This window comes from Alexandromys fortis, unplaced genomic scaffold (assembly GCF_014885135.2).
Source record: "Alexandromys fortis isolate MF-2015 unplaced genomic scaffold, M_Fortis_MF-2015_v1.1 scaffold_34, whole genome shotgun sequence".
Taxonomy (NCBI): Eukaryota; Metazoa; Chordata; class Mammalia; order Rodentia; family Cricetidae; genus Alexandromys; species Alexandromys fortis.
Window position 1 is genome coordinate 8,839,428 of NW_026067933.1, and position 72,089 is coordinate 8,911,516.

Genomic DNA, 72,089 nt, shown 5'->3' on the forward strand with positions numbered 1-72,089 from the left:
AAGATGCTGGGAGGTAACTAACCAGTAACTAACCTCCTTGAAGATGTCACGGTCTCCAAGTCTGAAGTCATATGTCTGCTATCCATTTATCATTGCCTAAGAATTGTGTTCTCAAGTGATGTTGTTGCACCATCCTACAACTCAACACAATCTCCAAACTTAGAAACATGTGAACAAACATATTTTCCAGTTGAAGACTGAATCTAAATAATTAGCGTAGCCATCTCTGTGGATTGAAAATGCAACCATCAGGCCCTACCCCTTGAGATGTGGTCCTGCCTCTGGTCTGCTGCTGCACAGCTGGAGGGGAGGCCCAGCTGAGACTGAACTGACCAGCTTCCCTAACACCCAGACCCAGATCCAGGATCTTGAGTTGGCATACCCCAACACCTACCCCATATATGAGCTCTGGAGCACTGTAGAGGCCAGTCCTGTGGAAGCATAGCCACAGGATCTCCATGACTCTGGACAACAAAAAGATATTCAAGAGGAGTCTTGATGGGGTCTAGTATAGACAGTGTATCAAAAGTCAGAGCCTCTGAACCAGACCAATGACTCATTTCAATGAAAGCTGTTGGGACCAAAGGGTATACTGCGTGATGATAGACCCACACCACAGCACCCAGTACCACTAAGACAGACGAATAAGTGATGGAGAGGTGGGAAAGATGGTGGAGCGGAGTGGTACAAGGACAGCAGGTTGATGCCCAGAGATGCTGGCAAAATGTACTTTTTTTTCAGTCTTAAATTTTATTTTTTATTTATTTAATTTTGTTTTCTTTTGGGGGAGGGTTACAAAGGTGGAGGCTGGGATATGGAAAGACTGGAAAATGGCTGGGATTGGGGTGCATAATATGAAATTCCCAAAAAATAAATAAAATGCCATGTTAAAGAAAAAAAACTTTTTTTTCCCGTTTTTTTGAGACAGGATTTCTCTGTGGCTTTGGAGCCTGTCCTGGAACTACCTCTTGTAGACCAGGCTGGTCTCGAGCTCCTCTGCCTCCCGAGTGCTGGGATTAAAGGCGTGCACCACCACCGCCCGGCTTAAAGAAAAAACTTTAAAAAAAAAACCTGATAGCCTTTTCTCCTTCTCCTGCTGATGTGGGATGTCCTTCTGTATATGTGTTGCTTTTATTGATTAATGAATAAAGCTATTTCGGCCAATGGCTTAGCAGAGTAAAGTCAGGAGAACAATTAGTACAAAGATAGATAGATAGATAGATAGATAGATAGATAGATAGATAGATAGATAGAAAGTAGGAGGAGTTTATGAGATGCCATGTAGCTGCCAAAGGAGAAGAACACCAGAACTTTACTGGTAGGCCACAGCCTCATGTTGATGCACAGATTATTAGAAACGGGTTTATTAAGATTTAAGAGCTAGCTAGGAATATACCTAAACTATTGGCCAAGCAGTGCTGTAATTAATATAGTTTCTGTGTCATTATTTGGGTCTGGCAGCTGGAAAACAAACATGCAGTCTCCATTTTCTGGTTCAGAAAACTTTTGTTTTGGTTAACTATAGACCTAGCTCTTCAGGGATAAATCAGGACAGGCTAAGTTAGTCATACATGTTCTATTTATTTTTACCTTTCATGGGATAAACACATGAGTTATTTGTGACCAACGAAACAGAAAGGTAGGCAAGCCTACCTGGAAACCTATCTGGAAACAATTTGTTTCCTCTTTTCACCCTTATCCCTTATGCTGGTGTCAGGGGAGTGGTGTTAACAAAGTAGCAATTCCCAGGGTGGAAGGCACCATAGGTGACCGCAGAGTGGACAGATTAACACACACTTGTTTGAGCCAAATCTGGTTAGCTGACAGTCTCCAGGACGGTGACTCATTTGTTTTCATTCATTGCCCAAGGCATTCCTGATGACTCACCTTTCTCTAGGAAGCCTCTTGGGAGAACTTCAGCAGGCCTCTAGCCATCTCTACCTCAGGCACCCAGAGCTTTCAGGTTCCTTTGGAAAGCAGACACCCAAGCTGTTTTGTTAGTCTCCTCTTGTGACCCTCTCTCCTCCTGAACTCTTTCCTCTTGATATTCTGAAATCTAACTGTTGGGAACTGAAGATTCCCTTCTACTGAAATCCTCTTTCAGATCGTAGCTGAAATGGTCTCTGTGTTTTGCACTTAAATTTTACTTTTATTAATAGTTCTTTCAAGTAGACACTCTTTCTTCCCCTGTGCAGGCAGGTTGGCTGAAGTGCCTGTGAGGTATGTAGGTAGGTGCCTTCCTCATACATACATTATTTTCTGTACTGATTCCTTTTGGTTTCTGACAGTCACAGTCTTTGAAAGTGTGATAAGGAACTTTAACACCTATTTCTTTTCCAAACATTCAATTCCATTTTGTTTCGAAGGTTTAAAAAGTAATTATTGTTGCCTGATGGCCATGGTGCATGCCTTTAATTGCTGTCCGAGGGAGGCAGAGATAGGTGGATCTCTGTGAGTCTGAGCCAGCTAAGTCTTCAGAGTGAGTTCCAGGACACCTAGGGTTACACAGAGAAACTCTGCCTCGGGAAAAATAATTATTGTGCTACATAGGAGGCTCAATAATATGCTCCCAGCGAAAGGGCAAACTCATTAGTCAAAGCTATTTAAGCATTTTTATAAGTATATGAGAGACAAAAATCCTCTTCATCAAGCTAGAATGTTTGTTACATTGTGTGATAAAAACCCCACATAATAGAGAAAAGTGGTTCTTGGCATCTATGTGTTCCCCTTTTCTGTCAAATTCCAGAATATTCCTTTATATTTTTTTAATAGCATTAGTCTCTGGCTTGTTCTTTCCCGCGTTTCTGTTGTTGCTGTCCTTGTATGAGGACCTCAGCATGCCCATGGGTGTTCAAACAACACTTGTGCCTGACTTTCCCTGTCTTCCTAAAATCCAGTACTCCTGCCCTCCACCTGTCCAGCTGTAACTGGGGAGGTGATTCAATTTTTTTTTTTTTTTTTTGGCCAGGGGTTTGTTTCACCTCCTAAACCCAGAATTTCTGAGCTCTATCATGGCCTCCCCGGTTCTCAGTCAGACGGTATTTACAGAGAACCGAGTCCAAAATGTCTCCATGCAGTAGTGGCTGACTCTGGCTACCCATGGCAACTGGGTAGAAGGTGCTTTTGTTATCGGGTGAAGGTCAAGATATCCTAAGGAAATGCAGCATTGAGGAAAAATCAATAGCAGCCTTTATAAATGTCATTTAAAATACCATTCAAAACAAGGATAAAGGTTAATGGTATTTTGTTTTGAGTGTTTCAAAATATATTAGCAGATTAAACAGGAGCTACAGTGACATGCTCCCCATGACAGGACAGAATAATTAGCTACAGGTATTTAAACATCTGGTAAATATATGAAGCAAAACAATTCTATTAATAAAACCAGAATGCCAGTCATATTGTGTGCTAAAACCCCTATCTCTATAGCCCAGGGAAAGAGGCCTTTTTCATATATGTGAGAATTCAGTAAAGACGAGAGTTAACTGAGCACTTGGATCAGCAGTGGTCAGGACAGGCAGAGGGTGACAGATGAGAAATGGTTCCCAAGCGATTGTTCTGGGGCACAGGGCAGTCATACGTTTCTAGAAGCTGAGGACAAACTCAAAAGACAAGTTCTGATACGCCAGGGCATTTGAAACAAGGGCATTTTGAAACGGTTCTCGGGTGGTGGTGTCTCTTGTAACCACGGTGAAGCTGGGAGAACTCAAACATTCCGTGTTGTAAATTGTTTAAGAATGACTCAGTGCTGAATCTCTTGCCTTTGGTGAAATGCATCTGAAACACTTGAGTCAATTTGGAAATATATGCTTAGAGACTTCAGTCACTGTGGCTCAGTTAGAACCTTTTAAAGAAAAGACAATCTGTTGTCCTTTGTTAAAAAAAAAGGAAGATTAAAAGATAAAAATGACGTGTCACAAATGTGAAGGCCAACATGCTACTAGAGCAACTTGGATGTCCTAAGTGAAACTGAATAACAAAATTCCACCGATTTCTCAAAATTATAATTGTATCTAAAGTTGTGTGTGTTGTGGTTTCCGGTCTCTTTGGGGGACAAGCCACGCCCACTCCCATTACCTGTGACCTTACCGCTGCCACCTCGCCCCTTTTCCCTTTCTGCTCCCTTGGCGTGCACACGTGTCTCTCTGTTTCTTTCTCTCGCTCTCTCTCTCTCTCTCCCCCCTTCCCTCTCTCCCCCAATAAATGTTTTATGGCTATTTTCTGTGTCCATGGGTCTGCTCACATCCGCCCGAGTTGGGAATTCCAGCTGCATGGCTTCCCGCTGATGGGAACTCTGCGGCTGCTCGCTTGCTGCTCAGGTGCTGGACTCCAGAGCTGGCGCCCAGCACCCGCCCGCCCTGCTGGGGATCCTGGAGCTCGCTGCTGCCACAGTTTTTAAGAACAACAATGTGTATGTGTGGACTCCAGGAAGGAGTTCACGATCAACCACTTTTGGGTGGTCTGAGATTCTCCCGCAACGAATGCTAACACTGTTTCATCATCTTCTTTTGAACTTCCGGGACCTCAAGAAGTTTCTCCCTTCTCTTTCCTCATCGAACTCTCTGCTCTCTGCTGTTTAGGGGACAAGAAAGCAAAGGTCACCGTCACGTCTTTTAATAATGAAGCTAGTGGCTTCTGTGGAGGATGAGGACGTCTTTGGCCTTGCCCTCAGCACCAGCAACGGCTCTCAGCTCTCTTTTAGTGAAGTTTTTACTGTTAACTGCAATGATGAGGTTGTCACATTCATGCCATATCAGAAATTTTAAAAAAGAGAAAACCAAAAAACTAAATTCTGCACCTTAGAAATGAACTCACATGAGGGTCTAATGAGAATTTTTTTTATTATTTTACCGATTAACAGCTAATTAGAATAAACCTATTTTGTGTTATTTGAATTTAGAAAAAGAAATGCACAAATCCAGATAAAACTATTTTTTTTTTTTTTTTAGCTTCCAGGGAAGGCTTTAGTGTTGGCGTTTGCAGCAAGAGAACTGTTAGTTAATGTTCTTTTGCTCAATGGTGATCTTAGATGACCCCTGTGAAAGGGGTTGAAGGCCTTCAGTAGGCCCAACCAGGACAAACCTGGCACAGACAGGCCTTGTCCTCCTCCCCCATTCCCTCTTCCTTATTAAGAACAAAATAACAACAACAACAAGCCCATTATCTTGCATTCCTAAAGCTAGCCACTAAGGTCTAATCCCTTATTTGGCTGTTTCCTCCCCTGAGGCTCTCAAAGTATTGAAGTTCAACAATCAGAAGTCCCCTTGTGGTTATTCTAATTAACACGTCCAATCAAAACATACCAACTCATCCTAACATGGGGTTTCCCCTTTTACTTTATTAACTGCCCTTTGCCTATGGGCCATGTGTGTCTACACACACACACACACACACACACACACACACACACACACACACACTCCTCTATCCAGAGGCAGTCTTTTGTCCCACCAGAGCAAATATCCATTCCCTATTTACCTTCTTCTCTTCCCCTTCTCCCTCATCTTCTATCTCTTAAATGTGTCCTCTATTCCCTTTCCTTTGTCCCTCCAGGGGAAATCAATCTTGTGCCGATTCTGGTCCTTTCAAGGGCCATGACCCACAGAATGAGAACCACTGTTCTACAACCTCCTGAGAGGCACCGATAAATCTTGTTTCAGCTTCCTCAGACTTGTGAAATTTGCTTACTTCTTGAGTAATAAGGGTCTTTGCCTCCTTCCTTAAGGGAATGCTTCTATTCAGAGGAAATGGCTATGCAACAGGAAGGGAGCTATATCCTCAGTAGTAGAAGAAAAATAATAGCATAGAATTAGTATCTTACTTTCTTATAAAGAAATTTGAACAGGAGAGACGGCTCAGCAGTTAAGAGCACTGCCTACTCTTCCAAAGATCCCAAGTTCAATTCTCAGCAACCACATGGTGGCTCACAACCATCTGTAATGAGATCTGGTGCCCTCTTGAGGAAGAGACCTGGTCAGTTGACCTCATCAACTTGGACCATGAAACCCAATATGGACAAGTTCAACAGAACCACCAACATAATGGCTGCCCATGCCTGTTTGATTTTTTTTTTTATTATACTCACCTAGGAAGAAGGAACAATTGAAAAATTGTCTTCATGGAATTGGTCAGTTTCTGAGGCTTTTTATCATTCTTTTTCTTTCTTTTTTCTTTTTTTGTGTGTGAGACATTTTCTTAATTGCTAACTGATGTAGTGGGCCCAGTCCACTGTGGGCAGTGGCATTCCTAGGCAACTTTGCCTAACTGTGTACCAAAGCTAACTGAGCAAGCTGAAGGGAACCAACCAGTAGGAAGCATTTCTCAGTTTCCGTTTCTGACAATAGGTTCCTGCCTTTGTTTCCCTCAATAAGGGATTGTATCCTATAAACCAAATGCCCCACAGAAGATGCTTTTGGCAATGGTGTTCCCTAGCGACAGAGGTAAACTAGGCCACCAACTAACAAGAATGTCCAAGTTCCTTGATGACCTCTGAGCCACACGGGGTTCATGACCCTGTATTGCAAGGGCAACCTACAAGTATTCAGGGGAGAGCCAGGCTCAGTGGATCTCTGCCACCCGCACTCTTCATTCGTTCCATGACAGACAGGTAGTCATTTTCTTAGTGAATGGCATGCCTAGTGCCAGCCTTATCTTAGCTGTCTTAGCTGGCGGCACGGGGGCAGTGGGCCAGACGTGGGAAGAGTGTGCTGTGGTAGTGTGAAGGGGGTTCCATTCAACTTTATTCTCAGTCTGCCGATGTCTCAGGAAAGTATTAAATGTTACAAACAAAATGGACTAGAACATATCTGTTACTATTTGGGACAAATCAAGGTGAAGATAAGGGTAAAGCGGTGGTTACAGGGTATTAATATGTAGGATTGGATTACTCCTTTCAACACTGTTCTATGTGTTCCAGCTTCAAAAAGGTACTTTTTATTGTTGGGACTGGCACAATTCAGAGGGAATACAATGTACTCGTTAAGCACTTGTGTACATACTTTCTGTGTGTGTTTGTGTGCGTGCATATGCAATACATAAATCAGTGGCATGCAACAGAAAAACAGCAACTGAAAACGAAACAAAGTAAAACAAAAATCAACAAACATATAAAAACCCAAACCAACAGTCCTGAGTATGAGTCAGACAAAATTAAAACTACCAAGTCAGAAATACTTCAGACTTGGGGAGGTGGGGGAGGGAGGCAGAATGTGTTTGTCCAGCATGCACGAAACTCCTGAGTTTGGTTAAGAGCACAGCAGAAACCAGGCTCAGGGTGCACAGCTAGTACTTGGAGAAAGGCACAAGAAGATCAAGGTCATTTTTGGCTACATAGTGATTTTGAGATCATCCTAAGACACAAGACCCTATCTTAAAACAAAACAAACCAGTTTCAGACTGAAGAAACACACACACACACACACACACACACACAATAATCTAGAATCTAGAAAAATCACTAGGAAATTTATAACATTGTATTTATAGATAGGCACCATAGGGCACACTTGAAGTCTTAACACTTGGGAGGCTAATGCAGGAGAACCGAGTCTGAAGCAGGCTAGTGGGACTACCTTTTGAGGCCCCAGCTTTAAAAAATAATAATAATAAAAAAAGCAAAAAGCAACAAGCAAGAAAGACAGAAAGAAAGAAAATGCCCTCTTAAAACAAGTAGAATGCAATATTTGGTTCTCTTTCTAAAGTTTAACTAAAATAGTGATACCTTTAATGAAAACTTCTGCATGACCTAAGTATTACGATTATGAACAAGTGCTGACTTAAGGCTTCCCAAAACTCCTTCTTTCTCTGCAGGGAGACACTTTATGTCTGTCCTGTCGGGAAGAGGATTTTACTTTTGTCAGGGTATTTTTACTCTTGGAGACATCGCCCCCTGCTGTACTAGATACTTAACTGCAAAACGGACGTGGAAGAAAGACAATTATTAAAAGTGAAAGAGACTTTATTTTGAATAGCATATATAACAGTCATTGCATATAATATTTATAGTGCATAGTTATGTGTGAAAGCATACAAGGGGAAAACATTAAAAACACCCAAGAATGGGAGTGTGCAGGCAAGAAGACAGCAAGCCCAGAGGTAGCATAAGAGAGTTTCCATGGCGTAAGCCTGAAAATCATGCAAAAACTATCGCCAGGGCAGGCAAATGACATCAGCACAAACTACAATTCCCTAGGTATGAAATCTATACATACTCTTTGGATTAAAAAAACAAAACTAAGTGAATAGCCTGCTTTTATCATCTAGACAACAAGCAAAACAAAACAAAAAGTCTAAGAGCAAAGTGCACATATTGTTCCGCCACATACATATAAAATACCCAAGGCCATAAATGGAGGTCACTGGACGGCAGAAGAGAACACTGAGAGGTAAATACAAGGAAAGGCAACGAGGAAGAGTCCCCTTCGCCTCCAGAAGGAGGCGCTTCCGAAGGCTTAGGCGTTGGGACACCCACTACGCAGCACCCCGAGTGTCTGCAGAAGGAACTCACTGCGCATCACAGCGTTCAACGAGTGTCGCATCAGGCAACACCTAATTCCTTTACATTTTCCACGTGAATCAAAGCATAGGAGTCAACACGCTCATCTCTCCCAGGACACTAGCTTTTAAGTGATATATATTATTTGGCACTAAGGGTACGCCGTTATAAAGATCAATTAAATTCAAGCTTCCAACTCAAAGATTTCATGTGTGGAAATAAAAGCGACAGTTCTTCATTGTTCTCTCTCTATATTTTTTAATCACATGCTTAAAGTAGTAATTTAAAATTAAGACAGACAAAATTCCTAAGGTTAAAAAAAATATTGGACAAAATCTTTTGGTTTGCTATATAGTTTTTTTTTTTCTTTTATTAGTTTTTCCAATTGCATTGTATCATGAAATGCAGGCCATTGTGGATAGCTATGGCCCAACACTGCTCGGTGTTCTCCTCCTAGGACATCAGCTTCTTGCACTCCACGGAGCAGAAAACCATTCCTTCTACGGGCATGAACTTCTGCCCGATAAGACACTTGCTGCAGCAGGAGCAGAGGAAGCACTCTGTAGACGCGTGCCAGCTGAAGCTATTGTAGGTCACTCTCTGCACTTCCGGGTCGATGGCGTTGTGGCAGCCTTGACACACCTGTGTGGGGATAAAGTCAGCAGAAGACCATTAGAGACCAACCATGTCAGCCACACTGGCACCCAAGGGCAAACGGAGCCTGAGTCTTCAGATGGTAAGTTTGAAAAGGAATAAAAAATAGGCAAGTGACAGCAGCATCTTCGGGAATCACTGAAGTCAGCAGGGATCTGTATATGCTGAGCCAGGTGAGAAACAGCAGGCAAAGGCAAACAGGTGGAAGCCGCTCCTAAGCTGCCCCCTATGGTGTTACAAATAGGATGTTACTGCAGCCAACCCAGGAGCACTGCATTTGGTTCCAGTTCATTAAAGCTTTGAAGTGGTAACATCATACCTATGGCATGGACATGTCATGCCTATGACATGGACATGTGATTATTAAGGCCACTAATCTCTAGAGAGTAGGAAATTAAAACCGTTTTTCAAAGTAATTAAGGATTCAATTAAAAATACTGACAGTACTTGAGAATAATTAGTTCACACCATAAATATAGCTCCGATTAATTAGTTTCCATTTTGTCATAATTTATCTGTCATCTAGGCCATGGACTTTAATACTTTCATCCCCTGTACCACTCAGCTTGTGTTCCATGGACAAGGTCTCAGGCTGGGCCCAAATTCTCCACACTTCTCCTTCCGCCTCCCAAGTGCTGAGATAATGGTTGGGCGCCATCATGCCTGGTTTATGTCTGCAGTGCTGGGGATCAAAGCCAGGGCTTCGCACACAATGCAAGTACTGCGCCAACTGAACTATAGCCCCAGGCCGCCCTTCAGTGCCCTGTGTGTTATACTCAAATATACAAATGATGCAGACACACTCATACATACACACACAGCATAATATTCTTCTGAACTGAACATATGTATGAAGAGAGCAAATGATATTCTGTATTATTGCAGAAAACTTATTCAAGAATCTTAAAACCACCTGTGCACTCAGGGCCTTCAAGGGTACAGTATCCTTTACCATAATGGGCCTGGCAGGATATGTCCTGTGTTCATAAACCTCACATAGCTCAGAGAGCTGTTTACTTCCATCCTTCTTGCTTCTTTTATTTGAACACGAGATATGAGGTAGCTAATTCTTTTGTTTTGTTTTGTTTTTTTTGTTTTTCGAGACAGGGTTTCTCTATAGCTTTGGAGCCTGTCCTGGAACAAGCTCTTGTAGACCAGGTTGGCCTTGAACTCACAGAGATCCTCCTGCCTCTGCCTCAGTGCTGGGATTAAAGGCGTGCGCCACCACTGCCAAACAAGGTAGCTAATTTTATTCGTTGTAAATGGCTCTCTCACAGGTGGACCCCGTGAGCCTCCCAGATGTGAATCCTGGGTGGCCATGGGATCCCAGAGCACATGGAGACAAACCAAACTAGGTATCTGGCCATTTCACATCTTCTCCCAGTTAATGTTTATCTCAGAAATCCTGTTTAGACTGAGGATATTTCTTCAGGTCTAAAAAATAACTGTTTTCTCTGTCACCTTTAAAATAATAATAAAATATCTATTCAAATTAACCCCGTAAGGCCAATGATCTCCAAAGATTTACATCATGTAGCACACTACATGCACAAACATCTTTCCCCTTCAGGTGGGATAAAGATGTCTTGTTTTAATATTAGGTAAAGCCAATGGTTCACTTTACTGAAAAAGTAACTTTTCTAAAAGAAACAATGGCGTATTATAAAATTAAATGATTAGACATTCTTTTTTAAAGTGGATAGAAAACACATGAGGCAATGAGTCAAGACTGAAGATGGCAGACATCAAAATTTGCCTTTTTGTCAAAGCACCATACTTTTAGAACTACATATGGGTACATATTTTCCTTTCCCAGGAGTTTCCCCTATGTAATAGCTTAGAGAGACCTTAAACTAAACTTAAAAAAAAAAAGGTAGGTGTCTATCGTTCTGATATTCCTGGTTTATGAGCCAGACTATATATGGTCATCTTTTCTCCCTATATCTGAATTACCATCTCTTGGCCAGCATGCAGCAGCAGCTCTTGGGAACACAATGGATGCAATAAGAAACACACTTGCACATTAAGCACCTGAATGGTCCACACAATAAATCTAAATATAAAGGTCAATTTTTGTTGTACTACATCAATTCCACGAGGGTTTAAAAAACAGTCACTGTGTCATTTCCAGGGAGTAAAACAAGGTCCTAATGGGTGAGTTAGTAATATATACAGAAACTATTTAATTTTTTTCAGTGTATTCATTTTAGTATTTTATGTGCATGAGTGCTTTGCCTGCAGTATTCGTCTGTGCATCATGTATGAGTCTAGTGCCTGAAGAGGACATCAAAAACCCTGGGACTGGAGGTTCGGATGATTGTGAGCTGCCATGTGGGTGCTTAGAAGTGAACTTGGGTCCTCTGGAAGAGCAACAAGCTCTCAAAACTGTTGAGCCCTCTCTAAAGTCTCCAGAAACCATTTTAAATAGAATCTGATCTATAGTAAGAATAAATCCATTCATCGTAAGAATTTACTTTTCGGTTAGGAACTTATCAGCAAGCACCATATATAATCTACATGGCAAACACAAGGTAGAATGAGCCACCTTGAGGTCCCGGCTGTCATTGCATTTGCAGCTTCTGAACTGCCTGGTTTTAAACAGCCCATGAAGGAACCACAAGCTTTCTTTATACAAGGTTGGCTCTTGGCTTCCCACTTTCAGGAGATCAGAAGAGAGGCGGACACTGAAGTCAGCAGACCGACTGAAGTCAGCAGACCGGCTGGGGCCAGTGTGTCCCCCGCGTTGCTTACCACGGCATGGTTCTTCACGTAGCAGGGCTTGCACACAGGCTTGTCGCTGACCATCACGTATATCTCTCCCGCCAGGATGTTGTCACAGTCAAAGCAGCAGAAATGTTTCAGGTGCCAGTTCTGATTCTCTGCTTGGGTATATTCATTGCTGAATATCAACTGGCCAGAGGAGAAAAGAACAGCCCATTAGTCATCTCCTTCTCTAGACCACAGTGACAAACCCGGGTTCTCTAGACAGGCAGTTAAATCAACAAGGGCGGGTGCCTTCTTGGGGTTCGATATTTGAAAATGGTAACATTACGTCTGAATTTATTATTAAAATCAATTGGTTTCCGATGGTCTTTGGTTAGTTTACTCAGGACATGCAGAGTGGAAAGTAACCAAGTTTCCTGCAAGTTTAGTGCTTGGTGAATGCCTGTTGGCTGCTGGCTGAGGGAGCCAGGAGCAGCACCAGGGAGAGGCTGCAAAGCGGGTGAGCCCTGGAGAACACACCTCGTCACAGCCAGCACAGCGGGGCTTCTCGCTGTCACAGTAATGGCGGCCACAGTACAGCTTCCCGTTCTTCCAGAAGTAAATCATGTCGACTAGGAGTTCGCCGCAGGTGCTGCAGATGAAACAGGCCGGGTGCCAGAGTTTATCATAGCCAGCCCTTTCCGCGTAGATGGCTGGGTCTCCTTCCTTCATGGTCTGTTTGCAGTAGTAGCATGACTAGAGGAGAGAACCCGAACGAGAATCGTCAGAGCCCTGGTGCCCCAGACCCTGCTTCAGGGCATATCAAGCAATGGCTTCAAGAGAGGCCATTTCTAAAGTCTGAATCTTAGGTATGGTCTTACAAGCAAAACTAGATTAACCTAAGCATAATTCATTCTTATTTATGTCTAAAGATAAGCTCTGACTGAATTTGAGGCCCGTTCCATAAGGAAATTCATACTTGTTACTGTAAACCCAGTCAGAACCCATGGCTGAGGTGGTGCTAGGCAGGAGCTCACTACGGTTGTCCAGCGGCACTGATCCAGCCATACATTGCCTTCTACACGTTCCTGTTTATGCTCATAAACAAAGGCTGCCCTCGGCCTTAGTCATGGCGAAGATTCAGACAGCTCAGGGAGCTGAGGCTAGGTGATGACGAGTGCCCAGCTCCAAAGAGAACATTTAAGGCACTCAGGGAGTATCTAGGCAGAAGTGGGAGAAAGCGTCTAAGGACTAGAAAACAGAGAAGCGAGGGCTGTGAAATGCCTTCTGCACTTTTCCCATGCAGTTAGGATCACACAGTGGTGGAGGCTGTCTGCACTGGGCCTGCACAAGATTGGGCCAGTCAACAGTCAATCACGCATTGGGGAGGGCCTCACAGGGGGCATGACTTTCTTGCTGAACTATGGGTTACTGATGGATTCTGGGGGATGGGCAGCCATTGTCTTCATCTGGGTACCCACTAGGCTCCAAAGCAGAGTTCCAACCCCAGGGCCACAGAGTCTTGGTGAAGCTCAGTAAGTAGATCATAAAAACGTTAAGATACGAGTGTGAGAAAGAGACATAGGGGCTTAATGGGCGTGGGAGGAAGATAAGAGAGGGATGGGACAATCAGGATATATTATATACATGTGTGAAATTGTCGAAGCACAAATTGACTCAAACTTGAGAAAGGAACAAACATTTCATTAATACGGGTGTTAATAAAAAGTTCAGCAGGAGTTGACAGGCGCTTCCTTACTATGATCTGCATGTATTACTATGATCTGCATGTATCACGGTAAGATACAGAGACCCAGTGTATTTGCTGAAGTCAGTTAAGGAAGCTGATAGTAATGTCATCACCACTCAGTGTTACGTTGATGATATTAGCCAATGTAATAAACTACAGAAACATTTGATATATAAAAGATAACTAGTTAACATAAAGGTTATGTTTAGAAGAAAATGTTGGGCTAGAGAGATGTCTCAGCAGTTAAGAGCACCAGCTGGACTGGGCAGTGGTGGTGCATGCCTTTAATCCTGCACTAGGGAGGCAGAGGCAGGAGGATCTCTGTGAGTTGGAGGCCAGCTTGGAATACAAGAGTTAGTTCCAGGACAGCCAGAGCTATACAGCGCAACCTTGTCTCAAAACAACAACAACAAAGGGCACCAGGCTGCTCTTCCAGAGGATGTGGGTTCAATGCCCAGCACCCACATGGTATCTCACTACTGTCTATATCTCCAGCCCCTGGGCATCCAAAACCTCTTCTCGTCCATGGGCATTGTGGATATATAGTACACAGATATACAGCCAGGCAAAAATCACCCATACACACAAAAATAATAAATAAATAGAACGTTCAATTTTTTTTGAAAGAAACAGATGCTAGGTTGGTATGTTATATTCAAGTAAGAGGCCAAGGTAAAGCCAACTACTGTGACCACATAAACTCAAGATTATTCTTTAAAATAATCAGAAAATGTAGCTTCAGACAGACCTCCCAAACATAACTCTCCCAGCTCAGTCCAAACTGAACTCTGACTCGTTTTCTTTCCCTTGTTCATTCCTTTTAGAAAAAAAGCGTTCTAAGAAAGGAAGCATCCACGAACGCAAGGCAACAGTCCGGTTACTCACATACTGGGTCTTCTTGGGCGCGGCAGACTTTTCCTTGGGCAGCACTGTGGCTGGAGTGTTTCTATCCCCAGCAGGACTGTGCAGCTTGTCACCCTGGGCGTTCATCTCAGAGGGGAGCTTCACGTCACCCACCCCCAGAGCCTCGCTCTTGTACTTCTTCACAAACTGCTCCATCTCCTTCACTTCCTTGGGTGACAGCTCATGGCACTTAGACGGGTCCTGGTCATGGGCAGGGAGCTGCTTTGCCAGCTGCTTCTTCCGGTACTGTGCCCCCTCCGAGCCTGTCACTGGCTGTTTCTCTTTGGGCAGCATCTGCATGTACTGCCTGGCCTGGAGTGCAGGGAGGTGGGTGTTAAATGGGGTTAGTCAATCTTTCATAACACACCAGAAACAAGTTTACTCAGGAAGGGCAGTTCATCCTTCGCTATAAACAACTAGAGACAGTAAAACATAAAAAGCAGGTTTCTGTGAACATAGAAACACATTTTTCTCCATGAAATCAGCCGCCTCCATCCAGTTTTCAGAACATTTGCATCGCGACTGTTTAGCTGTGCTGAATCTACAGATGCGTGGCTATGAGAAGATTTTGGGTAGATCACTGTGAGTGCATGTGGATCAGTGGCTCTTTCTGCACATACAAACGTCACTGTGAGATTTACTGTAACGGTGACCTATTGACCTTGCAATGCTTCATCCACTTGTCATAATAATGGAAGAAGCTTGATGCAAAATCACATTTTTTTGCCTTTTATAGTAAAAGAAATATAATGTTGGAGCATTTTTCTTCAGTTCTAAATAAAGTCAGAAGTGCTATTATTTATTCCTCCTCATCTTGGGAAAAGTTTTGTGAGTACACCAGAAAATCGGGCAGATTGATATAAAAACTCTCAATTATTTTAATGATTTTCACATAATTACTAAAATTGTTAGAAAGATTCCTTTAAAATCAGGTAAATTAGACATTCAAAAAAGTATAAGAGTTATCTAGACTCATATTTTAAAATGTAGTAATCAGAACCTAAAGTCTCTATAATGGGAACTCAAAGTAAACAGATGAGTAGCGGTTGACTCTATTACAGAAGGAAGTACTAGGGTACTAAGTACTTCCTAGTTCCTAAGTCTAGCAACAACAGCAAGAACAACAAAAGTCTCCTCCCTCATCCTCCTTCCCCCAGTACTTACCAGTGCCTGGTTCTGGACCGGGGGAGCCCACTCATAGGTAACAGTGTTGATGGAGACATTCTTCTTGGCAGCAACCGGATTGGTCAATATCATAACATTGCGTTTATACATGGGAATTCCATCTGACTTCAGCTTGGCAATCAGGGTGGTGTACTTGGTGTCTTCAAAGAGTCTCCCCACTTTCCGATCCTCCTCGGTGCTCAGGAGGACATCATGTTCTTCTTGTCCGCATTTGCAGTTACGGCATATTTTTCTATGATTTGGGGGAAAGCAGAAAATAACCAACTCCACCTAACTGGTGACAACTACATATGTGCAGTCCTTCATGGCTCATAAAATACTTTAGAAGGTATTATATATAATAATATAAACAAGAAAGTACTTTCTTGCATGGGGAGGGATGAATATTCATAACTTAAGAAAGACACATGAAAACACATCCTTGCTTTATTAGACTTCGACAAGCCAGGCTATAACTAAAAAGTGCATATTTGAGAGGGCCGGTCTAAGGATGACCCATGTGGCATCTGTTCCTCACACCGTACCCTCTAACCAAAATAAATAAACACATAGAGCTGCCCAAACTATCACAGCAAGAGATGCCACATCCCCTTCTTCTTCCTATAAGCTGCCCTAGGTGACCTGGGAAGATGGTTCACTACTATACAAAATCATGCAGATCAAGAGGTTCGAATCTTCGGGTTCATTTGAAGAACTTCTGTGAGACTGCCCAGGCTATCAAGAGTACACATATCTGAAAAGCCACCAAGTATATGAAAGGTGCTGTCCGGAGCTACATGTTGGAGTCTGTAGGTGCACCCAGGCCAAACAGTGGGGCTGGACATAGGATTGGTGGCGAAGAAAGAGTGCTGAAAATTTGCTGTACATGCTTTCAAATGTAGAGAGTGGTGCTGAACTGAAGGACCGAGATGTAGGGTCTCTAGTTACTGAACACATTCACTGGACAAAGCACCTAAGATGTGCCAAGGAGCTCATGGCCGGATTAACCCTCCCTGGAAAGGAACAAACTGTTCCAAAGTCAGAAGGGGGAGGGTGCACAGAAGAAAAAGATATCTCAGAAGAAACTGAAGAAGCAAAAACTTACGACATAGGAATAAACTCAGCATAAAATAAATACAGATAAAGATAAAGTGTGTGTATGTGTGAAAGAGAAAAAGAGAGAGAGAGAAAGAGAGAGAGGAGGTGTGGGGAGGGAGGGAGATCTCACATTCTATTCATTACCTGTTAATATTTCATTGTCTTTCCCCAAGCTTTTTTTTTTTTAATAAGTAGGAGATTTATATTCTTTTTCCCATAAAAGACCAAGATCCTACGTTTAGGTCTATAGCCTTTCTCAACTTCCTTTCCTCTCTATTCCTCTCCCTTTCCTTTCCATTTTCATAGTTTCCCCATTCCTTCCTTTTATCTCTAATTTTTTCAATACTTGTCTACCAGCTGTCATGTATTCTATTATTTATAAGACAAAAATGGCCTGGTATTAGGTTCTGGCCAGCCAGGGCTACCTATAGACACTATGACTCCAAAATAAGACAAATGAATCAATAATCCATTGGCCTCGTGATGTTCATTGCCGTTTAAGAACACAACCATGATCCACTTATCTCTCTAGCATCAGACATTCACTCATGCAACCTACATGTGTGTCCATGTGTCAAGCAGCATGCTTGAGTCCAGGACCTAATGAAAACCACAGATTTAACCTTTGTTATTGTTGTTGTTGTTTAGTTTTTTAAGACAGGGTTTCTCTGTGTTAACAACCCTGGCTGTGCTGGAACTCACTCTGTAGAGCAGGCTGGCCTCGAACACACAGAGATCTGCCAGCCTCTGCTCCTAGTGCTGGGATTAGGGCATGCACCACAACTGCCCGGGTTGACCATCTAAAATCTACTTCCTGGTGAGATGATTACACAGACACACAGAGACATATTTTAATTGCATCTGCCTTAGGAATGGAAAAACAGACTTCCGTGACTAGAATTTTCACTTCAACCTGGTAAGTAAAGGGTTAGAAAAGAAAGTGGCATTTAAGTTTAGAGATGAAAGCTGCATAAACCATAAGTATGGGGGTGTGCAAGTGTGTATCTGCGGATGGGGAAAAGACAAGAAAAGGCTCCCAACACAGGAATAGAAAGAGGAGTATTTGTAGTGGCCCTATAGGAGGAAAGAGATATTCACATGGGTCCCATACCAGATGAGCCTACCAATGAATGAGTGCGAGCAGATGAGGCTCGAGATCGAGACAGGCACGAGACACTTGCAGGTGTGTGGTGCAGAGTTTGAACTTCATTGTAATAGCATTTACGAGTTATGGAGACACAGAGAATTAGAAACATGAACAGACCTACTATTTCAAATACCCACACAACCAACCATGCAGAGACTCGGCTAAAACGTACTGGAAGACTATGTGTTAATGGTGCATTGAGTTAGCAGCGGTGTGGTTTTTAACGACAGCACCACAGTAACTACTTTTAATGTAACTCCTATGTTTGGTGGTCTGTGCTGTGCCATGGGTAAGATATACTACAGCTCTCACTAGGGCATTAGAGAACGGGATGAAAAAGAAGAGATTTCAGATCCTCTTACAAGCAAATAATAACTAAACTCTGTGGTTGATTTGGGATTAGTGATATTCTCTCAAAAAAAAAACAAATTTTGGTAATGAAAAAGATGGTAAAATTAATGTTGGATTCATCAAGATTAAATACAAAAGAGAAATAGATTTGAGGTAAGGAGTGGGAAAAGTTGAAAGGTTGAATATCCTCAGGACTAAACTACTGTGGGATTTGGATTGCCTGTGATATGGGATAATGATATTAAGTAAACTACAATAAACAACAATCTAGTGTTAACCTTCTGGTGAAACAAAATGCCCTCAAATCTTGAGATTCGGAGAGCGATGTGAAAACTGTGTCAACCACCTTCTCCTCCTGGGGGAAACATGGCGGGAAAGACTGAGGAGCAGAGGGTGTCTGGCAAGGACCAAACTGGGAAAGGTGACAGAGGAGGTAAAGGGACAGGGGAGCTCTGTGGTATTAAAGTTTTAAGCTTGGATGGAAATACGGGGCAATGAAATCGATCATTTCAAGAAGCATTCTGCAACCTTAGATTACTCAGGAGGCCAACACAGATGCAAGTTAGGATAAGACACTGTTAACCATGTGCCAAATCACACAGATCGCTAGCAAAACTTTAGAGCTTAGCCACTCATACCAGAGAGGACCAAAGTACAACTACAGGGTGAAGAATTCCACCCAGGAAAGCGTGGGAAAAGGTCAACTAACTCTAAACCATGAGGGATAAAGACAAGAATGACAGGGGGACTAATCATGTGAATGTGACTACTGGACGCTCCCGACATCTCTCTTGATCACCATCGGTCTTTGTCTCTCATCAGAAGACTGGAGCAGACGCTGACCCCTTCCCTTCCCGATCTGATGTTTATGAGAGGGAGGTGGTGAGCTGGGATGGGGAGTGTGCCATAGGGATGTGAACCACAGCTGGTTCCACTCTCTTAACAATGTCTTTCTGGTGTTTCTGTTTTCTTAAGAACTAATAGCATGACTGTCCAAAGAAATAAAAATCAGGAGGAAAAACACAAATACCCAATCCCAGTCCACCAAATACTGAGCACACATTTGTAGTTAGTATATTAATTTTAAGATTTGAAGCTAGAAACTAACCCTACTATCTACAATTCTATTCATATTTTCCTGTAGGTATTTATTATTCGGAGCACAGAGAAGAAAATCAATGAAACACAAGTAATCAGATTCATCAGGAAGGAAAGAAGGTAAGAAGCAAGGAAGGAAGAAAGGAAGGGAGGAAGGAAGGAAGGAAGGAAGGAAGGAAGGAAGGAAGGAAGGAAGGAAGGAAGGAAAAATGAATTTTGGAGTTGTACCCTGATGCTCTGACTGGCCACATAAAGGTGTAAAGCATTAGCATGAAGAAGATTCTAACTGGATTTCAGATTTAGAGTTGAAATTTTATGCCAGAACCAGGAAAAACAAAGCGCTAAGAAATAAATGGATGTCTTTGCCAAATAACAAATTCTTATATAATTATATGTTTTTGTGGCTCCAGTGTTCTTAAAATTCTTTCTAGTACATGAACTGGAAACACTAGGCATGCTGTGGAGAGAAGAAACAAGAGAGAAAGGAGAAAGGGAGGGGAGAGGGAGAGGCGAGAGACAAAGCGGGGGCAGTTATGGGGGTGACTTTTCTTGTACACATCTTGGTCAGGAAACTTTATTTGGTAAAAAATATCTGTGGAGAATTAGTGTATTTTATTATAGCTATAAAAGATCCCTTCTTCCCTCTGGTTATCTCATACCCCCATCTAGTGGAGTGGATCAGATCACCCATCTATGGTGTGCTCTTCACTCGCCTGCAGTTATCCAAGGGAATTATCCACAAAACTATCGCATGGTGCTTGGATCAAGATTACAGCTACACCTTCTGGAGAGGGAATGAGGAAGAGGAGGAATTTAGTTCTCAAGACTGGTAAACAGATCGTTATAAGCCAGGGCCTATGGGGTGCAGCCTAGCAATCAGCAAAGTGACTGCTTATAGGAACAGGTATATAAGGTGACTCAGACTTTGGATTTGGTGACCTAAGTTTGCACCGGTAAATATGTGTACTATAAAACAAAAAGTTTGTTTGTAATGACCACAAAAGACACAATAAGGGAAATGAAACTTGCTGGTTTGTAAATATGAGTTTTGGCAAACTATGGGTACAGGTCCATTTACTGTGAAAGTTCTAAGTAACCAATGAAACAAGACCCACCTTTATAGCAGTTTTAGCATGTGTGTTTGGTCATCCTTTGGAGGATTCATTGTTTTAATGAAGCATCTTTTTCCTTCCAACCCCTTTACCTACCCAGTATACCTTAGCCAAGCAAATCCTAGCAGGCTAAACAACACACCAACAGCTATGGTGAAGAAGAAAAGAAATATGAAAGTGTTGTGTTTTCCTCAGTTTTCTAAGTAGAGAAAACCTGGGACGGAATAATGAAGAGTTTTAAACTGGGACCGTTGTCTAGCTCTTCCGCATTCCCACTGCCATGGGGATCATCTGGGGATGAACACTTGGCAAGAGATGACTCAGAAAGGGCTAGTTGAACACCTTCTCTGATGGACCGCATCACTGCACAGCTGGAGGGAGCATACACTCCCAGCTCTTCCAACTGCAGCTCCATGCCTGCCTACAGTGAAGAACCAGGGACAGGCCACCATAGCAGCAAGCCACCCTAGAACACAGGCAGGTGCCAGCAGCAACGCGGAGATCTCTGTTGCACTAGTTGACAATAATTCTTCAATCATTTCCTAACAATTCTCAGAGGCTAGCCTACAGAGTCAGATGCATGGGGAAATAGCTGGTGGGATTCAGAATTAAGCTGGTTAAAATCTTTATTTACTTAATAAAAAAGAGAGAAATAGAAGGTTATTTTTTAAAATTAGGACCTAATACACACACAGAGAGAAAGAGAGAGAGAGAGAGAGAGAGAGAGAGAGAGAGAGAGAGAGAGAGGTATAAACTCCACAGTTGATATTTTTACAAAATAACTTGAGAGTTCTTTACTTAAATCCAAGAGAGAATGGAATTTCTAAAGCCTTAACAAAGAAAAACACAGAAATTTATGGTTTCAAGATGAAAGCAGTCAAAAACTTCAATTCACCCTCCTGAGCAAGAAATGATTTTTGTACCATGATTCATAAAATGATTATTTTTCCATTGCAAGCGGTGGAACCTGGAGAGCTCTGGCACACTGCCAGCAGTCCTGGTGATATAAGACAAGGCTATGCAACCACTACAAACCGTAATTTAAAAGGCTAGAAGCTGCCCTTTTGGAACAGGGATATACATGTATGGGCATGAGTGTAGGCCTCACAGAATCCAACACAATGGTTACTCCATTTATGGTAGGGAATCTTCAGCTTTCTACCAGCTTTAAATCAATCAGAAATTCTGCAGCATGTACACGACGATGAAGGAATTTCACCTTTTGTAAAATGCGGCTGTTTTAACATAGGTAAGGCAAAAGTAAAATTCCATTGCTTATATGATGCGTGAGTGATTATGGTTGTAAAGATCTTACTATATATTCAATATGAAAAAAAATTGGCTATAAATGATTTAAAATCTTGGAATTGTTGCCAGACAGTTCATAAATACTTATATCTGCATTTTGCTGAAAGTGTGTCCCATAAATAATTCATATTGGATAGAGAGCAACTTTCTTAGTGTCTAGTTTTCCTCTAGTCTTGGACTCTCTAGCACCTTAAAGGAGGGAAGAGCTCCCAGATAAAGTATGTCATTGATCGCAAGGATGTCTGTGCCACCAAAATCACACTGCAGAGCAGACAGCCTGATGAGGCTCAAAGTTGCCTGGTTGTGGGAGTGAACATGTGTTCCCGTTTTTAACGCAGCCTGAGGAGGACTTTGCCAAGCTTTGGAGTCAAGTTCAGCTCTGCCTCCGTAAGCCATGGCATTGGTAAGGTATTTATTTACTCTCCTAAGTATGCTTCCTCCCAGTGGGTGTTAGGAAGAGTCGGGGGCATAACATGCTGTGATAGGCAGACTAAGGCCACCCTAAGGCTTCATCCCTGGTTTTACTCCCCGAATCTGATCACTCAAGCCCGTCAAAAGGAATGGAAACAGAATCAGAGAGACGAGGGACACAGAAAGCTCCTAAGCACTGTTGATTGAAAATGGTAAGGATTGTAAGTCAAGGTATGTGTGTGGCTTCCACAGGTGACAGCAACCTCATCTGAAAGGTAACAAGGAAATAGGGACCTCAGTTGTCCAACAACAGCAAAAATCAAATTCTACAAACAGCAGGACTGAGTAATTAGATACAAACCAAATCAAACCAAACAAAACACACCAAGACTTTGATAGTGGCCTTCTGAGATGCTAAGAAACAGAATAGCTATGCAGCTATGCTGTCCCTTCTCCCTGTAAGTATAAGAACCGAGGCTCAGTTAACTCATACGTGGTGTTTTTGCATACTCAATTTGTGGTAAGCAATTACACAGAAAAAAAAACCATCACATTTGTGGCATACAGAAAGGGTTCATAAATTATNCATTATAACATTTTTTAAGTTTTGCTATTTAAATAAAGCTTGACAAACCTCTATAAGTACAAATAGCTACTTTTAGTTTGCTATAACTTTTGTGACTCATTCTCAACTTCCATTCACCTCTCGGATCCATGCATCACCTGCAACACTCTGTGTTGTGCCAAGAGGCTGACCATATAAGGGGGGCTCCCCTGTCCTCAGCGATGAAACAATGCGAGGCACTAGCCAGAGGCTTATGAGTAAAGCCTGAATACGCTGCAGTATTCAGGAGAAATGATCTCTAACTTGGGAATGTGTGGAAACACAGGAGGGAGGGCCACAGATCACATCGCCCCCCTCCAGTCCATATGCTGGACTCCCACTGCCTAATAAAAGCCCGCTTAAAGTTAAAGCTTCAAGGGGGGGGGGGGACTAGGGATCAATGAGGTCATAGAGAAAGGGTCCTAATTGGATAGGACTGGAGGGCATACATAACACAAGGACGACTCTGTCCCATGTATGTGTGTGCACATGCATACATGCACTGGCCATGAGAATGCATAGTGAGAAAGCGACCGCCTACAACCCAGAAAGCAGACCCTCGACAGACTTCACAGCTTTTGCAATGGCTGGAGAAATACATTTGTACTTAATCCACCAGATCTGTGCTGTTTTGTTATAGCAGCTGGAGCTAACTAATACAGTGGGCAACAGTAGTGCATGATCTAAGAATTTCTGTTTCTAGTGCTGGGAGGTAGTATCTTCCTAAGCACGGACATACGTGGAGAGAAATTCATAGAACTTGGGGAAATAACATGGAATAAGTAGTTGGGAGTACATGATGCTCAGAAGAAGGAGAATGACTGGATAAACAAGTAGGGGCCAGACGCTGAAGTCTGCCAACAAAGGTCAAAGAAGGTGATGAAATGGATAGGTCCGTGTGCCCAGAGGATTCTTAAACAACGAAGACGTCCACAGCAGTACTACCAAACCATTTTCAGCATTCCATTCTGTGGCTACAAGGAGGCTGCGTAAAGAGGTACAGACCTGAATCCTAAATGTCAGGACTGACGGTGACGATGAAGGTGATTCAGTGGCTGCAGACCCTGTGCCTCTGGTTTGCAGGCAGCATCTCTGTTTGCACTTAGGACCTCTGGTCTGGACTGTTGCACTACGACTGTACCAAACAGGAGCTAGAGAGATGGCTCAGGGGTTAAGAGCAGTTGCTGTTCTTCCACAGGGCGTAAGTTCAGTTCCCAGCATCCACATGGATGCCAACAATTGTCTGCAACCCCATTTTCTGAGGATCATACACCCTCTTTTGTCTTTTGAGGGCACTAGCCACACATGTGGCGGACAGACATACATGCAGGCAAAATACCCATAAACATTAAATAAATAAATAAACAAATAGTACCTTAAAATACATTTAAAAAATACGAAAAACTAGTATAGGTCAATGGCATCTGCCTCTGGTCTTCCAGTTATGGAAGCTGGGGACCGATGAGAAATCATACCACAGAAATGTGTCTGGACCCCTGTCAGGAGAATGACAACATCACTAAGAAATACCATCTGGCAGACCATACAGGCACCAGCTGGGTTGGAGGCCAACCTCTAATATTTATGACGCTTGGACTCCAAGTCTCTGGCCAGTTTATCAAAGCGGCCTGTGTAATAAAGGTAAAGAATTGATTTTCATGCCATGGAGGTCTGCTCTTGCCTGGCAATGTTTGAAGATACGAAAATATCAGACGATAGCGACCTGAAGGATAGAAATGACCCAGACAAAGAAGTTACTCTAAACTAGCCTGGTTTACAGAAGAGGAAATCTCTCTTAGGAAGGAGCTTTACAAATCTCATGAGCAGTTTACAGAACTGCATAGCTGACAGGATTATTTTAAGCTTGAAAACACGGTGTCCAGCAGGGGGCGATGTGTCCCTCCACAAATCAACAGTAGTCATAAAGGAAAGTGGTGCCGAAAGTCAGGTGAAATGGTCACCCACCCAGATTATCTTCGGGTTCCTCACTCATGGGTTCAATAAACGGAAAGAATAAAACAAACAAACATCTGCTGTTCTTCCCCAAACCGTACAACAGAGCAATTAGTCACTGACAGAAATTGGAAGAAGTGTGTGGCTAGAACACACAAGGCTTTCATGATGAGATCTGAGCATGTGTGCTTCTGACTTTTCGGTAGTACGAGGAGATAACCTCTAATACTAAGAAACTATTTCTGCTCAATGATACTATCTTTGTATGTCCCTACAGACACGAGAGCTATGTTAAGACTGGAATTTACAAACCCAATGGAAAATTCTAAGTAAGTTCTTTGAAAATAAACAACAAAAATAAAGAACAGAAGCATTACTTCTGGAAATGGTCAAGTTTCTGTTGCCATTGCTTTTTCAGACATTTTTGTCTATTTCCTAGAGCTTATTAAATATGCAAGCTTTTAAAGGAGACAAATATGCCAGATTTTATTATGTCCCTCTCCCGCTTACACTGTATACAGCCATAACAGATGTTGAGACCTTTTATTCTAGTGTTGCACGGTAACCCGAGGCATGGAGGTAGTCACTAAGTGGTCAGTTCAACATGGACTGGGCCTACAGTTCAGTGGGGAATGTTTGCCTTGCCTACAAGAGGCTCCAGATGCAATCCTCAGCATTTAAAAAGAAAACATTGCCACACAGAGCAACCATTATCTACCGATAACTGATTTATATTTTTCTTGACAATATTATGCTGCCTCTAACTTCCAGCAGGCATGTGGAAGAACTCTGATGTTCTTTGAAGGAGCACGCTTCCATTTTTAGATTTGCGGGCTACAAATAAGATCTATTCAAAGTATTAGTTTTGTCCTTTGGGTACATGAGCATCATTCAAAAATCGGCAACTTCTTTTAAAAGGCTCAAGTTCCTGGAAGTTTCTCAGTAACAAATTGACCCGAGAGAAGGTTTTCAGAACAAACTTAGTGTTACTTCCTGACCACGAGGATATGAGCCCACAACTGATGCACACTGATCGGCCTGCAGAGGCAGGCTGAGCCATGCGGAGTTGACTATTAGTCCCAAATTAATTAGCAGTCCTCAGAGGGATTACTGCAAACTCCCCTGCCACTCAGAAAGAGCATATTCCGTGGAGATGGTGGGGAGGCAGAAATCAAGCAACTCTTCCTACGATCGTCATGGCCCAACCCACTCTGTCGTACTTCATGACGTGAACGTCGAACAGTCTCACTTTTACTAACTTCTTAGAAAACAGAAGCCCCGCAACTAAGCAGCTTGTCAAGAGTTTGTCACAGTGCACGCACGCTGTCCAAGGGGCACTGCCCGACAGGAGAAAACGCTGATGATACTACGGTAAGTTTCAAGAGCTCACCTCCAGCCGGGCGATGGTGGCGCACGCCTTTAATCCCAGCACTCGGGAGGCAGAGACAGGCGGATCTCTGTGAGTTCGAGACCAGCCTGGTTACAGAGCTAGTTCCAGGACAGGCTCCAAAGCCACAGAGAAACCCTGTCTCAAAAAAAAAAAAAAAAAAAAAAAAAAAAAAAGAGCTCACCTCCAGAAGTGCAGTTCAAACCCTTCACAGTTCTCTTTGCATTTCAGACAGGGGGCTCCAAATCCTTGCTCATGACCTAAGCCCATCTGTTAAGGAGGAGAAAAAAAAAGGGAAGCTATTATTATGAATTTGAAAAAATTTTAAAAATTCAATAAACCACACTTTTTAATTCCACTTAACACTCTTGTTGATGTAACTCTCAAACAAATCTTTTATGGGTTTCACATTGTTCAGCCAACGAAGGCATCAAGTATGTAAATGGAGCCTGCAAGCCTGTGCACAGCGTACTTTATGTTCTCATTGCTTTTGTCAGGAAAGGAGAAGAAGCGAATACAACTTGCTAGAGACTACAAACACTGAAAGGCACAAAACTCATGAATTTACATTTTGCCCATTATGTGCCCAGAATACCTCAAATACCGGCAGAGTTCAAAGGGCAGAGACTGGAAAGTGAATAAATATGCGAAAGAGTTTAGGAATTACAATTAAAATATTATTTTATATCATGAAAATACAATCAAAGCAACTATAAACATTTATTGAATACCTGAAGCAGTATTCTTTATTTCTTACTACTGAATTAAAATCTTACAAAACCGCACAAAACACTCAGGAAGCAGGCAGCACTATCACACTGTTCTCTCTCTCTCTTTTCTTTTCTTTTTATTTGTGTGTGTGTGTGTGTGTGTGTTTTACAAGAGAGGGTTTCTTTGTGTAGCCCTGGAGGTCCTGGAACTCACTCTAGACCAGGCTGGCCTCGAACTCACAGAGATCCACCTTCCTCTGCCTCTGAGCGCTGGCATGAAAGGTGTGCGCCACCACCACTGCCCAGTGGTGTTCTCTGTTCTTTAAAGATGATTTCACTAAAACCCTAGAAGTTTTCAGAATTTGCTCCGGATCAAAAGGTCAGCACATTCCAGAGCTTACCTGGACACCTCCACCCTGAAAACTACCTCTCACAGTACCTACCCAGAGGGGTTATGAAGGCTGCCAAGAAAGAAAAACAGTCAACAGGCTTGGCCAACTGTAAATCTAGATTTGACAATGACCAGCCTGGAGAGACAGCAACGATGGCACAATTGTGGTACTTTTATATAAGGGTGAGGAGCAGCTGTCTACTTGGACTTGAACCAAACAAGTATCAACAGCTAAGAGGTCATGGATGCTAGAGAAGACTACTGCCACTTTCCTAAAGCGGTATAATACTGAACTGTAGTCTAAATGCATACATAACCTTGTACCCAAAGGAAAGGGTATCTCTCAGCCCTCATCAAAGAAGTGTGTTTTTGTACTAGATGGAAACTATTATGGAACAACTGACTTTGGGGTATGACACATCTACAATATGGCTCAGGGAACACCGAGGGTGTGGTGAGACACTGTATGAGCCAGAGGACCAGATACTTGCAGCTGGATAGTAACATCTGGAATATGAAAGGGAAGCTGTATCCATGAACTCTCAACAATATGGTTGCCTAAATGACATGTTAAGTAGGAGATCGTTGAACTCGTAAGAACACTAAGATACATGCTCCCATGTAGTAATGATGATGATGGAACTGAATTAGACAGAGATTCCAAACACACACACTTTCATCTTTTCTGAGTGCCAAGACTGAGTGGAGGCACAAAAGTGTCCCTCATAGAGGAATTAAGTAACTAAGGGTGGCGAGAGATCACACCAGTATATACCGTGTCCTTCTGGGACCCAAAGAGAAGAAGTCCTAATTAAAAACAAAACAAAAATAAAGACACCTCGGGAGGCAGAGGCAGGCGGATCTCTGTGAGTTCGAGGCCAGCCTGGTCTACAAGAGCAAGTTCCAGGACAGGCACCAAAGCTACAGAGAAACCCTGTCTCGGAAAATAAAAATAAAAATAAAAAAATAAAGACACCTAGTTTTCAGAACCTCTGCTATCAACTAAAGTCACGATACTGAATTTTGGGCTGGCCATGAACTTTTATTGCCTATGATAGAAGTTCTTTTACATTTCCACAAGCTGGGTTACAGAAATTAAAGCTCACTGACACCCACCTGAAGATCTCTATCTTACATCATAGGGGAAGAATTTCTCTACTCCAACTCTCTTCTCCAACCTCAGTTGTGATAAGCAAGCACAGTAGCACTCTAAGAAATGACATTAGTGATCTCCACTCTCATTCCATGTTCAGTAGATGTACCCACTGCCGGACTGAGTTGTAATGTGGAATGCAGTTCTAAAACCCAATACAACAACATTGTCGGTAGCTCTACAAGTGTGCGATGAATTTCTTCTGATCTGCTCCTCACTGCGGTGTCTGGCAATCTTGTCAGTCTCCTCTCGAGAGTCCAGCCTAACCTAGATGATGGAAACCATACTAATCCTACTTTATAGAGAAACACCCACCCACCCCTGACTTCTTTAAGGTCCACTCCCATCTTCTAATGTACACTGTCAGAAGACCTGGGCTTCCCAGTTCCTTTGAATTTCACTTCATGATCCCTATTTTTTCTAAATCTCCAGAAATTTCTCTCTCTCCTTTACTTTGTGGTCGGTATTCCCTGAAATCTAAGACCCAGAATCCTCATCACACTTCTTCCCTCCTCTTTGTCCCCAGCAAAGACCACTCCAACTGGGCAGAGTCCTGCTTTTCACAGAAAAGATGATCGTTATTTTTAGACACCTAAGTCCTACAGGCTAGTTTCTGTCCGGCTCTCCGTTCTTGAAAACTGATGGGGAGAAATTTTAACAAATGTGTTGTCTAAGGATACTCAGGATGCAGGTCTGTGTGACTATTATCTAAGGATACTCAGGATGCAGTCTGTGTGACTGTGTTATCTAAGGATACTCAGGATGCAGGTCTGTGTGACTGTTATCTAAGGATACTCAGGATGCAGTCTGTGTGACTGTGTTATCTAAGGATACTCAGGATGCAGTCTGTGTAGGATGGAATGGAGGAGTGAAGTGGGGAGGCCTAGGTGTTCGCTCCTTCTCAGCTGAGGCAAACTGGCCACTTAAGACAATGAAAGCCAGATCCTTCGACTCATATGAACACTATGATTTGTGTGATTACATGTAATAGTGATATAAGAGTTAGCTTCACCAGTTATTAAGAAAATGATGTAATTGTATTCTATAAGTGTGAGAGAGTTAACAGAAAACTGTGAAGAAGAAAGATCATCCAAGAAGAGTCAAAGAAAGTGTGATTTAGTTCCACAGTGTCACCAGCCACATTGAAAGATTTTATAAAATCATTTTTCTCCTCTTGGTTTTGTCTAGATAAGGAAAGGATTGAATCAGACTGACTCCAGCCTTTTTTTTTTATTTTAAAATTAAAGTTGTAAATCAACATGTTGGGTAACTTTATCTATTGTTAACCACTTGTCAACCTATCAAAGCTAAATTGCTAAACATAAAATGATCATTTGAGAAATGTTGAAACAGGAGCGGCGGCAGGGCTGCGTCCCCGGCACCCGGCCGCCCGCATGGCTAGCTTATGCCCAAAATAATTACACGGAAACTGTATTCTATTAAACAATGCCTGGCCCCGCTAGTTCCAGCTTCTTATTGGCTAGCTCTTACATATTGTTCTAACCCATTTCTAATATTCTGTGTAGCCCACGAGCTGGCTTACCAGGGAGGATCTTAACCTGCGTCTGTCTGGAGCCGGAGAATCATGGCGACTCCTCTACTAAGCTTCTTTTTCCCAGCATTCTCTTCTGTCTACTCTGCCTACCTAATTTTCTGTCCTATGAGGGCCGAGGCAGTTTCTTTATTATTAACCAATGAAAGCAACAGATAAGATACAAGACCCACCTCCATCAGAGAAAGGCAGTATATTAGCAGCTCATTCAAGCCACAATCATTTGGACCTCAGTCTGCAACGTACGTGGAGGATACAAGCAACCCCAGTTGTGAGTGGCACTGTTCGGTTCTGTCATGCATCACCATTTCGCCAGCTATGTGTGACGGAATTCCCTGTAGAATCAACAACTGGTGCCTAAGAACACATGGTTCTCATAAGCACACAAGTTCCGAAGCTGTTTACTTCATATAATTTTAGCAACACATTCTGGCCATTGTCAATAGAAGGATATGACAGATTAATTTTTCTTTTTCATTGCCCAAGCAAATAGGTCCTCTGGATTGACTATATTCGGAGAAATCATAGCTGGGCTTTGAGAATTCCATCAAGGTCTTCTAAGAGAACAACAGTCACTCTGTGGCAGCTATCCCGAAGTACTAGTCACAGGTAAGTAGCCATAACTGTAGGCTCCAGAAACACAGCTTCCATTTCCATGACCTGAGTCTCCAAGCCCCTGCTTCCCTCTGTTTATCTTAGAGTTAGAAATGGAAATGGCATCAATTTCTCCATAATCATAATGTCAAGAAACCAGATATGTTGGCAACATTTCAAGTGACCCTCTTGATCCAGAGCAGAGGGATCGCATGTCAGACACTTGAAAGAGGAAGGGGGTGGGGAAGAAGGGTATGAAACATCTGGTCTTGCAAACATGGTCTGGGTTGATTTGGAGACAATTCGGATCTGGAAGATATTATACAGTGTTCAGGGTGAGGTCATGTGAGCTGCGCTGCCTTATAACCAACTTTCCCTGTGGAGCAAGTGTTCCTAAGATTGTTTAATCACGTTGGAATGAGGCTTCCTGAGGAAAGTGATACGGATATGAAATACACATAGTCTATGTTCTCTTCCATGTGTGCATTGTTTACTCACATATACGAAACACAGGCACACATACATGCAAATGTATACAAAGACACACATCTATGTGTGTGCATGTATTTATATTATAGTCACAGACAAATGAATGGCAGTTCTAAGCAATGCTTCTCATAGAAACAGAGTAGTTTCTGTGAAGCTCCACCTCCCCTTTCCAATCAGTAAGTCTTGACTCTTCTCTGACGCAAGGTCTCAAACTGCTGGGACTGTTCGTAATCTCTACCATGATAGGTATACATCTTCCAAAGGTAAGAAAACAGGTAAATTATCCATAGTAAAACCTTTAGGCTTTTTTTTTTTTAATTTAGAAGATCAAAACTTCCTATTTTCACCCATTTCAAAATATATGAGAGAAATACTAGAGCAAGGGTTGTGAGCAGTTGCCTCATCACCTCACTGAGAGCGCAAAGTCTTCTCAATCCATTGCAGGTACACTTACTGTGGGCCAAGCCCTAAACATGCCAGGTTGCTCTCTCCTCCGTAGCCAGTATCCATGATCAAGCTCTTGACACGGCTCTGTAGTGCCACACTCTGATGGAGCCCTCCTCCTGTACGTCATCCAGCTGCTTCAAAAATTAACTCACCACACAATGCTCCTCTTACCAAATACTTTTAATGTATAATGAATTCCTCTTTTCTCCAGTGTCAGAGGAGTCACTTTCAAACCCACCCTGCCTCATTTCTTCCATGTCCCCTCCTGCAGCAGACGATAATTAAATATCAGTGGAGCTGCTAAAGCCGAGAGAAAAACATCAGTATCTTACCCCAAACAAATCCCACCATTTTTACAAGAATGTCCCTGGAAGGGATTAGGACAGTCACAGCAACAGCCCATACTTACTGGGTGCTCCTGCTGCCAGGCATGGTTCCGTCTCCCATGAATCAACAACTCGTGGGACCCCTCTAACAGGCTTAGAGAGCACGTCAGGCACTATAGATGCCCATATTTTCAATGACTAAGTGACTCGGGATGTAGGAGGCACACTATGAATACGGGTACAGGGAGTGATCACTGGCACCTTGCTTCATCTCTTTAGTCAAATGGCCACATTAAAACAGAATTTTGCTTCCTCCTTACAAATAATTTCCTTCTCTATATGTTGGTTGTTCACTCTGTCGGGACCAGGAAAATCTCCCCAAAGTCGGGACAGAGGATAACTTTCTTTTAAATCCTCCAAACCCCATCCTCCTTCTCAAAAATATGCAAGCATATACAACCATACATATACATACGCAGGTATAAATGCTTATAAAATACTATATACAATACCAGGATTAATTCATAGGAAATTACAGTGATATATTTATGAGAAAATCTCCACAATTCTATAACACATGAGGGTTTTCTTTTAAGAACACAAAGAAAAAGTAGAAAAGGTTTTGTGTAAAGGTCTGTATAAGATTTCTTACAGAAATCCACCTGAAAAAAAAAAAAAAAGAAACAGGGCCTTTGTCTGAGAATATTACCACATAACTAAAATTAGGGAGCACTTATGGCCAATCATCCTTATATATAGTGTTAAGTGAGCATTCAAAGGCCAATTTGACCACAGAATAGTATTAGGGACAACATAATTTAGGTTTCATATATTTTGGGTGAACAATTAATAGAAAAATTGTCATATATCTCCTAAGTTTAAGCAGCTTCCTTAGAAACACTTTCAGTGAATATTTTTAAATTATATTTGTTATGACCTTTAATAGATGTCCTCTTGCATAAGCTTCACTAAGAAAAGGCCTCCCCGTGAATCTGTTACTTTGAGTAAACCCAATGCAAGCTGTAAAGATGCCACAGTTAATAGCACTATCATTGTTGCTGAAATCACTTCTTAATTAAGATTGGTTCCACTGAAGGACTCTGCCGTGGGAAGTGCTTAAGAAACATGTCCTGAAAACCTTCTCTTTATTAGCTATAAAAGGGACTTTCAGAATCTGCATCTGTGGGAGTTCCTCAGGAGAAGGTGGATTGCAGCAGACGTTCCTAACTTGATCTTGTGTCGGTCACTACCTCCACAGCTGGCTCCAAAGAGGGACTACTCAGACAGAAGTAGACTAAGAAGCTTTATGAAGACAGTGCATCCCAGAATTTGAATAGTGCCCCCATTCATGATATGTGTGAGGTCTGTAGTGTAACTGCTTCAGGAGTACTCCACTGTAACACGTTAGTAGGAACAGGAAAAGGTGACCACACAGTCAAATGACTTACTGGCCCCCGTTCCCCGCCTATCTCTTTGGAGTGTATGTAGAAACAAGGGAAGTACAGGCATGCTCAGTGGGGTGGAGGAGCCAATCTGAGTTTCTCCCTAATGGGAGAGGAAAAAAAGTTGAGCAAATGTCCTCATGGTGTACGTGCACATCCTTTGGCTATATGCCCAAGAGTGGTATTGCTGGGGTTTGAGGTACACTGATTTCCAATTTTCTGAGAAATTGCCATACTGATTTTCAAAGTGGTTGTACAAGTTTGCGTTTCCACCAACAATGGAGGAGTGTTCCCGTTACTCCACATCCTCTCCAGCATAAGCTAAAATTGGTTTTTTGATCTTAGCCATTCTGACAGGTATAAGATGGTATCTCAGGGTCATTTTGATTTGTATTTCCTTGATGGCTAAGGATGCTGAGCAATTCCTTAGTGTTTTTTGGCAATTTGAAATTCTTCTCTTGAGAATTCTGTTTAGATCTGTATCCCATTTTTTAATTGGATTATTTGGTATTTCAGTGTCTAGTTTCTTGAGTACTTTACATATTTTGGAGATCTCTGCCCAATGTGGGATTGGTGAAGATCTTTTCCCATTCAGTTGGCTTGATGACTACCTTGATTGTCATCATAGAAACTGCATCCAGAAACTGATGAAAGTAGATGCAGAGATCCACAGCTAGCAGGGGGCCGAGCTCCCAGAGTCCAGTTGAAGAGAGGATGAAGCAATAATATGAGCAAAGGGGTCAAGACCAGGATAAGGATCCCCACAGTAACAGCTGACCTGAACTAGTGGGAGCTCACTGACTCTGAACTGACAGTGGGGAAACCAGCATAGGCCCAAATTAGGCCCTCTGAATGTGGGGGACAGTTGTGTGGCTGGGGCAGTCTCTGGGACCACTGGCAGTGGGACCAGGATTTATCCCTAGTACATGAACTGGCTTTTGGTGGCCCATTCTCTTGGGTTGGATACCTTGCTCATCCTAGATATGGTGGGGAGGGCCTTGATCTTGCCTCAAAGGGATGTGCCATACTTTGTTGACTCCCATGGGAAGCCTTACCCTCTCTGAGGAGTGGATGTGGGAATGGGGTGAGTGGAAGGTGTGGGGAACAGGAGGAGAAAAGAGAGAGGGAACTGGAATTGGTATATAAAATGAGAAAGAGTGTTTTTAAAAATAATAAAAGTTTTTTTTTTAAAAAAAAAGATGAAGAAGAATAAGACAGAAGCTTTGGTTCTTCATAAACCGTGTTCATTGTTTACTGACTATTGTGGGAGGACTTCCCCACTGAAGGAAACACATGGGCAGCCTTGACATTTGCTTACTGGAGAAAATGAGGACATTTTCAAAGCATACATATACTTTCTGTTTATAACTGCAATCAGATTTCGATTGCATGCTAATTCAATTTCCCTTTATCTTGGCAGAACAAGGAAAGAAACTAAAATGAAGTGATTAGCGGGCCCATTCCCAAGTCACCTATAATGTTACTCCGACTCTCTCCTATGCACAGAATACTATGGACAGCAAAGGTTATTCAGAATGAGGAAGGCCACCAGCAGACTCTGCTGGTACCTCTCACTGCAGGGCGGTAATCAGACTCCATCCCAGCAAGAGATAAGTGCCATACTTTGGTTCCTAAAAACCTAAAAATCCACTCATCCCATAAAGGCAGTTATTTATTCTGTCCTGTCTGATCATAATAGTTTGACCATGCTTCCACATCTGTGTGTCCTGGGGTCAGCAGCCACACACCAATATCCACATATGCTTTGTGCAGTTCAGGACAAGTAGTTCAGGGTAGCTTCTGTTGAAATTGCTCACCTGTTTCTCATGGTCTCTCATTTTCCTCCAGACTGACCTGGGCTCCTTCCCAGATAGGGCTCCAAGGCAGCAGGGAGAGGCAAGCAAGGTCTCTTAAAGGCCAAGCCTGGAACCGACTCTAGCACACCCAATACACCCCAGTGGGCCAAGTAAGTCCCATCACAGCACGGACTGGAGGGCGGGAGGGGCAGATTGCAATCTCATGGGAGGAGCAGCAAAGACCTATGGAATTCTTGCAAGTAACCGAAGAAATTGAAGATTCTGATTTAAAAGACATGCCAGTTCGCTACCTCGACACTTGAAAGTGTGCAATCGGTGGTTCATTACGAGAACTTAACCCAGCTACGAAGAGGAAGGCAATTAAATCCAGCGATTTAACATACCCCAGGTTACCAAGCTTTAATGGAATCTTTCTTTGTGGTCAGGAAAGCACCAACCTGCAAAAACGCGCTGACAGTATGTCATCACAAAATTCTTGATGATTCTATCAGGTGTTTATTAAATGGCATGATGATCTCTGTATGCTTTTCATCCCTCTCTAGATTGGAACCATTGATGATGGTGATGATATATTTGTTTTCTATGTGTAGTCTCCAGACATGGTGCTTTAAATGTTAGTAGCACTTAGCTGGCACTCGCAGTAACGCAGACAGTTGAGGACAAGGGTAGGGTAAGGTTTAGAGGGTTAAGTAACTTGGCCAGCTGTGTATAGAGAGAGAATTAACACCAAGAAGAGACTCCGGGGTACAATACAAACATGATACAATCCTGGCTCTCCAGACCTTTACTTATCAGTGCTGAGCATCCTTATCAGAAAATTTAAAACATTATTGAACACTATTAGCAGTTCATAGGGCAATTAAAACAGAAGAAGAAGAAGGGGAAGAAGGAGGAGGAGGAGGAGGAGGAGGAAGAAGAAGAAGAAGAAGAAGAAGAAGAAGAAGAAGAAGAAGAAGAAGAAGAAGAAGAAGAAGAAGAAGAAGAAGAAGAAGAAGAAGAAGAAGAAGAAGAAGAAGAAGAAGAAGGAGGAGGAGGTATCAAATCTGGGATTAAAACATACAAGTGGGAACACCAAGCTCTGCAGGGCTTCCTTTAAACCCCCATATTACAGAGAAGAGTCTGGAAGTGGTCAGTATCCTCTGATTGAATTCATCTGGTCAACATAAGGTATAAGGCTTTGTCTGTGGTGTCTTGAAGAATGTGGGGTTGGGGTAAATATGTCTCACCTCCTGTCCCTCCCCTTATAGTGGGTCTTTTCTCTTTGCATCCAATTAGCACTAACAAATTCTAACACTCACACCAAAGCATGAACATTTCTGTAGCATATTTTGGAATTTTTATAGTGTTTAAAAAGTCAGACTTTGTAACCTCTCTTAAAAACCTCAGGCAATTTGGCATCTTCCACAGAAATAAGTTCTACATTTCCTCAAGCAACGTGCAAGAAACACAACCCACTTGGGAGGAATTTGGAGAGATCTGTGTCTTAAAGCTAGCAGGAAAGTGGCCAGATTAAAAACAGGCCCACTGAAAATCAAGTAAGTCACACTAAAAAGATCTTAGTTTTCTTCCACAGGCTTTTAGAAGATCCAAAGACTACCTGCCCTCTACTGTTCCAACCCTTTACTTCAAGTGTTCCATGACTTAAGTGAGACAGATCAGAAGGTGACCACCTTCTTTAAGGATATTTAGTCGGAAGTTAAGGATTGTTCGATAAAAGTCACTGAAAATGTTAAATTTTCTGTAAGATCTCATGTTCTTCCTCATCATGAGTAAGCCTGTTGGGCAGTTCCGTTGCTGGATGGCCACTTGACTGACAGCTGTCAGGTACTTTCCATACCTCTAACCTCAGTGGTGCTGGGTAGAGAAGGGAGTGAGCAATCAAGGGGGGAACAGAGGTGACGGCCGACTACAGAGCTGTGGCTGTGCTTTCATTGTTCCAGAGCCTACTGGATTGTGGATGTGCTTGCCGATGTTCCAGAAGATCTAAGGGATTAGAGCAGCCACAGCTTCAGCCCCGCCACATTCAGGGGACACCGGAGTTATTCAACTCCCATTCAGACCCAAAGGAAGTTCCTTGAACTCCTGTCCTGACAGGTGAGGCTGTTTTAAAAGCTAGGCATGGCACGGTGGAGGACATCCGTGACTCTTCGGACATAGAAAGTAGAAAGTTGTTGACATTCTTATTACCGCAGTGCTCGTCACCCTGGGGCAGTTGGCAAACCATGACTCACCAGTCCGTTCTGAGACAATAAGGAAGTGACCACAAGGTCATCATTGGTAACATAGAAAGTTCAAGGTCATCTTGGGCTACATAAGACTCTATGTAGAAAAATAAAATTAAGCATAGTGATTCATATCTGTAATCCTAGAACTTGGAAGGCTAAAGTAAGTGGACCCCCAGAAGTTCAAGGTTAGTTTGGGCTAGTTGGGGCTAGTGTGAGACCCTATCTCATAAAAACTAGACACATATCCAAACATACACCCTCATAGCTTCTCACGAAGACTGAACTGATAACAGAGAAATGGAACCTATCAACACAAAAACACGTTGTTCCACACTCATGGAGCACTGCAGTTGCCATGGCTACCTCTCCAACTGCACCTTTGCTTTAGGAGACTGATTATGTCATTTAAGCTTCAGGTGACCCTGCTAAGAACCCTGCAGTATGTCCCTTAAGTTCCCACTGTGACTGGGAGGAGAACCTAGCCCATCCATGACAGTGTCTGCGCAGGGTTTGCTTGCTGCTCTCCCATCCCTGGCAGCAGTCCAGAGCAGTCCGGGAGAACCCTTGGACATTTCCCACTGATGCTGTAGGCCCGACTCCAATAAGGCCACATGAAGAGGGTTTGGCAGTCACTTGTAGTCTTTGCTACAGGTAGAATGAACTACGCTGACGACTCAACAAGCTTCCGGACCCAGGCGTACCCAGCAACAATCTGAGAGCAGCTCAAGAATGACAGACAAGCAGAGAGGTAAGAAGAGCCACAGAGAGCCGTGGCTGTGGAGTGAGGGTTGTAAAGACGCAAAGCTCTTGAAGAGTGTCAGGTCCTGGGCCACCCGGAGAGTTCCAGAAAGCCCTTGGCTGCTGTGGAGCAATGAGGCCCCTGAGTAGCTCCTCATTGTCACTGCTGGATCCCTGACAGAGTTCCAGAAAGCCCTTGGCTGCGAAGGAGCAGTGAGGCCCCTGACTAGCTGCTCACTGTCATTGCTGAACCCCTGGCAGAGCGCACACAATACAGAATAAGGTTGAGGATCCTAAGAACCCAGGGCTACAGCTGCGGACCCTGGGTCTCACTTTGCCTATTTATCTTTGCAGAACAAATAAACCCTTAGTTTATAGGAGGTATAATGAAGACAAAAGCATGGTTGTGGGGTGATGGCAACCCCCAGCTGTAAGCTGAGTCCAGCCAACACCCACAACGTGGAATGCCCTCCTTTTACAGGTAGATTGAAGCCGCTTATCAAATTCGAATCAAAGTTAGAGCAAAGGGGCAGAGATCCAGAGCAGTGAGCTAGGCTGCTTCAGTAGCTTGGCTTCACATTTCAATTCAAACTGGACCTTGGGAAAACTGCAAATTGCTGGAGCTTCCATGCCCTTGGCTTAGCCTTAGAAGGGTCAAAAAGCAGCTGTTAGCAGTGAGAACGCCAAGGAAGCACCTGCTGACATTCCACTAGCCAGCACCTTTGCTTCCTGCTGCTTGGTCTGCCTGTGAACTGCCTTCTTTGCCTAATGAAATGCTCTTTATTGTCTAGGAATTGCTTCCTCAATAGAGTACTCCCAGGCTACCCAATTAAAGGGAATTAATTACTTTTGCCCACGGACTCAACAACAGTTGTTTGCATTCCTAGTGTTGCTGTGCTCTTCAAAAATGTGGCAGTTGGCAAACCATTACTCACCAGGGCAGTCTGAGACAAATAAAGACGTGAGTGTGAGCAACAGGAGCCAGTAAGCCTTTGACAATTAAAAAAAAGAAAAAAAGAAAAAAAAAACAAAACAAAACAAAACAAAAAAACACCATTACCACCACTACCAACAACAACAAAAACAACTCAGTGTTTTTATTTGAGTAACTCATTTTCAATCTTTTTAGATAATTATCCCATGATAAATTTTTCAAAGTTGTTCCTTACCAGGAGAAAGAAACAATATTCTTACATTCATTCCAGCCTAGCCAGCACGGTGGCAAATTTACGTTTCTCTTGCCTCCCTCTCATTCCAGGTCCCCTGTTTTTCTTACCAGTGCTGGCACCCTAGTGTTCTAAACTACTTAAGTTCAAGAGACATGGGCAGGACTCCCCGTTTAGAGTCTACCATCTTAAATGTATACAAAGCATAACTTTTTGTGTAGTCCTGGCTACTTTTATTGCAGGTCAGAGCCTCATAACAGACAAAACCAGACATTCTACCATTGTGACTCATCCTATCTGGCTGTCATGAAGATGTGTCCATATAAAACCAAAAGTCTACCTTAACATCTGCGTGACCTTATTGCAATGGAACATAATATCACTTTCACATCAGACACAGCAAGAAATTCTTGCGGCTGCGGCTTTGAGAGCATCCCAGCCCAGTGTTCTCTGCTCCACTGGCCACTGTTCAGATAAGAAGCTTCGCAATAAACTCCCTGAAACTCCTTTTCATAGTTTTGTTTAGGGTAGTCAGAGTGTTACTATGATAAACACAAGCTCAGACTCTCCCCGTTTGAGTCAGTGCTTCAGTGACAAAGTATGCCTACAGTAGTAGCCTTAAGTCACTGAGCAGACAGATCTCTGCGGGGCCCCACCGGCTGGCTTCAGGCCAAACACGCTCCACCCTTAAGCCTTGGCCAAACTCGGCCAAACCCCATTCTCAGCCGCCTGGGGGAGATGAGAGAAATTGTAGTTGGTAAACCAGCCCTTTTACTGTGGGGACCAAGGGAAAGCAGGGAGAGCTAGGACATTGTGATCACAGATACCTTTTTATCTCTCTAGGCAATTACTGAAACAGGAAGGTAGGTGAATGTGAAACTCGGAAAATAAAAACCAGATCAGACTGAAACTGTTTTATAGGAGAGCTGAAGGCTGGAGTTGGGTAGCTGAAAAAAATGTTTCCACTCCTAATACAGGGCTTGACTGCATATTTATTCCAAGACCCATGATACTGTTTTTCTTTAAAATCTTGCAAATGCTCTTTTGCAACCTATTTCGAATTTGATTGGTCTAATTTATTTCTCCGTTTCTGTGTTTTTTTTTTTTTTGAGGGTTCCTTAATCACAACCCATATAACTTTTCTGAACATTTCACCATCTTATAAAAATGAGTTTCCTATATGCCCTGAACATTGATGACCTAATGAAGAGACTTTTACGAAATCACAATATCGCTGAGCAGCGGAGGTATACACCTTTAGTACCAGCACACAGTGTGTGTGTGTGTGGGGGGGATCTCTGAGTTTGAGGCCAGCCTGGTCTACAGTGTGAGTTCCAGGAAAGCCAGGGTTACAGAAAGAAACCCTGTCTTAAAAGAAAAAAAATGGCAGTATATGCTAAACCAAAACCAAACTTTCTGAGCACAGCAAACTGGAACCCAAGGCTGACTCCCGCAGGGCATTTGTAATCAAGAAGAGCAAATGTGGTTACCAGAGAGGTGCAAGGATACAATTAGATTTTATTTTATTTTATTATGGTTGACCTACATTGCAATATATAAAATCGCTTTACCATTTTCTTCCTTAGTGGCCATTAAGATAAAAGAAATAAGAATTTCAAAGTTTGAAAGATTAGTGATCGCTAAGACTCATCCCAAACTTCCCCGTGTTAGAAATCCAGTGTGCTAACCTATATAGGCTTCTCCGGAGGCTGCAATCGGTCATTTGCTTGTCTTTATTTGTTTTTGCTCTATCACTCTTTATATGAGCGTAAACCTATGCCTTTTCTGTTTACTGCTAGACAATAAACATCCTGCACCAGCCCTAGATACCATTTTTAAAGACAGCTTTTAAGAGACAAGTCTTGTTTGAGGGACATGATGATTAAAAGCACCAAGTATTCCTTCCCTTTTCGCTTCTTTGGTTTCTCCATACACTAAGGAACATAACACTTCTTATGTGAGCTCATCTGCCCCGTGGAAGAGCTTCCTTTGGAAGCCACAGATGTACGAAACAGTTACACTGTGTACATGTGCGTATGTGTTCACAGGCACATTTGTGGTCTACGTGGTTTTTAAAGCGGCATGGAACTTGGTAGACTGTTAACATAACTTTTCATAGCCAGGGATTTAGAACCTTAGAAATAATCTCTGTCAACAACTGAGCTTTCTTCTCACACATAAAATTGAGATCCAAGGTGGTCACCATAACAAAAAAAAATAGTAGACCTACTATAGCCTAGTGTGATTGGAAAAGATGCTGATAAAGAAACAGGAGAAAGTCTGGGTACACCGGTACTCTCTCCAGACATAGACAAACCTGGGCATTACTGACCTTTCCTAATTTCTAAGTACACTGTGTGGTTCGGTTTGTACAAAGAACTCGTATTCAAATTATCAGGCAGCCAAGTGCTCTTCGAATTCTCAGAGAACGAACACAAGGTGTAGCACCAAGAAAGCCCTACTTAGAACGCTTTTCCGCACAGTGCCGGCCCCTAATGTTAATTCCATTCTCAATATTTCCCTAGCAAGTTCAAGAGACAGCTCTCCATTTTGGTGTTTCTCACTGCCTTTTTAAACTAGAGTTTTTTGTAAGCAGGAGGGAAATTAATAACTTCCTCAGCATAAGGAGCGCCCTGCTATTTTCATTTGTTCTGGCTGGCCTACTATGACTACGCCTGTGAAACGTGGAGCGTCTGCTATTGCAAAATACATTTCCTACCCACAGAGTGTGGAGATTTCTATCACATCTGAAGTTCAGAAGGTAGAGACCTCCCAGCGCTCATCAGGATCCCTGTAGATCCCGATGCAATGTCTGACTTCCCAAAGCAGAGAGCCCAACACAGGCCACCTACTGCTCAGGATCTCATTGAAGAGGGACAAAGGAGCATGACTCCCACCCAGCTCCCAATACAAACTGAGAAGTTGGAAGAATTCTAGAAGATATGGTGGAGAATGCTATTCGAATTTCTTTGCCTGTAAAACTCTCCCAGAAATTCCTTTTCATAAGCCTTTTATGTTTTGTAGACTTTTATCTGTCAGCTAACACTAATGGGTGTACATCAAACACTGACTTAAGCCCACACCCTGAAAACCAGTAGAATAGTTGGTAATTTTATTTGTATAAAAATCACTTCTTCAAACATAATTTCTTTTTTTTTTTCCTTGCCTTTTTTATTTTTATTTTTCTTCCCAAGACACAGGGTTTCTTTGTGTAGCCCTTGCTCTCCTGGCTCTGTAGACCAGGCTGGCCTCAAACTCACAGAAATCTTCCTGCCTCTGCCTCCCTTGGGAGATGGACATTCTCCCAAGGTAATCATTTCCCTATGCTTGTATCTAGATGTATAAATGGAAAAGAAGAGCTGAGGAGCAAAGTGTATTCATGGCTCTCTGTTTTCTGACCGTGGATTTGCTCTGACCAACTCTATCATGCTCCGAACACCTTGACTCCCCACCATGATACACTGAACTCTTGACCTATGAGCCAGAATAAACCCTTTCTGCTATATTATTTTTGTGGCAGCATTTTACCATAGCAACAGAACGAGAAACAAAAGCTAAGCTAGGGGCACTTTACTTTCTTCTGTGGTTTCTGAGTCAGAGTGTCTACCTTTAAAGACAATCTCCCTTTACTCCAATTCGTGTCGATGGCATTTGAGGAAAATGTGTTTCCAGTGCTCTGTGAACAAAAACTCCTGGAAACAAGCTGTGTCTGCAGAATGTGATTGGCTGATTAGAATGCCACACTATGGAAAGATACGAATGTTGAAGCCCCTACCCCAACCTAAATGCCCGAAACCTTGCCTTATCTTGGGCTAGTTCTAGCCCTCGGGAACAGCCATTCCCAGCCCATCTGAATCTGAACTAACATCTAATAGACAGAAATCTTTTTGGAATCTGTTAACTTAGCAGATGACTAGCTTCTACCTACTCAAAAAGCTAAGCATGCCACCAGACAGCATCTTACAGTCTCGGGTCTACAGAAACGGCTCAACGTCAGGTCATCAGACAGTATCCTGAATCTCCAGCCTACAGAAACCTCCCAACATGATGTCATCTTTGGCCTAAAGAAAACCTCCCTCATCTTGATATGACTGCATCTCTGGCATATTTTAAACTTGCCTTGATTTATGACTGTCTCCATACTGTAAAGTTATAAAATATCATGAAAGTGTTTCCACATTGGAACATGGAATATGCAGTAACTTAAATCTGTATTCCTGGGCCATGGTCACTCAATATAGCTCCAGAATAAGCGCTCGCTCTCTCTCTCTCTCTCTCTCTCTCTCTCTCTCTCTCTCTCTCTCTCTCTCTCTCTCTTTCTCTCTCTCTCCTTCTTCCTCCCTTTCTTTCTCTTTCTTTCTTTCTTTCTTTCTTTCTTTCTTTCTTTCTTTCTTTCTTTCTTTCTTTCTTTCGAGAGTTATAAGTTTTTTGTCAACATTTTTTCCATACCAAGAAAGGATTCATGCAGAGTAGCTAACTAGATTTGAGGGACAAAAGATTCCAATATACTTACTTTTTTTTCACTCAACTAAGGGGCTACCTATGAGGAAAGGCTCATTCTCATTTCCAATGCAATAATCTCTGTGGTTCTGAATCTTTTCCAGCTCCAGTCACTTGGACTTACTATCCACTTCTGGATAATAATTAAAGCTTTTTAAACAAATCTGAGTGCAGGGAGGGACTTTTGTTGCTGTTGTTAGTGGCTTTCTGTATATAAGATGCATCTCGTTCTTTTTAAAGTAAAGTTAACGAAACAAACAATTTCAAGAAAAGCATGTAAGATGTTTGGATAGATTTTAAGAATGAGGTTTACAAAATATAGTAAAATCAAAGCCCGGCAGCAATTCTAGGCAGTATACTGGCAGTCCCTGAAGTCTCTCTCTTTGGTATCTTTTTAAGAATAAAAGCTGATTTTCCTGGACAAAGTGGCACCAAGGGAAAACAGCTGGTGACGGGCCACGACTGAACATGAAAATGAGGCTGTTTCTACCTCTCAGAGCCATTGTTTATTTTTGCAATCAGACACAGATTTTTACTTACACACAGAAAAAGGGATGCAAGAGGCAGGGACAGGGTCCAGCTGAGTGTTTCAGAGGACAGGGCGTAAACATAAAAGTCAAATTCTCATCTAAAATATTGTTAAACCAAAAGTCTGTGTAGACAAACCAGCTTCCGCATCCTAGCAACAGCTCACTCGCCTTAAACAAAACAAAATATAGCAAAACAGCAATCATGAAACCCAGAGGGCCCATGATAGTGGTGTGCAATTGCTAATCAACCCAAGGGCGAGTATATGGAGAAATCTCTCCTTTAATCAACCAAACCTCTTAAAATAGAGTCACCCACCTAGGTCACTGAAAGGTAAAGACTGCCCTCTTTATTTCTTTTTCCAGGAGATGCTAATGGGAAATAAATAGCATTTTCCATCTGCCTGGGGAAAATTCCTTCTGGAGTCAACAATGAAATGCAGGGGCCTTGAAAGGGAAAAATACCACACTTCTTAAGCTACAAGTCAAGTTGACTTCTATTTAAATGCCTCTGTATTTCCATTTCCAAACTGCCTTTGTTTGGAAAGTACATCCAAATTATGGCTTTTCTTTTGTGCAACCTAAGAAGATCTGATGGGGAGGGGAAAAGTCTTGTAATCTTTCTTTCTGTTAAGTGTATTTGAAAGCAACTTCTAAATAAAACCATTCTTAAATGTGTTTCTTTTGAGATTACGGCTTAAAGGGTAAAATTGACTCCAGGAATCTTCAAAGGGCTTTGCATTGGGGAACCTTTTATCCAATCCATTAAAAAATAGCTTAGGAAGGTAGATCAGGGACATGGTTGACAGTCAAATGGAACACTTTTTGGATGTCTTAGTCATCACTGAGAGAGGACCCTCTGAGCATCACTGGGAGCAAGAGTTTCATAAAATAGGATTTATTGATGTTATTTCATTTTCTTTAAACTTCTGAAATTTTTGTTCTTCAGGTGGGATGGGAATGAGTAAGCTTACGGAGACGGCTAAGGCACTTGGTTGAAAAGATATCCTTTTAAAATAAAGGGCGAATGGAGGGGGATAGATACACCGTATTTCAAAAGAATATTTATTATAACCCAGACTGCAGGAAAGTGCTTTGAGATATGCACATTTTTTAACCCATTGCAAGGAGAAATAACTCTTAGTTTTGGACTTTCCTCTAAGAATTATTGTCTCAAAGATTGCCTTTTTTTAAAAAAAAAAAATAGAATACTTTTAAAAAATAATCTTTTGGTTCACAGCAAAGATGAGCGGAAGCTCAGTTCCCTACTGGTCTTTTCCCGACATGTCCAGCCAGTCCCTCATTATCAACCTTGTGCTCCAGCGATGGCCATTTATGAGACACACGGACACCATCACCAGAGTTCAGAATCCACATTGGAGTTCCTTTCTGATATTTTATATCCTGTGGGGTTTGACAAAATGTACCAGGATAGTATTATACACAACAGCGTCATTATCCTCTGATTTGCCTATTCATCCCTCCCTACCTTCAAGGAATTCACACTTTTACAGAATAGCTTTCAAATCAGTATTTCTAAGCAAAAGTACCCTCCCATTTGAGACACATGCCTGAAGTAGCTCTTCCATTAAAACTCAGTGAGTTCAGTATTCCTAACAGGAGACTACACAGCCCATCAAATGTTTTCTAAGAGGGAAGCCTGGTTAACCAGAAAACTCGTTAAGAGAATATATACTAGACAGGAAGAGACAAGAGTGTATTTTATGTTTCCTGTTCTGGACTTCCCTTCTGAGTGCTGATTTTAATCAGACAGGACCAGGGAACTGTTTTCTAGGTTCAAATATCTATTTGTCAACTGCTTCCTACCCTCATACTTTATATTTGCATAAATTTTAACAGTCCAATTTTTAAATGGGTACAAAATAGAAATTCCCTTTTAGAAGATGAACCGGCAACTGTAAGGTAGCAAGAGAAGAAAGTTTTCTCAACTTTTCTTTTCACTCTTCACAACTTCCTTCCCTATTAGATAAAAGATCACTAGCTTAAATTTACTTCAAAGTAAACAGGCGCAATTCTTCGGAACAAGACCTTTAAGGTCGACTGTTACAATAGAATGTGACGTCAGTGTTCTTTTGAGTCATAGTCTGATCCCCACCCCTTTCTCCCAGGCGACCTGAGAGATTCCCCATAATCTCGGAGCTCCTCAGGTAGCGCTATTAGCCTGGACACCAGGAACAGTCATGAGGGTGTTCCCCAGCACCTGCAACAACCGCTGTTTGCAGCTGGCGGCCAAACATTTTAGAGGACGTTTTTCTCAAGAAGGAGACAGTATTTTGGCATTCAGGCCATCAGTGAAACACACACACACTTCCCCCAAAGTCATCACTTCACAAGTTATCAGCAGGCGCGGGTGTGAAGGAAGTGTCACTAGTCAGCAGACACTTTTAGAGAGCCTGGGGCAGCCAGGTCGGGGCTGCCAAAGCCACATCATCGAACCACATTGGCTCTCCAGAGCGCAGCTTCCCTAGACAGGAAGCAGTGTCAGTCACCGTCGCCCAGACCTCACCCTGGGCTCTGGGGAAGGCGTGGCTGAAAGGTTTTCCGGAAAGTTTCAGGCGCGGTGACAACGGGTCGCAGGGTCCCGCCCCAAGGCGACAGTCTCTCAAAGGTCCCGGGTCGGCGGGGTGGTCCTCTCCCCGCACCTACCGGGATCTGGACCCGGAACACGGGGCAGCTCCCGCGCTCAGGTGAGGCGACCTCGCCCACCACCCGCGCCACTCACCTTCTTTATTTTGGTTTCAAGGTCCATGCTGGGCGTCGGAGGGGCTCGGTCCAGCGTCCGCGATCTCCGCTGCGGAGACTCGGGCGCCGACGCTGCAGCTACACACACCGCGCCCTCGAACTTCCGCAGCCCGATTCGGCTGCGGCTGGGACCTGGAACAAAGAGGCCCTGGCAGCCAATGGCAGCGGGGCAGCGCCAGGAAGCCGCCAATCAGCGCGCGCCGCACGCACCTTAGCGGCCGGAGCAAGGTGAGAGGCGGGGCAGCGAGGGGGCGGGGCCCTGCGGAGTTGCCCGGTGTAAGGGGACTCAGTTTCCCCAAAGCCTAGCGACAGTTTGGGGTAGCAGGCTTGCGTCCAACTGAAGACCAGGCTCAGACCTTTCCATTTCGGTGGGTTGTACTTGTATGTCGCCGGGACTTTTGATTCAGGCCAAGAGGAGTCATTCCCCCAATACCAACTTCTTGGTTGATTTTTAGGGCAAAGGAGCCACGGAGCTCCTTCGGCATACCAGGACATAGCAGAAGCCTGATAGTCAAGCCTTGATTTCACTGCTGAATTGTGGAGATGTCCCTTTCTCAAATGTTTTTCTCCGGAGTCCCGAACACTGCCGAAGAATCCTCCCTGACGCCCCACATGCCAATGAAGATTGCTACACTGTGAGCAAGTGAGGCTCACACAAACGTATGCAGAAGTGAGTGGTATATTTGTTTGGGAAACAGAAGCTTGCCTTTTGTGCCTACTAAGTGTAATAAGGCGAGGCTGCCCCTGCTTCTCGAGTAGTCCGGTTTCAAACGCCAGTCTCACAGAAGCCTGGACCACCGGAAGCAAGTCGGTTTCATACCCTCATTCAAGAGCAGTTGCGATGAAGACCCTCACCTTGGAGAGACTGGGGTGGTGTGTAGGGATTAATTCCCTGCACACATTTTGCTGGGAACCGAAGGCCCCAAAGACATGTCAAATGTCTTGGCATGTTTGGCGACAGAGCTCTGGCTTGAGTCACAGTAACTTCTCCGGGATGTGGACCTGAGGGAAAGAAGCGTTTTGATTTAGGCAAATCAACGTTTTCTTTAATTTTTTTAAATTACGCGTCTATGAGTGAGCACGCGCAGCTGTGCGCACAGGCTCACATAGTGTCCAGAAGGATGGCTGGGATATTATGGGGTTGGAGTTACCAGCAGCTGGGAGCCTCCTGAATTGGGCTCTGGGATCTGGAATCAGGTCCTCTGTAAGAACAGCAGGAGCCTTTAATACTTGAACCATCTCTCCAGCCCCGAGCAGTTTTCTTCAGTTCCTACTCAGAAAGTGTTAATGGCTAGGTGTCAGTTAGTGCCCTAATCTGGCATCTACATTATGCATGTATATATGTCTCTCTAAATATACATTTAATAATAAATATAAAATCTCCATACAGTGCACATACTTGAACCCTGGTGTCGTTTCATTTTACCTCTGGAAACTTGGCAATTAGACCACTTCAAAATTCACTTTAGAGAACATTTTCTACACTTTTACTTGATAACTTGTTTAACAGTGCTTAGCAGAGCACTGAGTTATCAGAAGAATGTTTTCCATATCTGATTAATGAAATGACCAAAACAGATTGTGATCATTTTTTTTTCTTTTTATTCAGCTGAAGTAAAGCATTCTAAGTCATTTCCCCAAACAATGGGGGAAGATGTGGGCCTGCAGAGTCTGTCCCTTTAAGTGCTGATGCACTCTGACAGGTCTACCAATGACAGTGTTTGCTTTCCCAGAAAGCCAACCAATAGAAGATGTCCAGTAAATCCGCTTAGAATAAGGCATTAAGCAAATGTTGTGACACAAACTGGGGGCCCTTTTTATGTGAAATAGCAGAGATGACACCAAGAAAAATAATATGGAGGTGTTAGTTGTTTTGGTTTTTTCTTTAACCATCAAATTTTGTCTTTCCCCTCTCCCTTGCAAGCCCTCGCAGTATCACGTGGTGTGAGTAGCATTAGCAAAGATGGTGTTGGGATTCAATGGTTTCTAACTGGATTCACCATTGTGCCAACTCTGGATTCTTCCAAATCGTTGGTACATAATTTATAGAAAATAAAATGAGGTAGATCAATGTTAGAGTTGAACTGAAGTCTGCAATCAGTTCTTTGAGCGTTAAACAGCAGAGATGCCAAGGAGCTTGAACAGGCATGTTTGATGATTGGATACAGGTGGTGGCAGAGGACAAACAGACAGGACTTCCTAGCGTGATCATCTCTGCTGGAGATCGAGGGGGAAGAGAAGAATACATAAGACAGGGAAGGGTTTTATGTATTTGTGCATTTGTCACTGCAGAGATGGACTCGTAAAGGTATGGAAATTGGGATGTTGAAGTCAAGCATCAAAATATAAAGTTTAGGGTTAAAGGCTCTGCTCGAATAGTGACATAGGTAAGCTAGCATCCTACCTGGGTTAATTAAAAGTCATGGAGACAACCACAGCTTGGGGGAAGAGTAAAGTAAAAGCTATGAAACACAACTAATAAGCTAGACTGGACAGGACCAGCACAGAAAGGAGATGAAAAGCTAGGCAAAGAGTGCACAGAAAGTAAAGGAGTCAAAAATCTATACAAGCAAGTAAGGCAATTCAGGGAGGGTTAGCTAACAACATGAATTATAAGGGTCAAGTGTGAAGTACACTTCACAAAACTCGCTGATAATTTTTGGGGAGTGTGTGGTGAATTCTGGGGCAGGTATTATTTAATTGTAGTTCCCTTTGTGCCTACTGAAGTACTGTGGTTAATGTTTGACTTGGCTCTACTACCGAACTCATGGAAAATCTGCCAAACCCATGACCTTCTCAGGCAGAAAAGAAATCAATCAAATAGAGAAGTGAGTATACTGGGATTTGAAAGTCTATCCTTAGAAAAATAAGCAAACAGTCTAGATTTTACACACACACACACACACACACACACAAACTAAAAAGTTCTTTATGTAATCTAAATGTAGTATTTTTCCACTTAAATTTAGTGGGTTACAATCTCGGATGAGGGAAGTGGATGAACCATTCTTGTAACCTTTGTGATGTTATGGGAGGGTTACACTGAGCAATTTAAGCATGCCTGAGATGTTCCTTTGTCCTTAAGCTGTGTACAGATTAGCAATGTGTTTTCCGGACAGGGAGGAGACTTGTAGGAGTAACAAAACTGTGCTGGTTTCTGGAGCACAACCAAGCTCAGGGGAGAAGGTGGTATGGGTGTTTGCCAAAGCTTCCCAGAGGCGTATTCCTTGGCTGAAGATTAGTGTATTCTAAGAATGTTTTGATTAGTTCTTCGAGAATTTCATATAATGTATTGTGAACATACTCATGCCTCCTTCTATATACGTTCTTTCTTTAGACCCCGGCTTTGTTTTTTAATTATGGAAGCTTGGCCTTAGCTAAGGCTTGTTCCCAACTGGCTCTTAATACTTAAATTAACTCGTTTATATTAATCTCTGTTGTGCCACATGGCTTGTTACCTCTCTGCAGTACCATACATCCAAGTTGCTCTGTTCAGCTGGCGAATCTCCCACCTTAGATTCTTTTCCAAAGTTCCTATCTCTGCACAGGGAAGTTCTGGCTATCCTTTCCAACCTATGATCATTCAGCTCTTTATTAAACCAATCAGAAGGTACCCTAGAAAGGTGAGGTAAAACAGAGACATGTCTGAACACAGTGTACAGAAAGACTATCCCAACACTCTCCCCTTAACTCCCCTCCTACTACCACTGGCTCAGCCTTCTCCATCTCCATTGAGATGTTTGTGTTTGCCAACTAGACTTAGGGTTGGGGCCCTGGCATGTAGTAGACTTACCAGGGATCAGATCATTAAAGGAAAATTGACTTTTCCTTTCTTAGAGGCTATCAAAAGCCAATAGTTCCTCAACTAATGGTGGAATACCCCCTAACCACTGTCTCATGCTTGGATTTTGTTTAGCTAGAGCTTCTGTTGTAATTAAACACTTTTTGATTGCAAGTAACAGAGAGGCAATGAGTTCTATTTCACGTGTACCAAATTTGCAAGGCCGGTGGAATTTGGGTCTAGTAACTAACAGAAAGGGGTGGGGCTAAAGATACAGATGTTGTGAACACAGGCCTACGTGTGTTTGCATATGGGGCTGGAGAGATGGAACTGTGAGTGATTCAGACCACTTCCTCCTCTTCAGAGGTCCCGAGTTGGTTCCAAGACCTGCTCAAAGCTACTCCACCCATGTGTACATATAATAATATACATATTAAACACACCATAAATGCCAAAAGGAATTCTTGGAAAATTGTCTGAATTAAATGAGGTGAGATTTCAAGATAATGATGACTACATCTTTCTCCTCAGTTGTTACCATGGACTCTGTAAGCCTCCACAGACAAGTTAATCATTGCTTGACACTTGTCACAAGAATGCTCCTGTGAGCCTGGTATGGCTGTTATGACACATTAGCAGCTTGCATAGCATTGCAGGCTGTCCCGTAGGAGACATACCTCAATAGAAAATAGGCACCCATATATCTCAGAACCAACCACCATGTGGAATGCTTTTTAAACTGCCCAACACTGGCGATTGACTAGTGAGTAATGGTTGAAGCACACAGTAGATTTAGCCCAGCTATGAAACTATGGTACTCAGGGGTTTGGGTAACAGTTACATCATAGGACCAAGGGGAACATGAAATTGTTCCCACAACCATGAAAAATTACCATGCACAGAAAAGAGAATATAAAATGTCAGTAGTGATTTCTCTTTGGTTGGTGAGTCAATTGTCTTTTTTTCTTCCTTTCAAAACATATCCCATGAAGTATATCATATATTCCTTAATGAAAAAAAACCGTATCTCAATAATGTATGATCTAAAGCATTTGGAGAAGACAAGGCAGTAGCAGTGTAATCTTTAATCTATATGAAAACATTTAGAGTATTTATAAATTTACATTTTACCCTCTTCGTAACACTAGCCATACTTCATGTGCTCAGTGAGGAGAGGAAATCCCCCAAACACCACTGTATTTCTCAACACTTCATAGAAACAAAGACTGGGCTCTGTGAAGTTCACAAAAGTTTTCTAGACCTTGCCTTACTGCAAGCAAACAAAAAAAAAATGAGTGATACATGAAAATGAGCTGCAGTAAATTCCGAAGGCAAAATGCATTAAGTTCATCATAAGAAAAAATAGATCAGGAAAATATTCCTACAGATGATAAGGGCACAGCAAAACAATGAGCTGTTATTTTAATTTAAAACAGCTTTTACATTTACTGATTCATTTAGCTTGTGGGGATGGAGTGGGCATGAGTGCACAGCATAAGAATGAGGATCATAGGACAACCTGCTGGAGTCAGTGATCTCCTTCCATCTCAGAGTGCCTGGGATAGCACTTTGGTCTTGAGGATTGGCGGTAAGTGTCTTTTCCTGATGAGCCATCTTCCCAGTCAGTGATCTATTATTGTAAACAAGATTAAAGAAATGAAAACCTTGATCTATGTAAAGCATTATATGAATTATAATTGTAAAACCTTAGGCATAATATGGTAGAATATTATTTTAAATAGGCAAAGATGTGTTACATTTGTTTATGCTGTGGAATATTACTTTAACTGAGTAAAGGTATGCTACATTTGTTACTTCTGCCTTTGTTAGCAATGTAAAGATGTGTTACATTTGTTTAGGCTGAATTTGTTTAATTATGTAAAGATGTGTGCATTTGTTTCACCTTGCCTGCCTAAGGCACCTGATTGGTCTAATAAAGACCTGAACAGCCAATACCTACACAGGAAAGGAACAGTTCAGGCTGACAGGAAGAGAGAATAAGTAGTAGAAGAAATCTAGGCTCAAGAGGAGGAGAGAATGAGGGAGAAAGAAAGGGACATGCCTAGGGCCAGCAGCCAATCAGCTGCCAGCCAGTCCTGGAGAAGCAGTGGACGTAAGATACACAGAAGGAAAGAACGTTAAAAAGCTCTGAGGCAAAATGTAGATAAAGAGAAATAGGTCAGATTAAGTGTGGAGACTCAAAAATGTGAGCCTCTTCTACCTTATTTGAAGGTGAGACTGGAGTTGGAGCATTGACGACTGTGACTACACACCCTGACCTAGGGTGTGGCTGCTTGGTGTTTTGGGACATTAAGAGGTAGATCTGCTCCACCCAGACCACAGGTCAAAGAATTCAAGCATACTTTTGCTCCTTCCTTTGAAATAGGTTTGACTTAGGGAGTAACTGCCTGCAGGATACTTGATCTAGGGTGTATTCACTGCCCAAACATCTAGTGCTTCGCTCAGGAAATAATGGCTTCATGTCTCAAGTATTGGAGCAAGTAACTGTTCTGGTTGTCCTTTGTATCATGCTAAAGCGGTCTTTTGCCTTCTTTCCCACTTTTGTATTGGGGTCTAAAAGTGTATAAAAATAAGTGTGGGTAAACTCAGCATTCAGTATTCACTGAGTTTCCCTCCTGGTACTATCCTATGTCTCTTTTTTATCTCTGTTCTTCCTACTAAGCATTTTTTCTAATCTAAAATCTATGAACCCACCACGGCTAGGATTTAGGTAAAAGTCACCCCCAAAAGGCGGCTCCCAATAATTAAGTTATAAGAACTAGAAAAAAAATGCAAGCCTAAGATAAGGCCTAGCATTCATAACAAATAAGAAATCTCCCTGTCTTGATTTAGGAGCTGTGTGATGACCCCAACAGAAAAAGCCTGTACAGCATGCAGTGATAGACCTCAGCAGGACAAACTTTAAGATATATAATACTATGCCAGTGGAGTATAATGTGAAAGTTTACAAGAATAAAAACCTCATGCATCTAAGAGCTGTGGAAAGTAGGCTGAACTCGGAGAACTCAAAGTGAGGTGAGTGCTGAACCACTGAGCCATATCTCAGCCCTTTTTCTACTATTCAGAGACAGGATCTTGCCCCGGGTGGCCTCCAACTTACTCTGTAGCCCATAAGAACCTTGAATTTGCTATTCTCCTGTTTCTGCCTCCCAAGAGGCTGGGATTACTAAAGTTACAGACGTGTACCATCAATCCCAGGCCAAAGAAGTATATAAAAATAAATTTTTATGAGGCTAGAGTATTATAGTTAAAATAATGAATCCCGACAAAAGGCAATGAGGTAGAAAAGAAACGTGTTGGAAATAATTAGAATCCCAGGAGAAGGAAGTCGAACCAAAAGGACAGATACCCAAAACATAAATCAAGAAAACTTTACCAAATGATAATAATAAAAATATTTAAAGCTAGATGGAACTAGTACAATAAATAACCAAAAATATCAATTCAGAAAAACCACCACAAAGAAACATCCAAGGTGGATGTATCTTTGAACAGTGGGGAAAATAAATTATTTGAGTGTCGGGATAGTTTGAGAAAAGGCATTTGATTTATAGGAGAATGGAAACTATCATCAGTCTATTCTACAGCAACCCCCAAGACCAGAGGAAAATAATACGACATTCAAGCAAGATACTGTGAACTCAGCATGGTTATGAACTTTCAAGCATAAAGGACACAAACCTGGGTGGTGACTCAGAGGTAGAGGTTTGTGTCTCATAAGCCTGGTGACCTGAGTTCAGTCCCTGGAGGAGAACAACTCTACAAAGTTCTATACACACACACACACACACACACACACACACACACGGGTCAAGAGAGAAAGAAGAGAATAAAAATGTTTACTGTCGTCCAAGAACTTAGGAAAATTTTTACAAGCATTTCTTAGGAGCCTGTACAGAATGAGCTCCTAACAGCCAAGGTCTTCGGGAGAGGCTGACATAAAGAGAGAAACATAAAACACCGACTTCCAAGACTGACAAGAAGAGAAGAGTACACTAACCCCTTGACCTGACAATATAGATGGCCTACACAGCAAGTGGGGATACAGTATATAGAATCATAACAGAGCTCTTAGTATTCATGTTGCTGATAGCATTACCATCAATCTGCTGTTATTTGTACAACAGGTAGATATTGGGATCATCTAATTTTGTCATTTACTGCAACTTTAATAAATGAGATTCTGTGGGTGGTGTTGGCACATACCTTTAATCCCAGCACTCAGGAGCCAGAGGCAGAGGCAGAGGCAGAAACAGGTAAGTCTCTGGGTTTTGAGTTCAAGGCCAGCCTAATCTATAGAGTGAGTTCCAGGACAGCCAGGGCTATCTTGAAAAACAAACAAAACAAAAAGAAAAGAAAAGAAAAAGAAATGAAATTCTACTTGTTTCAATCTACATACCTAGAGAGACTAAGTAACAAAGAGAGCTCTAAGGGGACTTATGGATCTTGCTGAGAAGGAGAAGTAGAATAGATTTTTGATGGTGGACTGGGGGTGGGTGAGGACGAGAACGGGAAGGATCAGATGGGGTGGGATAGAAGGAAAGACTACTGGAAGAGATGACTGGAACTCTTAAGGACATTTTAAGGGTGATGTAGAAACCTAGTGTAATACAGACTGCCTGGAATCTATGATGGTGACCCTATTCAAGATTTCTAGTAATGAAGGACACAGCCTGAACTGGCCCTCTCCTGTAACCAGGCAAGACTTCCAGTGGAGGGACTAGGACACCAACCCAGCTGCAAAGCCTGTGATCTACCATCTGTCCTGCCTACAAATGTGCTGGGATAACGGCGGCACAGAACTGGTGAGAGTGGCCAACCAATGAGTGGTCCAGCTTGAGGCCCGTGCCAGGAGAGATCCCACACTCTTCACTGCCCGATTGCCGGGAACCAGAGGTTGGATAGCCCAGAGACTTAGGAAAGAACAGAACATGTCTGAAAATAAAAAGTCCGTGAAATGATTCCTAATGATATTTTGCTGTATGTGTAGACCAGAACCTAGCACAATCAGCATCAGAGAGACTCCATTCAGCAGCTGATGGGAGCAGATGCAGAGACCAACAGGCAAAAAAAAGTAGGTGGAGCTTTGAGAATCTTGCAGAAGAGGGCAAAGAAGGATTGAAGGCACCATAAAGGTCAAGGATACACAAGAAAACACAGAAACAACTAACCAGGGCTCATAGGGGCTCACAGGATCTGAACCTACACCGAGGAAGCCTGCATGGGTCTGACCTAGGTTCTTTGAATACATGCTGTGGTTGTTTAGCTTGCTGCTCTTGTGGGACTATTAACAGTGGGAACCATGGCTATCTCTGACTCTTTTGCCTGGTTTGGAACCTGTTTCCTCCAACTGGGTTACCTCATCCAGTGGGATGTACCTACTCTTTTTATAATGTGAAATGCCACATTTGATTGACATCCCTGGGAGGCACACCTTTCATGAAAGGAAAGGAGTAGCTCTGGGGGAAATGGGAGGGACTGGGAGGAAAGGAAGGAGGGAAACTTGCAGTTGTGACATAGATATAGTAAAATAATAAATGAAAAAGAAAAAGAAAGAAATGGGATTCTATGTATGGATTTTAAAAGAAAAAGCAATTAGCATTTGACAGTTAACTATCTAACTTCTCTGGTGTGCACTGGTTTTATTCCCACAAAAGGCTTACAAACAATAACCTATTAGTAAAATATATTCTTAGTGCACAGATTATGAATTTGAAATAAAGCATTTCAGTAAATGAAACGTAGGACTTCTTGAAAAAAAAAAAAAAGACTGACCCAGAAGAAAATATCCAGGATAAGCTGAGAACATTTCGTAGAAGAGAGCTGTGAAAATCCTCTGGGGTCATTTCAAAAGAAGTCAGAAGTGGGGGGGGGGGCTGGAGAGATGGTTCAACAGCTAAGAATGCTTGTTCAACAGTCATGAGGAGCAGAGTTCAGATCAGCTAACAAGTCCAGGGTCACCATCACTGCTTACATAGCTCCGGGTCTGAGGAGAGTGGAGGCAGGAGGATTCTCCTGTGGCTTCTAGCTAAGCTGAAAATGGGAGCCTTGTGTTCAAGGATGAAACTCTGCCTCAAAGAAATAGACAGGGGGATAGGGGATAACACAAGAGAGTCTCTTATGGCCTCTGTGTGTGGGCATAATGCACCTACATATATGTGAAAATATACTCATGCAAACATACACATGGAATATACATACACTTAAAACTGAGTCTGAAGCCAACTGGGAGTATCTGCCATAGGCCAAAAGGGTCAGTTTGACCTTTAATAATGACCTTAATTACAGTAGATTGAATTCATCAAATGTTTTCCAATCCAAGAATCCATTATATATATATATATATAATATGAATATATGTACCTATGAATGCATATATATAGGTATATACAGGTATAATGATACTCATATATATTGAATTCTAGAGAATGCTAGGGAACCCAATAATCATTAAAAAAATCAAAATTGTTAATTCAGGATTTATCCACCCTTTCTGAAATTTTCAGTATTCTATAAAACTAAATATTAAAGAGCATGTTGTAATGTTCTGAACTAATATTGAAGGGACAGAAGATCATTACTCCATAGCATGCAGTGAGAAAGGAGCATCACCACCAACTGCTGCCATCACAAAAGAGATAAGCATGTCATGTGCATTAAGGGCTCCCAGAAGAATAACACCCCAATATGGTCTAGTTTTCCTTTACAGCTTCTACTTGGTAGGAAATAGCTTGGGTACAAGAAAATATTATCCTGATTAATGAGTGCCAATCCAGTAAAACCTTCACTGTGGAAAACTCTACAGAACAGATGACCTGGTGTTTCAATGGAAGAATTACAAGGGGAAAAAGTAGTAAGAGAGAGAACCTATGGATTAAGAAATTCGCCGGGTATTGGTGGCACACGCCTTTGATCCCAGTACTTGGGAGGCAGAGGCAGAGGCAGGTGGATTTTGTGAGTTTGAGGCCAGTCTGATCTACAGAACAAGTTTCAGGACAGCCAGAGCTAAACGGTGAACGTTTATCTTGGAAAAAAAAAAGGAGAAGAAACTTTAAAACAGCATATCTTAGGGCTTTTATTGCTGTGAAGAGACACCATGACCATGACAACTCTTATAAAGGAAAAACATTTAATTGGAGTGGCTTGCATTTTCAGAGGCTTAGTTCATTGTCATCATGGTGGAACATGGTACAGACACACTTCTGCTGGCTATATTTTGATATGCAGGCAATAGAAAGTGTTCTGTCTCACTGGGTGTGACTTAAGCATAAATGAGACCTCAAGCCCAACTCAAGCACTTCCTCCAACATGACCACACCTCCTAATAGTGCCACTCCCTTTGGTGGCCATTTTCTTTCAAACATGCACACAGCATTTTGCTTGTTTGTGATGGACAACACCAAAATGAGCATCTACCATGTAGGAAACTCTAAAAGAAAACACATGCTTGCCATGACACTAAAAAGGAGGGTGAAAACTGTTTTGAAGACAAGAGTTGGATTCCTTTAGTATCTGGCAAACTCCTCCGAATAAGTCCAGAATAGTTAGTGGAAAGCTTTGTAACCAAAGATAATAACTAGTGCCAACTATGTCCATTCTCTGGTGCACACCTTAGTCCATGCATACGTTTCCCAAACTTCTCTCCTCTACTTTTTCAAAATATATTAGTCTTAGGATCAAATAAAACTCCTGAAACCAGCTCTAAATCCAAACTGTCTGGATGACACAAGTTTATTTGATTCATGTGTGACTCAATTCTTTTCTGTTAATTTCACACATCTTTAATCCTTGTACTTGGGAGGCAGAGACATGTGGATCTTTGAGTTCAACTCCATTCTGGTCTACACAGAGAGTACAATGGCAGCCCAGTTACACAGAGACACACTATCTCACAAAACCAAAAGCCAAATCAAAACAAAACAAACAACAAAAACAAACAGAAAAACAAAACTAACCAAACAAAAACGTTACATTTATTTTTATTGTACGAATGATTTCGAGGAGGAAGATATGGATGTGTGTGTGCCACTGTGTGCTTCTGGTGGTAAAAGGTCAATTTACAGAAATCTGTTCTTTCTTTGAAATTGTACTCAGATCATCAGGTTTGGTGGCAAGTAGCTTTACTCAGTGAGCCATCTTTCCATCTCCTAATAAATCTCAAAATGACTCAAATAATATAAAATGGATTGTGGTGGTTTATACTAGGAATGCCAGAACAAATGACTACAAATTGGGTAGCTTAAAGCAACAGAAATGCATTTTCTAACAGTTCTGTAAACTGCAAACACAAACATTAAAGTGTTAAAAGAATCATCTTTTCTCTGAAGATTCCAGGAAGGAATTATCCCTTAGGCTTCCTGGTTTTGGGTATGAGTTGGCAATCTCTGTTATTCTCTGGCATCCCTTCAATTTGTCCCTCCCCCATCACATGGTCAGCTTCTCTTTGTGTATTCTTATGGTCAAATCTCTTTCCTCTCTTTATAAAAACACAATTCATTGGCCCACCCACATCTGTGTGATCTCATCCTAACTGAGTAAATCTGAGAAGACTATTTCCACATAAGGTCACATTCTGAAGTTCTGGATGGTTATGAACTATGGAGGTTACTATTTTACCTACTGCAAATGAAACTGGCTGCTGTTGGGTAGAACAGTGAGCAGGCCAGACAAAATAAAGCTCAATATAAAAAAAAACAGGAATTTTCTATTCTTTTTCACATAGTCCTACAGCAAAATCATACCCTGGAAGAATGGGAACCTCAGACCTCACTTAAGCTCCAATGGAGCTGATTTCTTGGTCTTATATTCTAGATACAATGCATCTTCACTCCAGAAGTTTTATGTGTTTGAGTGGTTTGTTTTTCCTTGTGTGTTGTCCTTTATGATAATCTTCTACCAAGAAATCATTTGAGCTTTCCTTTATGGAAAGCAGTTCTTTGGGGGTGGGAGGAATGAAATATTTGGGATGCTATAGGGAAATGATCTATTTTCTTCTTTGGTTGAACTTAAAACCTCTCATTTTTTATTTCAAGGAAGACTTTAATCATTCTGCCTAGAAACAGTTGACATTTATTATAGAAGGCTATCCTGTGTATAGTAGAAAGTGTAACTGCATCTCAGAAGTCAACTTATCAGATGCCAGTAGCATCATACTCTAGTTACAACAACTAAAATTGTCTTCAGATACTGGCAAGTACCTGCTGGGAAGCAAAATCATTTCCAGTTGAGAATCATCATTGCTGTACAGGATATCATAATCTTTTGTCTGGTTTTGTATTATCAGCTGCGTTCAAACAGTAGATTAGAACCACCAAAAGACATCTGTCTTGTTCAAGCTCTGCTGTAAGAAAAGAAAGGAAAGGACACCTTGTCTACTGGCAGTACTTGCTGCTGGCTCTGCTGAGCTGCTGCTTGAGGGTGCTGCTTGACTGGCAAGTGATACTCTTTCTCCTCCAAGGTTCCTAAGGGTATCTGGGCTTTTTCACAACATGAAGGCCTTAAAAAAGAAAATATTCAAAAGAAAACATCCCAAGTAAGTGAAGTGGGATTCATGACACACTAATGATCTGCTTCCCCCACCCCATATTGTCTCATCCATGGTGTTTATTGTTTGTGATAATCATAAAGATCTGGCCATGTTTAAGGGGAGAAGACAGAAGTCCCCCACCCCAGTTTGATGGATGTCAAAGAGAAAAGAGTATAAGGAATGAGAGAAATGTGATCCTTTGCCTCCTCGACTGTAAACACAGAAGCTCACATTCTTCCTGAATGTCAAATACTGTAACATTTTTGTCCTAAGTTCCTTAAATTTCTGCATCTCAAGTTCTAACATGTAATGTCCAAGTCGAGCCTGTGTGTAACTCAGGTGTGGTTAATTAGCTGAGGCCCTCAGAACACGATTCTGGATTGGAAGGGCTCTGAAGTAAAAGGGAAAGTCATCTGATGGAGGAGGTACTTTCATTTAATAAAGAAACTGCCTTGGCCCATTTGATAGGCCAGTCCTTAGGTAGGCGGAGTAAACATAACAGAATGCTGGGAGAAAGAAGCCGAGTCAGTCAGTTGCCATGATTCTCTCACTCCAGACAGACGCAGGTTAAGATCTTTCCTGGTGCAACACAGAATATTAAAAATGGGTTAGATCAATATGTAAGTGCTAGCCAATAAGAGACTGGAACTAATGAACCAGGCAGTGTTTAAAAGAATACAGTTTCCGTGTAATTATTTTGGGCATAAGCTAGCAGGCGGCCAGGAGCTGGACGGCAGGAAAGCGGCCCGCTCCACTTACTACAGTCATCTGTCCTTCACACACACACATACGCACACACACATGCACACACACATGCATGCACACACTCACGTGTGCACACACACACACCACACATTTCACTGAGACAATTCTAAAATTTCCTTGCAAAAGTGGATGCAGCAGTCACTGTTCCATAGCAGTTCTGAAATCCAGCAAGCACTGTGCTGCTTTCTTAATGAGCACCTCTTCCTGCTCTCTAGATAGTGTCAACCTGATGGGCTGGGGGTTTTTTTTATTAAATTTTTTTTATCATACAATATATTTTGATCATAGTTTCCCCTCCCCCATCTTCTCCCAGATTCTCCCCCTTTCCCTGTCCACCCAACTCCAGGCCTTATCTCTCTCTCTCTCTCTTTAAAAAACAAATGGGCAAAAAAATAAAATAGAATACGATAAGAAATAAAAAGGAAAATAAAACCACAAGAAACACACACATACGTACATATACACACAAAACAAAATCTCATAAACACACAAATTCAGAAACCATAATAAGCAAAAGACCAGTAAGACAAAAATAAAAGTTTTCAGACAAAGGAATAGGAGAAAAAAGTATGCAGATACACCACTGAGTTCATTTTGTGTTGGTCATTTACTAATGGGTATGGGTCCCTGCTTAAGTGTAGTTAATATACCCAGTGAGATTCCATAGGAGAAAACTGAGTTCTTTGCAAGAAGTTGTCTGTTGGCGATAGCTCCTTGGTTAGGGATAGGAAATTATATATACATCCCCTTATCAGCACTGGGACCAGTCTGCTTTAACTTGTGTGTGCTGCCACAGTTTCTGTAAGGTCATGTGTGTGTGTCAGTCCCATTGTTTGTGGAAAGCAGTTTCCTTGGTGTCCTCCATCCCCTCTGGGTCCTGTGATCTTTCATAATCCTCTTCTGCATAATTCTTGCTTTTGCTCTCCGAGTCATTCTTTTTCTAACAAAAGTACTCGATTTCTCATGGCCTTACTTCCTGACTTCAGAAGTCAGGGGTCAAAGTTCTCTGTTTCATCCTTTGCTGCTACTTCAGAAACCTTGCAGATCTTGTATAACTAATTCTATTGGATCCAAGCCACACCCTCAAGTCTCTTTCAGATTATCTGTTTCTAGTTTGTGTTTCCAGTGCAAGACTTTCACAGACTAGTGCATTTAATTGTAGCACAATTAATAAAAACCCAGAGACAGATATTGGGGTTCAACCTGAAGGTCAGAAAACCAAAACAACCAGCCACTGGCTCTTACCTCTGCCTCTGTCTGAAATGGCGATCCTGCCTCCAGAAATCTCAGAATGAGACTGTGTCCGAGACCTTTCTCCTCCCATTTTATATTCCTCTCTAGATCTGGGATCAGAGGTGTGCACTACTACTGTAGGTTTCTATGGCAAGCTAGTATGGCTACTGGGATTAAAGGTGTGTGTCTACCTGGTCTGCAAGGTTGACCTGTGGGGCTGTTTTACTCTTTGATCTTCAGGCAAGCTTTATTTATTAAAACATAAATGAAATATCACTACACTTAATACTCTTGGAAACCCTTTCTTTTGGATGCAAATTATCTATAAAGCACACTCTTATGATCCTTGAGACTCCTTCTCCCTGAGTTACATAGTGTTAATATTGGGTTAGATATTGCTTGCTTCTTACTGAAAACATGTAACTAACATCTTGGGTTTAATTTTGTTCTGAAGTCACTTTTTAATTCCTAACTTAAAAGGCATTTGCCATGTGGAAATTCTTAGTATAAGAAACATAAAATCCAAAAATCTAAACACCAACCAAAGAACGACAATAACAAAAAGGAAGGCATTGGTGGTACATGCCCTTGATCCCAGCACCTAGGCAGCAGAGGCAGTTGGATTTCTGTATGAGGCCAGCTTAAGAGTGAGTTCCAGGACAACCAAGGTTACATAGAGAAACCTCATTTCAAAAATTTACACATCCTCCCCTCCTCCCATCCCCCTCTTACCCTCCTGCTCCCCCTCTCCCCCTCCTCCCTCCCCCTCCCTCCTTNCCATTCAAAAATTTACACTTCCTCCCCTCCTTCCATTCCCCTCCTGCTCCCCCACTCATCCTCTTCCCTCCCCTTCCCTCCTTAAGAGAGGGCAGGGAACTCTGCCCTGTGGGAAATCCAAGCCCCCCCCCCCCATCCAGGCCTAGGAAGCTTTGCATCCAAATAGACTAGGGTTCCAAAAAGCCAAGACATGCAGTAGAAACAAGTCCCAGAGACTTTATCAATAGCTTCTCGGTCAGCCCCCATTGTCAGCCACAATCAGAGAGTCTGGTTTGATCACATGTTCCTTCAGTCCTGATCCAGCTGGCTTTGGTGAGTTCCCATTAGAACAGGCACACTGTCTCAGTGGGTGGACCAACTCCTTGCAGTCCTGACTTTCTTGTTCATCTTCTCCGTCCTTCTGCTCTTCAATCGGACCTTGGGAGCTCAGTCCGTTGCTCTTATAATGGTCTCTGTCTCTATCTCCATCTGTCGCTGGATGAAGATTCTATGGTGATATTTGAGATAGTCATCAGTGTGATAGTGATAGTGGCAAGGCCAGTTCAGGCATCCTCTCCTCTGCTGCCAAGGACCTAGCTGGGGACATTCCCGTGGACACCTGGGATCCCCTCTAGAGCCAAGTCTCTTACCAACCCTAAAATGGCTCCCTTACTGGAGATATCTTTTTCCCTGCTCCTATAGCTGCCCCTTTTCCATTTCCACCCTCCCACTCCCCTAAGTTCTCTCCAGTCTTTCCTTTCTCCCTTCTCTCTCTCCCTCACCCTTTCCCCCATTCCTACCCCCACCCTTACCCTCATCCCCATGCTCCCACTTTCTCCCCTATCCCCACTCCCCCCACCATCTCCCCCCCACACCCTCCATCTACTCCTCAGAGATGTTAAGACTTCCCATGGGGTTTCAACAAAGTCTGACACATCACTTTGAGGTATGACCAAGGACCTCCCCTCTATATCTAGACTGAACAAAAAGAATGGGCTTCAAAATGCCAGTTGAAGCACTGGGGATAAATCCTGGTCCCATTGCCAGTGGCCCTGCAGACTGCCCAAGCCACACAACTGTCACCCACCTTCACTGGGCCTAGTTTATTTCTATGCAGGTCCCCCCACTATCAGTCCAGAGTCAGGGAGCTCCACTTGCTCTTGTCAGCTGTTTCTGTGTGTCTCCCCCATTGTGTTCATGACCCCTTTGCTCATATTATTGCTCTTCCCTCTCTTGGACTGGTCTCCAGTGCTTAGTCATGGATCTCTCTATCTGCTTCCATCAGTGGCAAGATGAAGGTTCTATGATGACAATTAAGGTCGTCATCAATCTGATTACAGGGAAAGGGCAGTTCAGGTACCCCCTCTACTATTGCTTTGGCTATTAGCTGGGGTCATTTTTGTGGATTTCTGAGACTTTTCCTAGTGCCAGATTTCTCACTAGCCCCATAATGGCTCCCTTTCAATTAAGATATCTTCTTTCATTGCCCTCTCTCTCTGTCCTTTCCCAATCTCAGCCATCCTATTCCCTCATGTTCTTCTCCTCTCTACCCTTCTGCCCTCCCCTCCCTTTCTACCCTCCCTCCCTCACTATCATAGGTAGTGAGAATCATCCAGGTGACACACTGGATGTAATAGTCCAATTCTGAGCAATTTTTTTTTATCATGTGTATCATTGTAAGCAACAGTCTTCACACAGTTGCTAATTTTAACCTATGTCCTTCACTATAAATCCGTAACATGATTTGATTATAAAAGCATTCCTGAATGTTATTGGTCCAGTTGCTGAATCTTTTTTTTTTTTTTAATGCCTCTCATAGGCTTCATGGAAATCTCAGACAGAAGAAAAACCTGCTTCTGTTCTGGGGCTTTAGAAGGATGATTTGAAGCCTAGTCGAGAAAGGCCACTCCCTCACTAGTTGGACAAGAATTACTTAGTTGACAATGGTTATATTGTCTTCTTTCTACATGAGCTGGGTTCTAAGATATGCCTAGAAAGCAAGGTGAAAGTGCCGAGCATCTTCTGCACGGGCTTCAACAAGCTCCACTTAGAATCAAAGAGAGCATGGACCACACTGTGCCGTAAAAGAAGCATCAATGTCATAAGGTAAAAATGCATGATGGGAAATATTTTGGTAACTATATTTTCTATGTGTGTGAAGTAGAATTTTTGTATTAGTAGACTCAATCTCATAGAACCGAGTTTGTGTCTTTTTCTGCCTTCACTTTCAGTACTTTTAAGACTGAAGTCCCAGTTACAGACTGAGGTCATAAAGACCTCACCATGTCCCTTGGCTGACCCATTGCTGTTTTTTTGGACTGAGGACTTTTTAAAAAAGGAATTTGGCAGAATTTGGTGACTCATGCCTCTCCGAACCTTGAAGAGATGCTTCAGACCTCATACTGAATTAGTATAGGACAGTATTCAGCCTTTGTAATTTACCAAGATGCATGCCTTTTAACCCTCCATTAACTTGGATTTCTGGCCGCAGGTGGAACGGGCTTTTCTTAATGGAACGGTTGATCACCTGAAGGATTTTTTTTTTAAATGAGTGTCTTTGTAATCGCAGCTCTTCTTGATCTTGTAACTTGTGGATGTCTATAAGAAGTCGCCAGCACATTCTACACCCTGACACTAGGTTTAGAAAACTCTTAAGTACACAGCCTGGGTCCTAAAGGAAGAGTGGAATGAGATTTAGCTCACTTAATCTTTCAACAAGTTATTATCTCGTGGAAGTGGCCTGCCCCTTACACACGCTAAACTAATGTGTGATGTCGGTCTTATCTCATCGCGTGGCAGGGGCACAATCTGAACTGATGTAAGCCAGCTGAGTGAAGTACTGTTGGCTGTATGTAACATTGCAAGCAGTCGTAGACACCAGAGGAGACTTGAACACCAACAGAACTCACCGTTTCTCTCCCTCCCTCCCTCCCTCCCTCCCTCCCTCCCTCCCTCCCTCCCTCCCTCCCTCCCTCCTTCTCCCCCTCCCTCCTTTTGCTACACCCAGTGCTCTTCTCCTAGACCAGAGGCCCTGTGTCACAGGAGAAAAGGCTACAGCCAGCTTGGGTCACATCTTCCCCAAGCATGTAGAAAAAGCTCCATCGCACATTCAAGGCTGAAACGGCTGCTAATGATCTGAGATCCACTGCAGTGTCTCAGTGTGCCGAGGGTCACTGCTACCAGGAGTTAGTTCTGGTCTTTAGAACCTGGAGGCAAATGGTGGCTCAAAATCCTCATTTTCTACTCTAAGAACAAAGTCCTTTTATTTGTTTTGATTGAGGAGACTCCATACTACTGCAATATATACTAACATTTATTTTTAATAAGAACTCAGAGCAAGAAATAATTTCTTTTAAATTGCTGGGTTAGAATAGAAGCAATGTTAAAAAAAAAGCAAAAAGGAATAATGTCTATTTCTCTTAAGGCAGGGAGGGGAGCAGAGAAAAAATGTAAAGCTTAATAAAAATTCAATTTTAAAAAAGGAAAAAGGAAAAATGTTAATATTAAATATTAATAATAATGGTCAATATATGTTCCTCCTTTTATAAACAATTTGAGAAATAGAATTATAAAACAAAAGCATAATACATACTTTGGGGATTACTGAAGCAATTGGCTAGGAATCTCTGTGTGCCCTGGAAGTTCTCATTATTTTTAAAACAAATATTTCCTTGTGGGTAAGTGGGGTGAGTGCTTAGTAATATTTGTGGAATTACTGTCTACAATCCTGTGTTCCCTGGGTAAAATAATATCTCTTATAAATAAGTAATGAGGGCTTTTGAGAGTTTTATTCAGTAATCAAAATAACTATGGAAATATTTCGAGTAAAAATGAAAATTTAAACAAATGTCACCAAGTCATATATTCTCTTAACTATTGTAGAAACTTATTTTCTAAATAATGCAGTTATAATTCTTCCTGTAGGAAAAGAGTAAGCACAGTAAATCAGCATACAGAAATAAAATCCGGCTTGAATGTTGTAAAACGTCCTGGATGATATTGTTTCATTGTTTCAAAACTCAAAACTCATGAATATTTCAGTTCTATATTAATTGTACATGAACCCTTGACTTAATTGTGTAGACCACTTTTAGAAAAATGGTAATTTTACTTGTAACAGAAAGTTTTTCCATCTATAAACTTACCATAAAATAATTTTTTTATATATTTATTTTTTATTGAAAATTTCCACCTCCTTCCCTCCTCCCACTTCTTCCCCTCCCTCCACTCCCCCTCCCCATCCTCTCCAGTCCAAGGAGCAGTCAGGGTTCCCTACCCTATAGGAAGTCCAAGGTCCTCCCTGTTTCCCCCAGGTCCAGGAAGATGAACATCCAAACAGACTAGGCTCCCACAAAGCCCGTCCATGCAGTAGAATCAAAACCCAGCGCCATTGTCCTTGGCTTTTCCGTCAGCCTCCACTGTCAGCCACATTCAGAGAGTCCCGTTTGATCACATGCTCCATCAGTTCCAATCCAACTGGCCTTGGTGATCTCCCATTAGATCATTCCCTCTGTCTCAATGGGTGGACGCACCCCTCCCAGTTATGACTTCCTTGCTCATGTTCTCCCTCCTTCTGCTCTTCATATGGAACTTGGGAGCTCAGTCCACTGTGAGTCTCTGTCTCTATCTCCATCTATCGCCAGATGATAAATTTTCTTTCTTTAAAAGGATATCATTTTAAACATTGTCTTTCTTGAGAGCACAGTATGCTGAGGTTAATAGAAAATACTTTTAAGATTGCCTCTTTACTATATATAAATTTGAGTCTCTGGTAAGCCTCAGTATGAGAAAAAGTTGCTAATTTGTTTATCATGAGTGCCATCGCCTTAAAAGAGGACAGGTCCAGCTTATTGGTGACTACTTTAGTGTAGGTCTTAATGTGACATTTGGGGAAGAAAGAAAATCAGTTAAAGTTCAGAAGGAGATGTGGATTCCACCCACTTAAAACTCAGGCTTTTAATCCCTGAAACCCTCTGGGAATGCACTTTGAAAGGTCTAACATTTGCCTCTACCATACAAGGATGTAGAAACTTGTAAGGCCCTGCCATTTAAGTATATGAATTAGTCAATATAATGATGTGAAAGATATGCCAAATAAGGCCAATTTGTCCTTTTGGGATTGCTGAATAGTAAATTGCACAAATCTCTCATCATATTGCATATTTTGATTTATCACAGAAATTGAATCATTGTTCATACATACCTGATGCTCCAAAAATATTAAGGGCAAGTGAGTTAATTGATTTGGCTGATTCTTTTCTTTTATTTTAGGGGGTCTGAGGATGGTGGTGTTAAGGTTTAATGTCTCTGTGAACTTAAAAACTAAGAGTAAGAAATATGTGTGCAATTTATTTCGTCCTCTTGGTTCTACTTTTGGCGAATTAACTAATAAAAGGCAAATAATTAGTTTCATGGTGCATTTCTTCATATGGTATGCATTCGTCCATTGTAAAACAAATGTTAGATTCATGGGCAGCTAGGAACAGAATTATTACACAGGATTGAAGGGTTTAGTTGCAGCAGCATTAGAACTAGTTCTCAGTTACAATGGAGAACATGGTGGAGAGAGGAAACTAGGGCCATGGAACAGTAAGGTAGGGCTAGAGTTCATGAGATTTCCCAAGACCAAAATCTCAGTGAGGGTCAGTATGCTGATTTTCAAAGACAAGTTATATTTAAAGATCATGCCTTGGTTCTATGCCATGTAGCATGTTTGAATTCTAGGGACAGGGTTGAAGAATCAGTAAAGAGGACTGAGGTATTTACTGAAATTGTTAGATGTTTTAATCATGGTAAACAAGGTCATCTGAAAAGGAATTGTAGGCAACGTGCTCCTAGAAGCAGCACTTATTCAGTCAATAATTCAGATAAAAGGCCTCAGCCTCCTAGAGTATGCAAAAGGTGGGGGAATGTTGGCATTGGACTTATGAATGCAGATCAACAAGGGACATGCAAGGTATTCCTTTGCCATTGAGAAATGCCCTGACGGGCTTCTTGCAGGCCCCCAAATCAAATTTTGCTCATTCACTCCACTGCAGCACCTGAGAAACCCCTCCCCAGAGCAATTAAAAGATTTAATACCTGTTGTTTAAAGCCATGCTGCTCTGGGTGACAGAAGAGCATCAGTAGATAAAATGAGATTTTCAGGAGAAACCGTAAAGCAATTATTTTGGTGAGCTTCTATAAATAATCAAAAAACAAAGCTCAAGACACAAATAAATAGCATAAAAATGGAGGTTTTAGTAGCACAGGTGTAGCCATAGCAATAATTTCAACAAAATCTTGGTATTTAGGTAAATCTCTTCAAAAAGTAAACATTCAGTTTCTAGGAATTGAAAGTTTATGTCAGGTAAAATGAAGTACAAGATGAGTTGAGTGTACAGGGGAGAATGACAGATAGGAAAACCAAAACCATATGTGGCTAGCATTGTAATGAATTTTTGGGGACGTGATTTGTTGAGCAATAAAAAAAAACACAGATTAACATTCCCCCAATTTCAAAACAAACCATAAAATAAGGAATGCTTCTGAGAGAAATATTAAAGGGTATTATCAAGGATGACCACAAACAATTCAAGTTGTACATAATCAGGACACAATAGCTGCTGGTCTATTGGTCTTTTAAAAGTATCAACAGCCCTACCTTTAAAATGGTTAACTGACAAACCTGTGTAGGTGGAACAACGGCCTTTGCCATAAAAAAAAAAAAAAGAAAAAAAAAACAGACACTAGAACAAGTGTTACAGGACCTGTTAAATGTGCAACATATTGAAGAATTGACAAGTCTTTGGAATTCTCTAATATTTGTTGTTAAACAGAAATATGGGAAATAGAGAATGTTAACTGATTTAAGTCATAAATAATGTAATTCAGACAATGAGCTCTTTACAGCCTGGAATACTCTTGTACATTTTATTACCTAAAGACTGGTCTAGTGATTTATTTAAAAGCCTGCTTTTTACTGTATGTTTACAAAAACAGGATAGAGAAAAATTTTCCTTCACAATGTCCACTTATAATAATTCTCAGCTTGTTAAAAGATACTAGTGGAAGATTTTTCCACAAGAAATGTTAAACAGCCACTTATGTTAATATTTTGTACGACTATTATTTAAAAGAATTTGTAAGTAGTTTCCTCTATCTATAAATTAACAATACATGGGTCATATCTTATTGGCTGATCAGGACCCAGATACTTTAGAAAAAGTGTATGATGAAGTAAAGATAAGTTTGCCTTGTTGGGGATTACAGAATTGCTCCTGAAAAGAAAAACACAAGAGGAGATTTTATCGAATATTTAGGGTATAAAATAGGTTTACAGAAAATCCAACCACAGAAAGTATAAATCAGGAGAGATCTGTTATGAACTCTCAATGGTTTTCAAAAATGTCTGGAAGATATAAACGAGGTACAGTTGAAACTGGATTTACAACTCAAGAACAAAGTAATTTATTTCAAACCTGACATTGTGATAAGGACTTAAATAGTCCAAGAAATCATCAGCTGAGGCTGAGAAACAATCGACTTCTGTATAAAAGAAACTACATGATCACTTGGGTCCGGAACTTGATTGCATTCTGGTTATTTTGCCTTCTACTCATTCTCCCATGGGAATTCTTATGCAGAGAAAAGATAATCTCTTAGAATGAAGACTTTTACCACCCAGAGTAAAAATTAAAGACCTATATAGAAAAGATTTCTGAATTGATTCCGAAGGGAAAGTTGAGACCTCATCAGTTAACAGGGAGTTACGTAGCAGAAATTGTGGTACCTTTATTAATACTGAAATTTCCTCATTATGAACAGAAAATGAAAATTGGTAAAGGGATTGCAGTATTTTTGGGGGAAAGATTAGTAACAAATACTCCCAAAGCAAGAGAGTTTATAAAAAGAACTATTTTTGGATTTTCCCCCATATAATAAAGGGTACCCAATTTCTGGAGCCCCTACTCCCCATACCAATGCAAATAAGTCACAAAAGGCAGGTTATCAAAGTAAATAAAATGGCTCAAAACCCTTATGACTCAGTTCAGAAATCAGAACTGTATGCCAGTCTTACGATATTATTAGATTTTTCAGAAACTCTTTTTTTTTTTTTTTTTTATTTTCGATACAGGGTTTTTCTGTAGCTTTTAGTTCCTGTCCTCCTGTCCTGGAACTAGCTGGAACTAGACCAGGGTGGCCTCGAACTCACAGAGATCCACCTGCCTCTGTCTCCCGAGTGCTGGGATTAAAGGTGTGTGCCACCACCGCCTGGTTTTGTCAGAAACTCTTAATGTAGTTACTGACTATCGATGTACAGAACGAACTGTTTCACATATTGAAATTGATTAACTTTTCCCAAATGATTCAGAATTAACTTTTGTTATTTATTCAACTACAACCATTAATCTGAAAAAGAAATCATCCCTTATATTCAGCATATCAGCTCCTATATGGGTCTACCCAGGAACTCTAGTACAAGGTAATAATGAAATTTACCAGCTGTTGGTAGGGAATGTGCTAGAAGCCTCAGAATTTCATGAGAAATACCATGTTAAAGAAAAGGTCTGAAGAAAGTTTATCTATCACTTAGCAAACGAGCCAAGGAAATTATAAGGAAATGTCCTACTTGCTCTTTTTAAAATCAAACTCCATTTCTTGCAGGAAGTAACCTGAAAAGTAGTCAAAGAAATGAAATTTGGCAAATGGATTTGGTTTCTTTTTCAGTTTGGAAAATTAAAATATGTGTAGCATACCATAGATACATATTCAAGGTTTTGACTGGCAACTGCTTGGAGTTCTGCACCAATCTACTTACAAAAAGGATATGGGCATTGGAGAACCTCCATATGGAGTTCTCTTTCATTGTGGCAAAGCTAGTCATTTAGTTATTTGGACAAGAAACTCATTGCCTCAATGTTTAACAGTATATTGGACAAACAAAAAATGAAGGAAAAAGACTGATAAAATATGCCAAGATGTGATGGGACAATCCTTCAAAATTCCTGTTTCATAGAAATGTCTGCCAGATATCCTAGGCCTAGAGGT

General features: G+C 41.9%; 1 protein-coding gene across 1 annotated transcript; it reads right to left on the reverse strand.

Moving 5' to 3' along the window:
- Positions 1–7,936: 7,936 nt before the first annotated feature.
- Positions 7,937–47,124, reverse strand: Tes (testin LIM domain protein). The gene is made up of 7 exons (XM_050145914.1): positions 46,958–47,124; positions 26,322–26,407; positions 15,669–15,921; positions 14,487–14,816; positions 12,392–12,607; positions 11,900–12,058; positions 7,937–9,136 (listed from the first exon to the last, which is right to left on the reverse strand). The coding sequence occupies exons 1-7, from the start codon at positions 46,982–46,984 to the stop codon at positions 8,948–8,950; spliced, it is 1,260 nt and encodes a 419-aa protein (XP_050001871.1). The 5' UTR covers positions 46,985–47,124; the 3' UTR covers positions 7,937–8,947.
- Between the last annotated feature and the right edge of the window lie 24,965 nt (positions 47,125–72,089).

Coding starts and splice junctions, on each gene's coding strand:
- Tes (XM_050145914.1), bottom strand. CDS start 46,984: ATGGACCTTGAAACCAAAATAAAGAAG. Junction 12,608..14,486: donor CGCCCAAGAAGACCCAGTAT/GTGAGTAACCGG, acceptor TCTCTCCTCTAG/TCATGCTACTACTGCAAACA. Junction 9,137..11,899: donor ACGTGAAGAACCATGCCGTG/GTAAGCAACGCG, acceptor ATCCCCACACAG/GTGTGTCAAGGCTGCCACAA.